The sequence below is a fragment of the Chlorocebus sabaeus genome, chromosome 11, assembly GCF_047675955.1.
Source record: "Chlorocebus sabaeus isolate Y175 chromosome 11, mChlSab1.0.hap1, whole genome shotgun sequence".
NCBI classification, from domain to species: Eukaryota; Metazoa; Chordata; class Mammalia; order Primates; family Cercopithecidae; genus Chlorocebus; species Chlorocebus sabaeus.
In genome coordinates, this window is record NC_132914.1 from 10,973,360 (window position 1) to 11,044,061 (window position 70,702).

The 70,702-nt window shown below is 37.7% G+C and overlaps 2 protein-coding genes and 2 pseudogenes across 2 annotated transcripts; 3 read left to right on the forward strand and 1 right to left on the reverse strand.

Annotated features, from left to right (window-relative positions):
* Window positions 1–1,860: 1,860 nt before the first annotated feature.
* CLEC4E (C-type lectin domain family 4 member E) lies at window positions 1,861–7,310 on the forward strand. Its single transcript, XM_007967502.3, has 6 exons — window positions 1,861–2,003; window positions 2,810–2,902; window positions 3,455–3,544; window positions 4,477–4,628; window positions 5,537–5,652; window positions 6,990–7,310. Exons 1-6 carry the CDS (start codon window positions 1,967–1,969, stop codon window positions 7,159–7,161), a joined length of 660 nt encoding a protein of 219 aa, XP_007965693.1. The 5' UTR covers window positions 1,861–1,966; the 3' UTR covers window positions 7,162–7,310.
* Window positions 7,311–13,338: 6,028 nt separating this feature from the next.
* Window positions 13,339–28,098, reverse strand: CLEC4D (C-type lectin domain family 4 member D). The gene is made up of 6 exons (XM_007967500.3): window positions 27,843–28,098; window positions 26,268–26,360; window positions 23,704–23,814; window positions 22,818–22,969; window positions 21,635–21,750; window positions 13,339–20,863 (listed from the first exon to the last, which is right to left on the reverse strand). The coding sequence occupies exons 1-6, from the start codon at window positions 27,868–27,870 to the stop codon at window positions 20,716–20,718; spliced, it is 648 nt and encodes a 215-aa protein (XP_007965691.1). The 5' UTR covers window positions 27,871–28,098; the 3' UTR covers window positions 13,339–20,715.
* A 1,094-nt stretch (window positions 28,099–29,192) lies between these two features.
* Window positions 29,193–29,548, forward strand: LOC119622688 (transcription elongation factor SPT4-A-like; annotated as a pseudogene).
* A 34,033-nt stretch (window positions 29,549–63,581) lies between these two features.
* LOC103218527 (double-strand-break repair protein rad21 homolog pseudogene) lies at window positions 63,582–65,549 on the forward strand (annotated as a pseudogene).
* Window positions 65,550–70,702: the final 5,153 nt, after the last annotated feature.

Here is a 70,702-nt window from a genome sequence, read left to right on the forward strand (position 1 = left end):
AGTAAGCCTAGCAAATATCTCAAAGTACATACAAGAAATCATTAAGCATGGTCAACTTTAGAAGAATGCACACTAAGGATAGTTACGAGGGCTTTTACTTGTCACATGCTTTTCATATTGTTAATAAAAAACATATTACTTCTATAATTTGGGGAAAATCAATGAAACAAAAGATATAAAAATACATATTTTGGCTGAAAAAATATTAATTTATTGATTTCTATTTAATTGTATATTGATAAAAATTAATTTTTTAATTTACAGTTGTCATTTACAGTTGTTTAGTAATATTGATGGTTGCCGGTTGATTGTAATTAATAAGAGATGAACTGTGGTAATTATGTTCATCATTTTATAATTCACATAGCTCATCCACTAGATAGCTTCTCTTTTTTTACTGATCAAAAGCCATTTGCTAAGAATACACATATTAAATATGGGTATATTGTTTAATATACACCTACATAATTTAAAGATACTTTAAAAATTGTATTACTATAAAACAGAGAATGCAGAGAAAATTGACCAGTACATTGAAATTTTAAAAAGTCCCTTTGAGAACAAGAATATTTTCTCACACATGGAAAATCCGTGAGTCACTGGATGTGGGGATTACCAAGTCATGTACATCATACTTATACCTCCTGATTTGTGAACTTAAATCAACTGAGACCAGTGTGATCTTATTCTCAAGTATCTTTAAGTAAGGGGAAGGCACATTTAACTATTCTTCCAGAGAAGCATTAAATTCTTTTTTTTTTTTTTTTTGATACAGGGTCTCGCTCTATCACCAGGCTGGAGTGCAGTGGTGCAATCTTGGCTCACTGCAACCTCTGCCTCCCAGGATCAAGCGATTCTCCTGCCTCAGCCTCCCAAGTATCTGGGATTACAGATGCATGCCACCATGCTTGGCTAATTTTTGTATTTTTAGTAGAGGTGGGATTTCACCATGTTGGCCAGGCTGGTCTCGAACTCCTGACCTCAAGTGATCCACCCACCTCGGCCTCCCAAAGTGTGGGAATTACAGGTGTGAGCCACTGCTCCCGGCCCAGAGAAGCATTGAATTCTAACGTCTAATTGAAACTGCTTTTTGTGACCTTCAAATACATTTCTCCCAGTGTAGGCTGCAACATAGAACTAAAATCCCCAAATAATTCAGAACAAGAGAATTAAACTACCTGCTGGGTCTCTGAGACTTCAGAAGCTGCATTATGTTGTGAAAAACTAAGCTGAGTTTCAAAGTGGTCTTATCACATGAGGCTGCCCTGCTGAGGTGGACCCTAGTAGTCAGCCTAGTAGTAGCAGCCTAGTAGTCAGCGCAAGGTAAGAGGGACATAAATCCACAACATTAGAATATTCAAGAGCTACAAATGAAGGAGAAAGAAAAACCACAAAAGATGAAAAAGAATTCAGGTTGCCATGTCCTAAATACACACACTATATGCTCAGCTTTGTGCTGTGCTGTCTAAGTCTTCTTTTCAGTTACCAAATGTGTGGATGGTACAGATCCAAAGTGAAATTGAGAGTGCAGAGGTGAGCTCCATATTGTCAAGGAAAAACTGGGGGATGAGTTATGCCTTGAAGAAACTGGAGACATTTGGTCCAACAAAACAAAACAAGATTTTTTAAAACTCTCCTATTTCCCCATGGGCAGTCTATTTGTGTTGATGCTTTATCATTTCATAATTTCCTCATTTCGTTGTTTCATGGAGTGAAGAGAACTGACATGCTGTCCAATAAACTTCCTTGTTCTCCTTATGCAAGAAAGGAAATCCTGACTTAATGTATAACCACAGAACAAGTAATATTCTACATCTATCGGAGTTGAACTTCCTAAAAGACAAAGTGTTCATCTTTCAAGATTCATTCTCCCTGAATCTTACCAACAAAACACCCCTGAGGAGAAAGAGAGGGAGGGAGAGAAAAAGAGAGAGAGAGAAACAAAAAGCCAAAGAGAGAGAAAAAAATGAATTCATCAACATCATCTGAATCACAATGCACAGGTAAAATTTGCAACTCTTCCTTTTCTTTCACAGATCTCTTTTTGGAACAAGTAATAAATATGGTGAAAGATAGGACAATAGAAAAGTATTCACTGAAGTTAAAAAAAAAAAAAAAAAGGAGACGGTGAAGAGAGAGAGATTGGAAGGCTATTTCTTATACCAGAAAGCCTGCTGGACTCTAGTTAAGGGAGAGCTATCACTGTTTCCACCCTTTCTGCAATGCACTGTGTCCCTTTTGGCAAATCACTTCACTTCTCTGGAACGCTCTTTGTCTGTAAAATGTGTAATGGGAGGAAGAGAGGAACTACTAGATAACTGTTAATATTTTACCTAATTTACAAAGAGCTTGAAAAATGAGACACAGAAAAAAAAAAGATCAGGAGAAAGACAAGAAAAGCAACGATGAGAAAAGGGAAAAGAAAGAAAAAGAAAGGTGGCCTTAGAAAATATTGAAAAAAATTTAACTGAGAGACTTAGAAAGGAAAAATTGTATATCTGAGTTCATGAGTCAGAGTCTTACTCCAGGGGTTCTAATCGTGTGGTCCTCAGTCCAGCAGCAGCAGTAGCCCCTGGGAACTTGTTGGTTCCATACAAGCTCTACTGATTGCTAACTCTGGGAGTAAGGGTCAGCAATCTGTGTTTCAATAAGCCCTCCAAGTGATTCTGACGCATGCCGAAATTTGGGAATTACTCAATACAGACAATGGAAGTAGAAGGAAATAAGTAAGGATGAATAAGTATCTCTTCTATCTCTTTTGTACCTTGCTTAGGGAAGATTGATCATGCTTGTGTCTTTCTTTCTACAGAGAGAGGATGCTTCTCTTCCCAAATGTTCTTATGGACTGTTTCTGGGATCCCCATCCTATTTCTCAGCGCCTGTTTCATCACCAGATGTGTTGGTGGGTTCTGAAGGTCAAATTCAATTTAATTCTTCCTGGTGCATATTAGGTGAAAACTCTTCCATGCTGCCTGTACATTCTATTTTCCCTCAAAAGGTCTTTCTATTTCACTTTTTTTTTTTTTTTTTTCCTATTAATCTCTAGGTTATTTCTCAAACCGGAAACCTCAACAAGCAGGGAACTGTTTCCGAATTTTAATCACCTGTGACTTACTTTTCATGATAGACATTTTTCACTTCCTTGGCAGTCCTGAGTCCTCCTCTTTCAGCGTCTATCGTTAGTGTAACCTTCTCTAGGAGATTCTGCCTTAGAGCTTGAACTACTGGTCGGGACCAGAGACATGACTAATTATTTTTGGAAGGAAGGGTAGAGAGAGTGGACTTGGCATAAGAGGGAGTGCAAACATATCTGTTTTCTCTGGGTCATAAGAAAAAGCAGATTGTAAGAAAAAACATAATAATTATTGTCACTTTTGTTATAAATAAAAAACTGAGGGAACTGATTTTTTTAACCAAAATAAGACTAACAAACATTATACCCTTTCCTTTACAGTGACGTATCACATCTTTCAAACCTGTGATGAGAAAAAGTTTCAGCTACATGAGAATTTCACAGAGCTGTCCTGCTACAATGATGGATCAGGTATAATAGTCCCAAAGATGAACATCAAAATTTACATAGCAACATTTTCTGGCTTCTAGATTGACTTTGGGACAGGTGAAATATAGTTGGATTAGGTCTTATTTTTCAAAAGCAAAATGTAAAATCCTAGAAATTTGGAGATGCAATTAGCATTGGAGCAGGAAGTCTTGGGGAAATTATAGTAAACTTTTATAATACATTTGAGGTATGTCTGAACAGTAAATCCAGAAGTCGAAGGTATTATTCCCAGGAGTGTACTTTTTCTTCATTCACCTACTTCCAAAATGAGATGAAGGAGAAAAACACGTATGGAGTAGAGAATTTATAAATATCTCACAAATATACTCTATGCTCTTGTATGTCATCCTGTTCCAAGTCTTAGCAAAATGCTACATGACACTAAAAAAGTGGCCTCCTTCTCTGAGCTATAACTTTCTCACCATTAAATTGAGAGAAGTTAGATGAATTATTTATAATAGACCTCAAAGGCAAAGGTTCTGTAATTCTAAGAAATCTAACACATCTATATACTACAGTATGGAGATTTGATTGAGGATACATTGTTCAGGAAACATAAGAGATGGCTCTTTGGGGGTCACCCAAATAAAATGCATAAATTTCTCTGACATTAGTAGTCTAAGAACAGATAATAAGGTTCTATATCAATAGCATAACTAAGATAGCTTGCACATATAGTTGCATTTCCTGGCATTGACATCCAGAGAACGAGAATTATATTCAAAAGACCAAAAAAATTCTGTTGATGTTTCTTGACATTGGAATTATCTAAAGTCTTAGATACTAAGATGTGGGGTATGAGCAAGTGATTCCAAGGCTTCTGACTTAAATGAGGACTCCATGGGGCCAGATGAAGCTTTGGATTTTCTTATTCGGTTCACCTGGGACACTCACTGAAACATCTCTCATCCTAGGTTCAGTCAAGAATTGTTGTCCATCGAACTGGGAGTATTTTCAATCTAGCTGCTACTTCTTTTCTACTGACACCATTCCCTGGACATCAAGTTTAAAGAACTGCTCAGCCATGGGCGCTCACCTGGTGATTATCAACTCACAGGAGGAGCAGGTAGCTGCAGTCCTCCAATGCCAGCGTAACATTCCCCACATGGTCTACCTCTCTTTTCATACATATGCTCAGTGCTTGATCCCCAGTGACTGTGGTTAATGAATGTACTAAAATGCATGCTGTTCTTACCATTCCGGTAAAGTCACTGCCTACCTTAATTTATTTTCCTTCCTAGAAGAACCTAAGAAAAAGGGAATTTCCATGTGGAGTTCCTTTAATTAGGCAAGGGGAAAAAAGAGGGTTGGAAGTTAATTTTAGACTAATCATTATGTTTATGAACATATTATATGCAAGAAGCGAAGCAAATATTGTCTGTTTTCTTTAAGCTGTGATTAATAATGTTTTGCACTAGATATATTCAATAAATTTGGCCACCAATAACAGTAGATAAACTTTGAAAGAATTGTTGAGGATCTCCTTTTCTGTTGAAGGTTATTTTTTGTCAGTTTAATTTCTTGTTATGTGCATTTCACCACCAAAAAAATCAGTAGATAATCCTCATGATCTTACAGTTTCATTTATCTGTCATTTCTCATCCAGATTCTTTTTTATTTTTTGAGATGGAGTCTCGCTGTGTTGCACAGGCTGGAGTACAGTGGCGCAATTTCGACTCACTGCAACCTCTGCCTCCCAGAGTCAAGCGATTCACCTGCCTCAGCCTCCCAAGTAGCTGGGACTACAGGCACCCGCCACCATGCCTAGCAAAATTTTTTGTAATTTTCATAGAGACAGGGTTTCGCCATGTTGGTCAAGCTGGTCTCGAACTCCTGACCTCAGGTGATCCACCACCTCGGCCTCCCAAAGTGCTAGGATCTCTTCCAGATTCTTACCTCTTTTAATAAGAATTACCAGCAACGTTTATTCAAAACTGAAATAACTGATCTCCTTTTATTTTGTATCTTCCATAGGAATTCCTTGCCTATAAGAAACCTAAAATGAAAGAGTTTTTTATTGGACTGTCAGACAAGGTGGTCGAGGGTCAGTGGCAATGGGTGGATGGCACACCTTTGACAAAGTCTCTGAGGTAATTACTCTCCTATTGAGAGGAGCTCTTGAAACCTCGTTCTGTTTCCTGCAACAGATCAGGTCCATTCTTGGTGGTATTAAATGCAGGAAAGAAAAGAGCTTAGGTAGAAAAGACGAAGGAGAAGTACAAGCACTCACTTCTCTCCTTTCCTGGGATTGTCTCAAGAATAAAGGGGAAATAATAAATGAAAATGAACTGAAGAATCATTCACTGAGAATGCAAAAGAGACAAGAGGTGGAATTAAGATTCTTATTCCCCAAAACTGAAGGAAATGAGGAAAAAAATAGTAAGTTGAGAAAGACAGCAGGTTCTTATGCAGTGAAAAATGAGAATCTCTTGACAATGTGTCTTTTCTCCTTAATAATATCCTCACATCATTAGAGCATGGCTTTTTTTTAAATTGTGGACATGCTTTTTTTGTTTGATTGATTGATTGATATATAAAATATTTTGCTATATATATTGTTTCTCACGATTTGTTAGTGAGTAAGGTTTTTTTTCTTTTTTCTTTTCTTCAACTTTTATTTTAAGTTCCAGGGCACATGTGCAGGATGTGCAGGTTACATGGGTAAACGTGTGCCGTGGTGGTTTACTGCACAGACCATCCCATGATCCCGGTATTAAGCCCAGCATCCATTAAGTATTCTTCTTAATAAAGCATCGCATTTTTAATTTTTCAAAGTTCTTTTCTCATTTATTATTTCAGTTTTATTATTTTATTATTATTTCATTTTACCTAAATTACACTTTCCTAGAATGTTAATTGTTCATCTGTATTTAGCATTTGAGGAAACTAAAACTCAGAAAAGTTAAGGGATTTAGCGAATGAGCAGTTCTAAGAATACAACACAGATACTCTGACACTTAGAAATGCTGCTTCACAACCACACTGGAACACCACTGCAGGATGCACCTAAGTTAATACACACTCTGTGCAGAATAAAGAGAGCCAAGCCAATATGAGATATGAGTGTGAAGAAAACAAATCTATCAGAATATCAATCTTCCCTATAACTTGTCATTCTATAGCTAAGGAACAGGACAGAATAGAAAAGGAACAAAGGAACAGGACAGAATAGAAAAGGAACAAAGGAACAGGACAGAATAGAAAGTCAGAAAGATCCAGTTCAGCTTCAGTACTCACAAACTGTGACTTAGACAAATGGTTTAGCTTTCCTGAGGTTCCTTTTCTTCTTCAATAAAATGGACATTATAATACCTGCCTCGCAATACTGTTGTGAGGTTAAACAACACAAACACAATTTGCCTGGTATATGAGGTTACTTTACCTCTTTTTGCTGGGATTCGAAGTCTCCTATGTCATTCTTTTTCAGCTTCTGGGATGTAGGGGAACCCAATAACATAGCTACCCTGGAGGACTGTGCCACCATGAGGGACTCTTCAAACCCAAGGCAAAATTGGAATGATGCTACCTGTTTCTTCAGTTATTTTCGGATTTGTGAAAGGCTAGGAATAAATATTTTGAACAAAGGAAAATCTATTTAAGAACAGAAGGCATAACTTCAATGGATAAAGACGGAAGGACAAGAACATGGCCACACCCACCGCCCCACACGAGAAACTTGTGCGCTGCACTTCAAAGGACTTCATAAGTATTTGTTACTCTGATATAAATAAAAATAAGTAGTTTTAAATGTTTTAACTCATGTTACTGGCTGAAGTGCCTTTTCTCTCTACATTAGTCTCAGGTCCTCTTCCCAGAATTTACAAAGCAATTCACTACCTTTTGCTACATTTGCCTCATTTTTGAGTATTTATATGAAAGTTCAGGGACACGGAGCCAAGACTGAGTCTAGCAAAGAAGAGGATTTTGGAAGGTGTCTTCCAACAATCGCCTGAATCTAGGCTCTGTAGCAGGTCCTCTTCTTTCTATCTTCTGACAAGTCTGTCTTCTCTTCTTGATTTCATACCGTTCTTATCTCCTGCCCAAGTGTATCGTCTCTGTGCTTCCCTATATAAGGAGTAAGAAACTTCTTCAAGTCATGGAACTTGTTCCTGCTCACAATACTGGTGTTGCCTTTCTGAGTACAGACCTCCACTGCACCTTCTTAGGGAAGGGCATGCTGGCCATCAGCTCCAAACAGGCTGTAACCAAGTCCACCCATCCCTGGGGCTTCCCTTGCTCTGCCTTATTTTCAGTTAACCAAATGGATCTCACCAGATTTTGTATCTATTGCTCAGCTAGGACCAGAGTCCAATAGTCAAATTATTATAAGAGAACATTCATCTCCACACTTTCCTGTCTCAAGCCCATCCATTTTTTTTTTTTAACTTTTATTTTAGGTTTCGGGGGTACATGTAAAGGTTTTCCATATAGGTAAACTCATTTCTTGGAGGTTTTTTTGTACAGATTATATTATCACCCAGATATTAAGCCCAGTGCCCAATATTTATTTTTTTTCTGCTCCTCTCCCTCCTCCTACCTTCCGCCCTCAAGTAGACCCCAGTGTCTGTTGTTGCCTTCTTTGTGCTTATGAGTTCTCATCATTTAGCTCCCACTTGTAAGTGAGGCCATGCAGCATTTGGTTTTCTGTTCCTGTGTTTGTTAAGGATGATGGTCTCCAGTTCCATCTATGTGCCCACAAAAGACATAATCTTCTTTTTTATGGCTGCATAGTATTCCATGGTATCTGTGTATCACGTTTTCTCTGTCCAATCTATTATTAACTCACATTTAGATTGATTCCATGTCTTTGATATTGTGAATAGTGCTGCAATGAACATTCATGTGCATGTGTCTTTATGGTAGAATGATTTATGTTTCTCTGAGTATATATCCAGTAATAGCCCATTCATTTATTGCATAAAATTCTACCAACACTGATGATGTTATTAAAGATTACATCAGTAACGTGGCAGCTTTCATAACCATGTTTCTTGCACAAAGTGCCATGAGGAGACCTTCAAAATTCAATCATTGGACGTCACGTGTAATCACTGAATGAGAAAATTCAACTGGACAAGTGAATATAACACATCAGCTTTCTTTACAAAAGTTTATTTCTCTTAGGCATTGTGACAATCTGGTTTTGAAATCAACACACCTTTAAGCCAAACATTATTTAACCTAAAAGTGATTTTAAACACACTTTCAACATTCTAATTCCCTTTTTAAAAATCACGAACATCAGTAAGGAGCTGTTGAAAGACATTTTTTTGTTGTTGTTCATTGGTGTTTTCCTGAAGGTGGCTATAATTTAAGTTTTATTTCTATATTGAAAGAAGACAAGTTTATAAAATTAAACTTGTCAAGTTTGCCAAGAAAGAACTGCTAAGGGTTTAGTGGTTAGAGGTTGTTGGAACATAAATTATCTATTAGAAAAATTATTTTTTGAGAAGTAGGTCATCCAATTGAAATTGTTTTAAAATGTAATATTTTATAAGTGGGGTTACACAAACACTTTACCGCCTGAGGCACCAGAAAACCCAGAAATTTTCAAGGGATAATAGATTCATTAATGATACATATTCTGAAGAGCAATTCCCCAAATAAACCGCTGTTAAGATTTACATACTAATATATGGGTCCCCAATTTTTTTAAGAAAAATTACTCTACTATTTTCTGTAAAATGATACATGCTCATTACCAAAAATTCCTACAGATCACAATTACAGAAAGACGAAAATTTTTAAAATTCCATTTCCAAGTTACAGTAATAATTATCATGAACGTCACTCCAGGAAACTTTCTGGTTATTTTATTTTATTTTATTTTATTTTTTTGAGACGGAGTCTCGCTCTGTCGCCCAGGCTGGAGTGCAGTGGTGCAATCTCGGCTCACTGCAAGCTCCGCCTCCCGGGTTCACGCCATTCTCCTGCCTCAGCCTCCCGAGTAGCTGGGACTACAGGCGCCCACCACCTCGCCCGGCTAGTTTTTTGTAGTTTTAGTAGAGACGGGGTTTCACCGTGTTAGCCAGGATGGTCTCCATCCCCTGACCTCGTGATCCGCCCGCCTCGGCCTCCCAAAGTGCTGGGATTACAAGCGTGAGCCACCGCGCCCGGCCTCTAGGAAACTTTTTATGCTTTTAATGGGGTGCAGGAAATGCTACCTCAAAATATGGCACCTTGGGAATTGAGAAAACAGCAAAAGCGGGAAGTCCACTCTCATTTTTCCCTTGCCCTTCTTACCGGAAGCAGGCAGTAAAAGATACTGCTTTAAAAGATACTACTTTTTCTCCCCTATGACTTTAAGAGTTAGATGAAAAGATGGAAAAACAAAGAGTAAAAAAAAAAACAAATATATATATATATATTTATATGCATACACACATACACACACGCACTGACACTTTTAGAAAGGAATTATACAACAGATAATACTTCCCTTTTTAAATTTGTTTTGGTTTTAATTGACACATAATAATTGTACACATTTGTGGGATACAATGTGATGTTTCAATACATGTGTATGTTCTATAATAATCAAATCAGGGTAATTAGCACATTCACTACCTCAAACGTGTAAAACATTGAAGTGAAATTGAAGAATTACTGAGTTCAAGAATGTTACAGCCTTTATAGATTATGAAGAAAAGTTATTTCCCAGAAGGTCCCTCTGAAGTAAAAAGCAAAACAAAACAAACAAAAAATTATAAACAATCAACAATTAAGTCAAATCTTTTTGCTCTTCTGTTTCCCAATCCTCTTTTCTGCCTTTCCGTTTCCTGATGATGACTCATAAAATCATGGCCAGGTGGGTGGAGCCGAGCAAGCTGGTCTTTGTACGTGTGCACATGTATATGTGGGAGGGGGAGAGGGACGCATGACTACCCCTCAGGGAGTTAGATCCCAGACAGTGTAAAGCGCAGATTGTGGGGGAAAGAGGAGAGAGTAAGGATGTCAGAACGCCAGTGGGTTGAGCAGGGCATCCTAGTGGGGGCTGGACTGGCCCAAAGTCTCAAAGCCTGAGCTAGAGTGAGGAAGACACCCCCACGTGGGGATAGTTGAGCAAAGGTGTCTGAGCTGAAGCGGGAGGACTACCTAGGAGGGCCACAGGGCACCTGGCGGGGTGAGGTGGATGTTCACACAGGTCATTCAGCAGAGGATGGAGAGAGAGAGCCTGAGTGGGTCAGCACATGTCTTGCAACATGTATTTAAAATTTCGCACAGTTTACTCTTGGGTATCTTAGCATTTTATTGCCATTGTAAGTGTAATATTTATTTTCTACATTTTGCAGAGTATTATATTGCTGATTTTTGTATAATAATAATTTATTCAGAAACACTGTTTAACTTCCCTAATTTTTAAAAACACTTTGTCCGTACATTCCCTTTTATTTTCTGTGTAGATAATTATACTGTCTAAAAACTGAGCTATCCAGTACAGTAGCCACCAGCCACAGTAGGCTATTAAGCACTATCCTATTTGAGATATTCTGGAAGTGTAAAATGCACACTAGTTTTTTGATAATTTGAAAAAAGAACATAAAATATGTCACTAAGAATTTTATATGGATTACATGTTAAAATGATAATATTCTAGATATGTTTACTTAAATAAAATAAGTTGTTAGAATTAATCTCACCGGTTTGGGCTTATTTATTTATTTATTTATTTTGCTTTCTTGATATAATTACTGGAAAATTCAGACATATGCAACTCACATTTTTGCCTTTTACTATATTTCCCTTGGACAGTTCTGGTCTAGACATAATGATAGTTGTAGGTTTTTAAAATTCCCTTCCAGTTTTTTTGGTCATATTGAGCTGGCTAGGAATGTCAATACATTGTTGCATAAAACTGCTATAGTTTTGTTCTTAAACTTAAAGAAAATGCTTCTAATGGCTTACTGTTAAATATAATAGTTGCTACAGGTTTGGGGTAGGCACCCTGCAGAAAATTCCTTTCATTTCTCATTTGTTAAATGTTTTAACACTAAGTGGTTTATTGATTTTACTAGATGATGCTTAAGCATCTCCTTTAAAATGTTGATAAGATTATTACATTAATAGATTTGCACACTATGTACATATATGCACACTGTTTAAAAAACCAATTCTTCTATAGGATTGTAATTAAAAATAGCTGTTTCCTGCCCACTTCTGATTCCCACACCTAGGCGGCAATTGTATTCAACTCTTTAGATGCTTCTTTTCTATTGAGTTCCATGTTTCTATTTCTATCAAATAGTTTATACTATAATTTCTTGAGCTTTTTCAGTTTCAGATAATTTCTATGAGTGCCACACTAATGAAAACAAGAATAGTCTTCTTTCTCTCTCTCTCTCTTTCCTATCCCCCTGCTAACACTATATAATTATTTATTTAAAAACCAATATTCAACATTTGCATTGATATGAATATGTAAATATTATTCATAGCTGAACTATTTATTGTATTATTACATATTTTTAATTACATTTTGCTTTTTATGGAGTTAATATTGACATCTTTTCTTTTTTTGGAGACAGGATCTCACTCTGTCACCAGGCCAGGGCACAGTGACACAATCATGGCTTCATTGGAGCCTCGATCTCCTGGGCTCAAGCAATCCTCCCATCTCCGCTTCCCAAGTAGTTGTAGTTAGGACTACAGGTGCATACCACCAAACACAGGTAATTTTTTTAAATTTTTGGTAGAGACAGAGTCTCACTATGTTGCCCAGGCTAGTCTCAAACTGCTGGCCTCAAGTAATCCTCCTACCTTGGCCTCCTGAAGTGCTGGGATTACAGGCTTGAGCCACCACATTGGACCCATTTTTCTTATATATTTATCTTGTTTTCTACATACTGACATAATTCATCTTTTAACTCCCCAGAAATGTATATCACCTCTCAATTCATTCAAATGCATTCCATCTATCCCATAATTTTGTAGGGAAAAAAAATCTTTCTTGGAAAATTTCCTTCCTTTCCCAGTCTGAACCGAGATTGCTCTGGTGGTTTGCTTCACAGTCATTATTTTGTTAAGTGTTATTTTTTTTTTTTTTTTTGAGACGGAGTCTCGCTCTGTCGCCCAGGCTGGAGTGCAGTGGCGCAATCTCGGCTCACTGCAAGCTCCGCCTCCCGGGTTTACGCCATTCTCCTGCCTCAGCCTCCCGAGTAGCTGGGACTACAGGCGCCCGCCACCTCGCTCGGCTATTTTTTGTATTTTTTTAGTAGAGACGGGGTTTCACCGGGTTAGCCAGGATGGTCTCGATCTCCTGACCTCGTGATCCACCCGTCTCGGCCTCCCAAAGTGCTGGGATTACAGGCTTGAGCCACCACGCCCGGCCAAGTGTTATTAAAAAAGAAAATATTTTGTAATTTTAAGGTTATTTCAAATTATGATGCAACAATACACTATAAATGCTATTCACTTATAAGAACAAGATATAAAACAATTTCCAAACTATATTGTTAAGTAAAAAATGCAAATGCTTAAGAATATGTCGATTATATTTCTATTCATATTTAAAATACGGATTATATATCTATATATGTTTAGTAAATAACATGTATGTAATTATGTATGTTTATTATGTATAGCACATAGTTTATATGTAGTATATATTCTTATATACTTTATATGTAGTACCTATAGAAATGTAAATAAGAAACTGATAATCATAGTTACTCTGAAGAGGCATTTCAGTAACTAGAGTTCAGGGTAGAAGATTTATTTATTTTATACTTTTACTAATGTTTTTACAGTTTGCCTTTTTAACATACATATATTACTGTTTCAAAAATGAGAACACTGTTTGAAATTTTTAAGAATTTTAAGCTTCTAGGTCTACCATAATGTACTAAAATAATTAGAACCTATTTTTATGAGATTGCTGTCGTTGTCTTGAAGAGATTGTGATGAGGCGCCATAAGAGTTCGGAATAGACTGAAAGAGACTATGGATGCGTATTAGTTCATTTTCTGCTGCTTTTAACAGGATATCTGAGACTGGAAATTTATAAAGAAAAGAAATTTATTTCGTACAGTGATGGAGACTGAGAAGTCCAAGGTCAAAAAGCTGTGTGTGGTGAGGGCCTTCTTGCCGGTAGGGACTCCCTAAAGAGTCTCAAGGTGGTACAGGGATCACACAGTGAGGGTGCTGCGTGTGCTAACATGCTAGCTCAGGTCCCTCTTCCTCTTTTTATAACGCCACCAGTTTTCTGCCTAGGATAACCCATTAATACATCAGCCCATTCATCCACTATTCTATAACTGGGAGTTCATTCATGAGGATAGAACCCTCATGATCCGATCGCCTCTTAAATGCCCCACCTCTCAGGCAGTGGCGTTCTGAGGCTCCCATGGAAAAAAACCGTAATAAGTGAGTGGATCCTTCACCGGCAGGCAACCAAGGTATCCAGGCTGTCTCATCATAATTGATTAGAAGGTTGGTGTGACCCACAGAGAGAAGAAAGAGCAGTGTAGTGCAGCGCCCACCGGAGAGCCACAGGGGAAAGGGGAACCCCTCCCACCCCTCAGCCAAGGGAGGCAGTCGGCGAGCACGCTACCCAGCCAGGGAAACTGTGCTTTTTCCACGGAACTGTGTAACTTACGAATTGGAAGCGCCCCCTCACAAACCCACGCCACCGGGGCCTAGCATCCCAACCCCGGAACACGCTACTCTGACGGGCTCTCAGCTGGAATGTGCAAGGCCTACTGAACTCCAGGGTGGGTGGGGAGGCGCGGGCAGAGGGCGACCAGCTCTGGCTGTGGCTGCCTGTTATCTAAGCCGTTTGAGCTCCTTAAGGGAGGGGCAGCAGCCAGCTCTGGGATTCATAGCTGCCTAACATGCAAAGCTCCCTGGGTGCGGGCAGGGAAGTACCCATTTCTGTAGCTTCAGGCTGTGCTTTTCCCCTGCGGAGCCAGGGAGGCTGGAGAGCTTGGTCCCAAGACTTGTCCGCACAGCCCAACACACTGGCTGTGGCAGTCTGCGCCAGAGTGCCTCTTCAGGCCTAACCTTGACCCATCCTTCCTCAGCGGGCAGGGCTTCCCTGCAGGATCTCCAAAAACTCCAGCCAGAGGCTCAGGGACAGAATTTGGTTCTCCCTGGCCTGGGCCCCTAGGGGCAGGGATGGCTACAGTCTCTGCAGACCAGCAGACTTAGCTGCTCCTCCTGGCAGTTCTGAGGAATCCGGGTAGCCCAGATAAGTGGGTTTCCCCTGAGCAAAACACACCCTCTCCACCAAGGGACAAAGTGCTTCATTAATCAGGTCCTATTCCCTGTGCCACCCAACTAGGTGAGACCCTCCAACAGGGGTTGTCAGATGCCCTACACAGGAGTGATACTACTAGCATCAGGTTGGTGCTCCTAAAGGTCAGAGGTCCCAGAAGAAGGGGCAGGCACCCATCTTTGCTGCTTTCCAGCCTCCTTGAGTGATATCTCCAGGCACTGGAGTGAATCAGATGAACAGGGCCTGAAGTGAACCCCCAGCAAACTGCAGCAGCCCTACAGAAGAGAGATCTGACCATTGAAAGAAAAACAAACAAACAGAAAGTGACAACAACAGCATCAACAACAACAACAAAAAGGCTCCCACAAAAACCCCATCTAAGGGTCAGCAGCCTCAAAGACTGAAACTAGACAAACTCACAAAGATGAAAAAGAATCAATGAAAAAATGATGAAAACCCAAAAGACCAGAGTGCCTCTTCTCCTCCAAATGATCGCAGCATCTCTCCATCAAGAGTGCAGAAGTGGACAGAGGATCAGATGGATGAATTGATAGAAGTAAGCTATAGAAGATGAGTGAAAAAAAACTATGATGAGATAAAGGAGCATGTTCTAACCCAATGCAAAGAAGCTAAGAACCTTGATAAAAGGTTAGATGAATTGCTAACTAGAATAACAAGTTTAGAGAGGAAGATAAACGACCTGATGGAGCTGAAAAACACAGCATGAAAACTTCGTGAAGCATAAAGTATCAACAGCCAAATTGACCAAGCAGAAGAAAGGATATCAGAGTTAGAAGACCACTTTACTGAAATAAGACATGCAGACAAGAATAGAGAAAAAAGAATGAAAAGGAATAAACAAATCCTCCAAGAAATATGGGACTTCATAAAAAGACCAAACCTATGATTGACTGGGGTACCAGAAATAGGTGGGAAGAATGGAAACAAGCTGGAAAACACACTTCAGGATATTATCCAGGAGAACTTCCCCAACCTAGCAACACAGGCCAACATGCAAATTCAGAAAATACAAAGAACACTACTAAGATACTCCACAAGAAGATCAACTCCAAGACACATAATCATTGGATTCCCCAAGGTCAAAATGAAGGAAAAACTGTTAAGGGCAGCCAGAGAGAAAGGCCAGGTACCTACAAAAAGAAGCCTATCAGATTAACAGCAGACCTCTCAGCAGAAAGTCAACCAGCCAGAAGAGATTGGGGACCAATATTCAACATTCTTAAATAAAAGAATTTTCAACCTGGAATTTCATATCCAGCCAAATTAAGCTTCATAAGTGAAGGAGAAGTAAAATCCTTTCCAGACAAGCAAATGCTGAGGGATTCTGTTACCATCAGGCCTGCGCTGCAAGAGCTTCTGAAAGAAGCACTAAATATGGAAAGTAAAAACTGGTACCAGCCACTGCAAAAACAGACCAAAATATAAAAACCAATGACACCATGAAGAAACTGCATCAACTAAAGTGCAAAATAACCAAATAGCATCATGATGATGGGATCAAATTCACACATAACAATACTAACCTTAAATGTAAATGGGCTAAATACCCCAATTAAAAGACACAGGCTGGCAAATTGGATAAGGAGTCAAGACCCATTGGTGTGCTGTATTCAGGAGACCCATCTTACATACAAAGACACACACAGTCTCAAAATAAAGGGATGGAGGAAAATTTACCAAGCAAATGGAAAGAAAAAAAAAAAAGCAGGAGTTGCAATCTTAGTCTCTGAAAAAACAGACTAAATGTTAAAAAAGACAAAGAATGGCATTACATAATGGTAAAGGAAACAATTCAACAAGAGGTAACTATTCTAAATGTATATGCACCCAATACAGGAGCACCCAGATTCATAAAGCACGTCCTTAGAGACCTACAAAGAGACTTAGACTCCCACACGATAACAGTGGGAGATTTTAACACCCCACTGTCAGTATTAAACAGATCAACGAGACAGAAAATTAAGAAGGATATTCAGGACTTGAACTCAGCTCTGGATCAAGTGGACCTAGTAGATGTCTACAGAACTCTCTATCCCAAATCAACAGAATATATGTTCTTCTCAGTGTCACATGGCACTTATTCTAAAATCAACCACATAATTGGAAGTAAAACACTTCTCAGCAAATGCGAAAGAACTGAAATCATAATAAACAGTCTCTCAGACCACACTGCAATCAAATTAGAACTCAAGATTAAGAAACTAACTCAAAAACACACACTTTCATGAAAATTGAACAACCTACTCCTGAACAGCACCTGAGTAAATAACGAAATTAAGGCAGAAATCAAGAAGTTATTTGAAACCAATGAGAACAAAGAGACAATGTACCAGAATCTCTGGGACACAGCTAAAGCAGTATTAAGAAGGAAACTTATATCACTAAATGCCCACATCAGAAAGTTGGAAAAAGCTCAAATTGACACTCTAACATAACGATTAAAAGAACTATAGAAGCAAGAGCAAAGTTATCCAAAAGCTAGCAGAAGACAAGAAATAACTAAGATCAGAGAAGAACTGGAGGAGATAGAGACATGAAAAACCCTTCAAAAAATCAATGAATCCTGGAGCTGGTTTTTTGAAAAAATTAACAAAGTAGATAGACAACTGGCTAGACTAATAAAGAAGAGAGAGAAGAATCAAATAGACACAGTAAAAAATGATAAAGATGATATCATCACTGACCCCACAGAAATACAAACCCCCATCAGAGAATACTATAAACACCTCTAAGCAAATAAACTAGAAAATCTACAAGAAATGGATAAATTCCCAGATGCATACACCCTACCAGGACTGAACCAGGAAGAAGTTGAATCCCTGAATAGACAATAACAAGCTCTGAAATAGAGGCAGCAATTAATAGACTACCACACGCTCAAAAAAAGCCAAGGACTAGACAGACTCGCAGCTGAATTCTACCAGAAATACAAAGAAGAGCTGGTACCATTCCTTCTGAAACTATTCCAAACAATTGAAAAGGAGAGACTCCTCCTTAACTCATTTTATGAAGCCAGCATCATCCTGATACTAAAACTGGGAAGAGACACAACCAAAAAAGAAAACTTTAGGCCAATATCCCTGATGAACATTGATGCGAAAATCCTCAATAAAATACTGGCAAACTGAATCCAGCAGCACATCAAAAACTTGTCCACCACAATCAAGTTGGCTTCATCCCTGGGATGCAAGGCTCATTCAACATATGCAAATCAATAAACATAATCCAATACATAAACAGAATCAAAGACAAAAACCACATGATTATCTCAATAGATGCAGAAAAGGTCTTTGATGAAATTCAACATCCTTCATGTTAAAAACTCTCAATAAACTAGGTATTGCTGTAACGTATCTCAAATAATAAGAGCTATTTATAATGAATGCACAGCCAATATCATATTGAATGGGCAAAAGCTGGAAGCATTTTCTTTGAAAATCGGTACAAGACAAGGATGCCCTCTCTCACCACTCCTATTCAACATAGTACTGAAAGTTCTGGCCAGGGCAGTCAGGCAAGAGAAAGAAATAAAAGGTATTCAAACAGGAAGAGAGGAGGTCAACGTTGCCTCTGTTTGCAGACAACATTATTTCATATTTAGAAAACCCCATCATCTCAGCCCAGAAACTTCTTGAACTGATAAGCAACTTCATCAAAGTCTCAGGATACAAAATCAATGTGCAAAAATCGCAAGCATTCCTTTACACCAACAATAGGCAAGCAGAGAGCCAAATTATAAATGAACTCCCGTTCACCATTGCTACAATGAGAATAGAATACCTAGGAATACAGCTAACAAGGGATGTGAAGGACTTCTTCAAGGAAAACTACAAGCCACTGCTCAAAGAAATAAGACAGGACACAAACAAATGGAAAAACATTCCATCTTCATGGATAGGAAGAATGAATATTGTGAAAATGGTCATATTGCCCAAAGTAATTTATAGATTCAATGCTATTCCCATCAAACTACTGTTGACGTTCTTCAGAGAATTAGAAAAAACTATTTTAAATTTCATCTGGAATCAAAGAAGACCCTGTATAGCCAAGACAATCCTAAGCAAAAAGAACAAACCTGGGGGCATCATGCTATCTGACTTCAAACTGTACTATAAGGCTACAGTAACCAAGACAGTATGGTACTTGTCCCAAAACAGACATATAGACCAATGGAGCAGAACAGAGACTTCAGCAATAACACCATACATCTACAACCATCTGATCTTCAATAAGTCTGGCGAAAATAAGCAATGGGGAAAGGATCTCCTATTCAGTAAATGGTTCTGGGAAAACTGGCTAGCCATATGCAGAAAACCGAAACTGGGCTCCTTCCTTACACCTTATACAAAAATTAACTCAAGATGAATTAAAGACTTAAATGTAAAACTCAAAACCGTCAAAACCCTAGAAGAAAACCTAGGTAATACCATTCAGGACATAGGCATGGGCAAAAACTTCATAACTTATTGACAACTGAATCTCGACCTATATATGGTTCTCTACAAATTAAAAATGGATAATATTGACTATACAAAGCCCACTAGCGTTTGCATAAATTTACTTCAACAAGTTTCATAGGTTTCATGCTACATAATTTAATGAATATGGCAAACACAATCAAATTTATTTAGCACCATTTCAGCTAAAAGTATCAGCTTTTAACACAGCTACACACACACATCACCACCACCACCACCACACATAATCAAACACCAGTATTTCAGACCCCAAAAATCAATAGCTAATTTACAAAATAAATACTGTTTTTGAAAGTAGTAGTAGGAGAGTTAGGTTAAAAAGCCATTGCTTGGAATTTTTCAGCTTAGATCCAAGAAAAATTAGCAAACTGAGAATTTTAAGAAAGACCACCATATTTTATTAAAGTTGGATGTGGTGCCCTTCCTATGCACCAGGAAAAGCATAATTTCTAGTTGTCAAAACAATGACTTCCTTGCTAGTTCAAGCTGTAGTTATACAGCTCTAAAGAAATATTAACAATTTATATAAATGGGTTGAAAAGGTGATTATTTTCTATTCAAATTAAAAATGCAAACATGAATACAATGTTACTTCAAATAATTAAGAAATTTTATCGTCATTAGCTAAGTAATGAGGCCAAGTCATCCCCAGTAACTTCCTGTGACACCAAAGGGAATGCATTTTATCTCTAAAGAAGCACAGCTGGGTCTGTCGTGAACTAGCAATGTGAAGGTGAACCCTTTGGCTTCTGGGGGATTTTATTTCCTCTGCTATAGAATTGAAGGACTTTGTTCAAGTGTCTTGCAAAGACTTCCTGCTTTGCAAAGACATGTTGGGTGGAGTAAGAAGTAAATTTTTTAAAGGCATTTGGACTTTTTTTCTATCTGTATGATAGCATAATTCAAAACTATTCCACACAGTTGTTCTGGAAAAATTTTCCTCCTGGGATGTAAATGTAATGACTGACATTAAAAAGTCTGAAAATGAAGCATCAAACAATAAAAATGTGGTTTAAAATCTTTAAAATGCTTGTAATATCTGGGTGAAAAATGATGCACCACTACCAGTTAGAATATCCCACCTTTGAATTTTAAGAGCTAAGAATCTGAGCAGGGGAAAAATGACAAAAGCGATGCACTATTCATGCCATTCTTCTAAACATGCATTCAGTGCGCACCAATTGAAAAGTAAACATCTTGAAATACTACGAAGAAAGATTATTCCTTCCCTCAAACACCATACAAAAACCACATTATCTGCACACACACACACACACACACACACGTCTCAAATGAATCAAACAAAATAAAAAAGACCATCATGAGTAAAAACGCTCTATGACCCAGCATGTTTTCTGTGTTCCAATGACGCATGTACCTTCTACCCTATTCTAATTGGTTCTTCTTTTCTCTCTCCATCACGAGAACCACTTTGTGGGTTTCTAGTTCAATGTTGTTCCAGGTATTTTACAAATCCTGCTCGCTTCAAAGTTACAGGGAACATCATTCCAGGCCCATTTATCTTGGTTATAAACAAGAACAACACAGTTTTCTCCCTGATAGTTGTTGGGTTCGTTGTCATGCCAGAATCTGAAAGAAAAACAACATAGATAGAGATTTATAGGTATATATAGATAATGTAGATTATAGGTGTAGATTAGATATAGATATATTAGGAGACAATTCAGAGAAATGTCCCTAGTGAACAGTTTAGAACTGCACTAATACTATACTCACTAGACACACGTAGCTGCTGAGCACTTGAAATGTGGCTTCTCTGAATTGAAATGTGCTTTAAGTCTTAAGTGCTGTATTTTTAAGACTTATTACCAATAAAGAATGTCAAAGATCTCAGTAATAATTTTATAATGATCACATGTTGAAATGATAAGATTTGGATATATTGGGTTAAACACATTATTAAAATACATTTCACTTGTTTCTTTTTACTTTCTTAATATAGCTAACAAAAAATTTTAAATTGCACATGTGGCTTTGCATTATATTTTTATTAAACGATATTGGCTTCAAGAAAGAAAATGACAAGATTTTAATTCTCTTTCAAAGACAATTTTTATCACTTATATTGTTTATCTAAATGTCAAACCTAAAACAATTTTTATATCATTTCCATGTTTTTCATTCTTTCATTATTGACACTGTACAGATAAGAATACTGAATATTTCATGGAAATTATAGGACCATTCTGGAACTGGGACATAGCATATAGAGATTACTCAATCTACTCTGGTCTCTCCTAACATTTTTATATCAATGTACTCCACTTCAAAATGAATGTTTCTTGCTACCATCTTCTAACCTTTGCTTATAAATCCCCTTAGCCCACTCAATATACTCACACTGTGCGTGGGTTAAATGGCGTCTGGTCCACCCAGCGCCACTGACCTTTGGCGTTCTCATCTCTCAGTCCAAGGAAATAGGAAAAGCGTCTATCCAGAAATTGAGTAACAAAGTTCTGCATAAAAATATGCATTTTAATATATTTGCATGAATCAGATGATGGCTATGACATTGGAAAAAGAGGAAAGATGTCAACTAGATTACTGGTTAAGCACAAAAGCTCTGGCATCAGAGAGATCTGTTTTCAAATCCTGCCTGTAATGTTGGTAAGTGCTTCAATCTTACCAAACCTCCAGTGCTCTTGTCTTCAGAACGGACAACTCCACTACTTTATAGAGTTACTGTGAAGATTAAGTGAGGTCAGACTTGCAACCCTTTCAGCACAATGCTTAATAGGATTAGATTTTTTAGGAGGTTTTGGTTTTAATATCACCTTCTTTAATTGTGTGCATATTTCATTAAATTCCATTTTATTCAGAATCACCAAACCTATAGATTGTAAAGCTATGGAGACAAAATCCTTGAGGAAACTATTAACCAAGAAAAAGTTAGAATCTGAGTCATGGTACATAAATGGAATCATATTACATGAGGAAATAAGTTTTAGCCTGTAAAGAGTTTACCCTAAGATTTCTTTACTTATCATTAGATCCATACATCTGAATTATTTTTCCTATACTTATCTTGAGAAGCTAGTTCAGTCCTGATTAATCAGTCATTTATTCATCTACTAACCAAACATTTATCAAGACCTATTCAGTGTGCCTCACACTGCACAGGACATTGGAAGCGCAAAAGTGAGTAGAGCATGGTTCCAGCCCTCCACGTAGTAAGAGTCACTGGAAGAGATGGAGCAGTGAACAGACAGTTATAGTGGAGCGGAGTAAATGCCATGATCTCATTGTGCACAGAGTCCCACAGAAGTACCGCCCACTTAGCATAGGGAGGGGTAGAATGAGGAAGGTAGTTAGGGTAGCTTTCTGGAGGAAATCACATATGAATCAAATATAGAAAGACCAAAAGAAGTTGGCCATATAACAAAAAGTTGAAGAGGAAGAAAGGGCTTTCCAGGCAGATGGAGCAGATGAAAACAGACAGAGGCATAACAGGACAGAGAAATTCCTCTTTTTCTGGAAAGAGATTCAAACGAGCAGAGAAACTGATGTGATCCTCCCAACACACCTGCTCAGCTTCCGTGCTGATGGTCATCAGATGGGCCCCCATCCCTGAACAATTCCTTTCACTCTCAGCCCATGTCTTGTTGTCAGTAAGAGGAAAATAGCAGTTGGACTGCAAGGTTCTCCAGCCAACAGGACAACAGTTCCAGGTGCTCCCTCAAGTGAAAATTAAAATGGAAATTGATAAGAAAAGAATATTTCATCTGTAACAGATTGCATGACTATTCTACTACCTATATCCAATTAATATTTGTGAGAATAATATCAAGATCACCAAAATTAAATCTGTTCTTCTGTCAAAAGATCGTGAAAATTACATTCCTAAATATCTTCTAAACATAAGTACTAGACACCACATAATGACTACAAGAAAATGACAAAATGTTATCTTAGAAGGCATGACTATTATTCAATGTTCCTACATCCCTTGACTTTCATATTTAAAGTGTTTCCATTATGAAGCTTTTGCAGAATATTTTACCTAAAGGGGGTAAAGAACCTACTAAAACTCAAGCACTCCCCCATTCTCCCAAATGAGATGACAAATTCCACAATAATAAAAGAAATAAAGACATATCAGCAAAGCTATATATTCTAGGAGGAAACTGTCTTTATGATATGTCTGAATCATGGGAAAATTGAATTTGATTAATACTACGTTTTGGATGTCAAAAATAACCCATCGATCTGTGAAGCCATATTCTCCAGTTATTAACTGATTACAGTAATGAGAAATAATTCTATCTTAAGGTATTGTTATTTACTCCGATGCCAGATTCTCATCTTATGCTATCTTAATCTTTCCTGGTTCACTACTGACATTCCTTAAGTCGAATTATGAATTTGAACCAAAATGGAAATTTAAAAAGAAATTATCTTATGCTCTATACCTTCAGCACTTTTCAGTTCTGATTTCTCTTTGATGCATTTGAGTTTTTCATGGTGCTCTAACTTGTGTACTCCTGTGCCTTTCTGACAGCGGGAAAAGTTGTGATGAGTCACTGTCAAGGACAAAAGCAAGTTAGGTTTCTTTTGCTATGTAACCACTAATTAGGGAAATAGGGGCTGACCTCCCTAACCTTTCTCTTATCCTGATAATTAAGGCCCTCATATTCTCTTTTCTTTCAATGCAGCTCGTTTGCTCCAGCTCCAGGTGAATTGGTTGAAAGCAACTGTCGAAAATTAATATTTTTATTATATTGTTCATTTTGTGCTTTATAGGAGAAGTTTTGCAAACTTTTATGTGCACATGCTTGCAAGCATGATATTCTGTCAAAATTTGTGTTAGAATAGGGGTTTTGGTGCACACTGGGTTGTATGAACCTTACACATTTCTAACATACTTTCACCTTGAAATATATAAACAAATGTAAAAAAGTGGAAAACCATTTAGCAAATTATTGTAAGGTGAACACTCCAGGTGACAACTACTTAGCTCAAGAAACAGAATATTGCCAAAACCCCAGATAGCCTTCACATCTCAAACGCAACTCACTCCCTCTCCTTTAAAGGTAACCACTCCTGGCTTTTAAAGTAACCACTGTGCTTTGCTTTACAATTTTATCACTTACTAACATGTCCCCTGTTTTGCCTGTTTTTGAATGGCAAAACAGGGGACATGTTAGTAAGTGGTAAATCAGATTTGCCTGTTTTTGAATGACAATCATACAGTATGAATTCTGATTCTGTCTTTTGTTGAGAATTGTTTGGAAATTTATCTATTTTGTTACGTGCCCTCTATAATTAATGCATTTTCATTGCTGTAAAGTGAACTATTGTCTTCATGAAATAAAATATACTTACCTATTCTACTTCTATTAGATGTGTGCATTGTTTCCAGTATTTGGCTACTGTGAACTCTGACCTTCTGAGCATTTTCAGCCACGCATTGTGGAGCACACAAGCATGTGTTTCTGTAGGGCACATACGTAGGAGTGGAACTGCAGGCAATAGGGTGTGAATATTGTAAACTATGATAGTGGTCAACTTTTCCAGAGTGATTGTAAAGTTTAAACTCCACCAGAAGCAATTCATTAGAGGTCCATTTGCTCCATGGCATCATCAATCTTTGGTAGTGCCAGACTTTTTAATTGTTGCCATCCTGTTATGTTGCCAAAAGCGACTTTGAGTTGCATTTGCATTTCCCTGATAATTAATGAGGCTGGCACTTTTGTGTGTTTAGATTTCATTTTTCTCTCTTTTTTTGTTAGTACCTATTTAAGACTTTGCCAACATTTTTATTGTAAGTATTTTTCCTACTGGTTTGAAAAAATTTTTATATAATCTACACGTGAATTATTTATTAATTATATGCATTACAAGTATCTTCTGTGGCTTTTTATTTTCACTGCTACAGGTATGTTTTGTTGTACCATAACTCATTTTAATGTAGTATAATTTGTCAATGCTTATTTTCTAGTGCATTTTGTGACTTGTTTAAGAATCGTTCTCTACCTCAAGGTCATGAGGATATTCTCCCCTGTATTCTCAGCTACTCGGGAGGCTGAGGCAGGAGAATGGCGTAAACCCAGGAGGCAGAGCTTGCAGTGAGCTGAGATCCGGCCACTGCACTCCAGCCCGGGTGACAGAGCAAGACTCCATCTCAAAAAAAAAAAAAACCTTTATTGATTTACTTTTCACATTTTGGACAATAATCCACTCTAGATTTGTTTTTGTATATAGTATGATGCAAGAGACCAATATCATCTTTTAAATAATCAATGGGCTCTGCAACATTAATTGAACAAAACTGTCCTTTTCTGATATCTCTGAGATATCTTCTTTTGCTTTATATAAAGAGTCTTATATACATGAGGGATCTGTAACTGAGCTCTCCTTCATTTTCCTCTAGTCTATTTGTCTTGCACCTATATCATATTACTTTAATTATAATTATTTTAGGTTTGATATCAGAAAGAATTTTTTTAATGGTGGTGATAGTTTCAAGGGTGTATCTTATCCCCCAAATTCAGATGTATACATTAAATATGTACAGGTTATTATATGTCAATTGTACATCAATAAAGAGGTTGAAAGAAAGGGGGGAAAAAAGAAAGAGAGGGAAAGAGAGAGAGAGAGAGAGAACAATTCTTCCAACCTTGTTCTTTTCAAAGCCCATCTATCTGAAAGTTATTTTTCTGCTGCTTACTCTTTACTCATAAAATGTATCCCTTTGTAATCCCAGTCCAAAATGGGGGGAAATTTACTATAGTAACCAACTTTTACATGTACAGAAAATGGTCTAAATTCCATCATTCAATTCCTATCACAAGGTAGCACCATCGAAAGACAGAAAGTCAAGAATGTAGCTCTGAATATTCAGCGCAAGACCCTGAAGATACCACCGATAAGTTATGCTAGGAAATATCAAGATACCAAAAGGCTTAGAGCAACCTCAGAAAAATTGTTTGGAAAAAATAATTCAAGAAGAGTCCTACTTTGGCTAAGAACTTACCCAAACAACTTGCAATAAAACAGACACCGAGAAGTGAGATGAAAACTGTAGCAATAACCCAAGGGATCCACTGGGAATGCACGCTTCCTTCCACTGGCACCAAAAGAAAAATAGAGATTAACCTCCTCTCAGCTACAAGCTAGGAAAGCTAATTCTACCAAGAAGCAATCTAAAAATGAGAGTAAACAAAATATTTTAGATCTAGAGAAAAGCATTTTTTCCAAATAAATCAATTTTAGAGCTTATTGATGAATAAATAAGAAAGAAAAATGTAAATTTTCTTGGTAATTTTGGAATAAAAAGAATTTTATAAGTAAGATACAAAACCCAAAAACCATTAGAATTGATAATTTTATTCCATAAAAATTAAAACTTCTATATAACACAAGCAATGTTAGAGTCAAAGAACATACACAAGGAAAGTCTTGTCATAATATTAATATGCAGACTGTATAAAGTATTTCAAAATCAACTAGAAAACTGAGCAAAACTCTGAGCAGGAAATTTGCTGAAATTTTAATTTGCTGAAGTTATAAATAGCCCCTAGTCAAACAAAACTATGCCCAATCAGGGAACTGTAAACTACAAGATTGTGGTATAACTTTTCACACATCAGATTTTTTAAGTAAATTAAATACATGCAGTGTTGGTAAGGCTGAGGGGAAATAAGCGCTCTTGGTAAGAAAATAAATCCTGCTGCCTCGACTATAAAATTAGGAATGCCTTTTAGAAGGATCAATTTAGGAACATTTATCCATTTTTAAATGCATTACATTTGCCACAATAATTTCAATTATAGGTATCTATTAAGTAGAAATAATTGAGCTTGTTTATGTTAAAAGATATTCATTGCGGTACTTTTCAAAATAGAAAAAACATACTGTAATCTAATATTCACATGTGTATTATCAATAGTGTAAATTCTAAATTATGGTCACTTCACACAATGATATTCTATATAGTAATTAAATAAGCATGTAATCAGTATATACTGTTGCAAAAAATCTCCAAGAAGTATTGTTGCCTAAAAAGGTAACAATATTTTTAGGTAATTCAATAGGATCACGCTGTGATTACAGTTTGCCATGGTAGGGTGATGAGATAAAATAAAACTTTAATTTTAATTTATACATTTCCACATTTGTTCTATATGTCTATCAAAAATATTATTTAATATTATCACAATACAAATCCACTGGTGTCACTGAAGTCAAACATAAAAATGGGACAATTAGAGCCTCTGATACAGCATAAGCCTAAGTACATTTTCTACATCTTCCTTTTCTCTTTTTTCTTTAAAAGAATCTTTTCATATTACTCTCTTTCTTTTCACCTTATTTCTCTTTCGTATATTTTATATTCCCTTTTGGTCCAATCGACATTTTATGAAGAAGTTTCTGTTATCCAACTTATTTGACTCTACGTCCTTTCTCTTCATCAATGTCATTTTTATTTCCTTCCACCTCCTCCTCCCCATCACCATCAACAATCTTTAAAACTACCGTCAATTCATATCTTTTAAATTAGTTATAAATCCTTCTGCTTCTTGAAATTGAAAGGAGAGAAAGTACTCACGTTTACTTTGAGGTTTTTCTAGACCCATTGTCTAATTAGTCTCTTGTTCAATAGTCAGGAGGGCAAGAACTTGTTCTATTTTTTCCCCCAGAGTATATTTCTGTGGATAGAGGAATATATTCAGAAATACTTGAGATCGAACACCAATGTTACATATTCTAGTGAGATTAGAAAGTTCCCAATATAAGAAAGTTAACTCAAAAGAAGTCTTTTTCAGAGACTGGGGTTTCCTTTGATTCATTCCGGGAGATGAGGCAAAAAAAAAAAAAAAAAAAAAAAAGGAAATTGAGAAAGCAATACCCAAAAACAGTACAACAGTTAGTAGAAACCCACAAGTATGTTGAGATCACTAGATCAGTGTGTAATGTGGAATTTCTCAATTTGTTTTTTTTTTATTAAGACAAAAAATTTAGTAACGCCCTAAAAAAAATAATTGTTATGCCCAATAAAAATTTAGTAAATATCCCCTCTTTTGTTATTCTTTTTGTGAATATTGTATTTTCAAAGGCAGTTATATTCTTGAGGTGAGCTCTATACTAAAAAGTTCTCTGGACTGAATAAAAAGTTGAGTCTGAGAGCAAAAGATAATGTGAACAATGAACAAAAGCTTTTTTTTTTTTTGAGACAGAATCTCACTCTGTCACCCAGGCTGGAGTGCAGTGGCCGGGTCTCAGCTCACTGCAAGCTCTGCCTCCCGGGTTCACGCTATTCTCCTGCCTCAGCCTCCGGAGTAGCTGGGACTACAGGCGCCCGTCACCTCGCCCGGCTAGTTTTTTTGTATTTTTTTAGTAGAGACGGGGTTTCACGATGTTAGCCAGGATTGTCTCGATCTCCTGACCTCATGATCCGCCGGTCTCGGCCTCCCAAAGTGCTAGGATTACAGGCTTCAGCCACTGCACCCGGCCCAAAAGCTTTTAAAGTACACATTGTGTGTCCATTTATGTGAAGACACAGCAACCTTTGTTTTAGACTTGAGGAAGAGATGATAGAGCTGTTAATTAAATCCCAAGAACTTTCTACCTGAGCAAAAAGAGTTGTGTTAAGGCAAAGACAAAGAAAATGTAAGATTCTGTGCTAAAGACACTATCAGAGTCCCTGACTTCATTTATAGCACTGTTAGGGAGTGAATGTTTGTATCTCCTCAAAATTCATTTGTGGAAGCCCTGCCCTCCAACGTAATGGCATTTAGAGGCCAAAAGTTTGGGAGGTAATTAGGTTTATTATGAGGTCATGAGAATGGGGTCCTCATGATGGAATTATAAGAAGAGACCAGGCTAACGAGTTGTTAACTTCCTGCGGGTGCGCAGGCTGTGGCCGTCTTCCTTGCTGTTGCTCTTCTCATCGAAGAAGATGGCCCTGGGGACGGTGCTGAGGGACCTGCGGCATCTATGGGCCTGCTTGCTGCGTTCACTGGTCAAGGTACTATAGACCAGTTTGAATATGATGGTTGTGACTATTGTGATGCATATCTGCAGATGAAGGGTAACTGAGAGATGGTATATGACTGCACCAGCTCCTCCTTTGACAGAATCATTGCGATGATGAGTCCAGAGGACAGCTGGGTCTCCAAGTGACAGCGAGTCAATAACTTTAAGCCAGGTGTATATGTGGTGTCAGTCACTGGTCGCTTGCCCCAAAGAACTGTGCAGGAGCTGAAACGTCGAGGAGTGGCCTACAAATCCAGAGACACAGCTATGAAGACCTAGCAAGACGCAGGGCTGCCAGCATCTTTGCTGTCCACCTCCTGCCTCTGCTTACTTTTTGTGTGCTTGGGCCTTGGCTGACTGCTGGGTCCTGGTCTGCCTTGTCTGTGCTCCTGTAGGAGGTAGGTCCTTTTCTCCTCCGGCCCAGTAGGGGACCTTGGGTAACATCCCATTTTTTGGCCAAGGTGAGTTATTTGTTTTGAGATAAAAAATTTACTACAAATTCTCATTTACTTAAATTTCCACAGAAATCCTGTTAGTGTCCCCATTTTGATTTCCCTAAGTTCCTTGTTCTCCCTCTGTAAAAAGAGAATGATTGCACCCTGCCTGTTGACCTCAGGCATGTTGTGATTGTAGAAACGAAGCTATGTGAAAATTATGTAAATATTAGAAAGAGAGAAACAGAAAAAAAAAAGAAGAGACCAAAGAGTTCTCCAGAAGGCGGCCATCTGCAAGGCTACAGGAAAGCCCTCACTGGTAAAGCGGTTAATTTGACAGGACTCCAAGAACAAATTTACATAATTTGAAGGACACTGGGATTCATCACGGAAGCAACATGACCCACAGAGAGCAAAGAAAGGTGAGAAAGGACAGCTGCCCACCCAGGATTGGCATGGAGCCAAAGGAGGCTCCCTACAACGGGAAAATGAGGAGTGAGTGACAGTCCCTGGGGACCCACACTTCTGCCATGCTGGCACTCTGATCTTAGACTTTCAGCTATTAGAACTACGAGAAATAAATGTCTGTCTTTCTTACCAACCAGTCTATGGTGTTCTGTGATAGTGGCCCAAGCTCACTCAGACAAGTACGTAACAGCTTAGAGATACTTTAAGAAAGATTTCTACGATCCAGAATATAGCCCTTTCCCTGAATTCTTCCCTAAACGACATATTACTTTAATTATATGTGTGTATATATATTCTGTGATCTTGAGTGAACTGCTACTTTACTATGTTAAATTGGGGATGGGAGGAGGTAAAATTAAAAATTTGGCAATCCATATATTTTCCGGCACTGTTCAGTCACTGCAAGAGGTATTCCAATAGCAACAATAGCACTAATGACAAACTCTGATATGCAACCCTGGAAACTAGATTTTTGGCTAAAGTAATATTGATTTCTATCAAAAGGACCTGGGACTCCTAGAGAATACATAAATCTTGCTTAGAACAGGAGAAAAATAGAATAGGTCTGGTACCTTCTGTTGTTCTCAGAAAGTGACTACAATTTCAAAAATATGAGGGAAACTCTACTCTAGAAAGTTCTCTGAGCTGAATGAAAAGCTGTGTCCAAGACAGTTAAGATTACAAAAAGACAATATGAACAATGAGGAAAACCTCCATTAACCTTTGTTTTTGAGTTGAAGAAGACGTGACAGAGTTGTTAATTAAAAACTAAGATCTTCCTAGATAACAGAAATCAGGCTTGTTAAGGAAAAAAAAGAAAAAAGAAAAAAAGAGAGAGAGCGATTCTGTAGTAGATACAATCTTTATCACAGGTAAAAGGTAAGGTGGTTAATTTGACAGGACTACAAGAACAAGTTTACAAAATTTGAAGGAGGACACTTTGGGATTCATCACGGAAGTAACATGAGCCACAGAGAGCAAAGAAGAGCAACACAGGACAGCTGGCCACCCGGGATTGGCATGGAGCCAAGGGAGGCTCCCCACAACTGGAAAATGATGAGTAAGTGACAGTCCCCAGGGACCCACACTTCTGTCATGAACCTGTACAATCCTGGGCACAGGAGATCCCCTTGACACTCCCCCAAGCCCTGCCCTCCACCAGGCCCGCACTTACATGGAGAGCTGCATGGAGTCGAATTCATGGTGCTGAGGAGCAGACAGACTGCAGGCCTCTGCTAAACCTTGCCAGGCAAAGCCCACTGGCCTGGGACCCCAGCACAGCCACTCCGTCCCCGCCTGAGGACTTGGGCTGGTGGCAGCTCTGCATTTCTATGGGATGGAGCTCCCAGAGGTAACACGGTGGGAGCACCATTTTTTTGCCACTTGCATAGCTCCTGCCCCTACTGCCTTCAGGCTGGGAAGAGGGTGGAGAGCCTGAGGATTATCACAGGCCTCCAGCACAGATCAGCTGCCTTACAGAAAAGCGGCCACACTGTTTTCCATGCAAGTTCATGTGCCTGCTACTCCTCACTAGGCAGCGCCTCCCCACCTGAGCTCCCAGCACAGCTGCCCCGCCCCCACCGAGGCACTTCAGCTGTCGGCAGCTCTGCATTTCTCTAGGGAGGAAATCCCAGAGACAAACCACAGGTTTTCTACATTGCCGTGGCAGCATACTAGCCTTGCTGCTCTAGGGCTGGGGAACGAATAAAAAGACTGATCGCTTTCCTGGCACCTCCAGCATGCTACGGCCGCTGGAGCTGAATCTTTCTTCCCTGTGAATCCCTTGCCCTCTACTTTTTACCAGGCAGGGCCCCCCTCTTGGGCCCGCAGAATGGCATCCCCACCCCAGCTGAGTATTCCCACTGGCAGTGGCTCTGTATCTCTCTGGGGTGGAGTTCCCAGAGGCCACTGACAGCCACTTTGCCACTGTCACTGCAGTGGTATCGCCCTTGCTGCCCTGGGGCTAGGGAATGAACAGACTCTGCTCTGCTGGCACCTCCAGCATACGCAGCCACCATACAGAGGCGAGCCAGTCTCTCCTCTCTGTGAGCCCCTGACCCCTGCTCTTCACTAGGCAGGGTCCCGGGCTTGGGCCCATAGCCTAGCCACACCATCTCCAGCTGAACATGCCCACTGGCAGCAGCCCTGTGTCTCTCTGGGGTGGAGTTCCCAAAAGCAACTGGCAGCCCCTCTGCCACTACCTGCAGTGGTATCTACCCATGCTGCCACTAGGCCGGGGAAGGAACAAAGAGCCTGAATGCTTATGCCTTCAGAATGCCATAGTCACACTACAGAGGAGAGACCAGACTGTCTTCCCCAGGAGCCTCATGCCCCTGCTGCTCTTCACCAGGCAGGGCCCCCTGGCTTGGATTCAAAATACAGCCACCTCATCCCATGCTGATCATTCTGATTGGCAGCAGCTATGCTTTTCTCTGAGTGGAGCCCATGGAGACAAGTGACAGGCCCTCTGCCATTGCCACTGCCAAGGAGGGGAGGGAACAAAATGCCTGAGTTCACCCCAGAGCTGTGGTGAGCAGCCTGGAAATGCCACGCCAAGATCTATGGCCACTAATCTCAAGTATTAGAGAAGCCCACAATATCAGAGCACTGAGAGAGAACATAGCTACAAATGTGAGGAAATACAGAGGAGCCACATGGATGATCAACAGCCTGCCTGCCAGTCATTATGCTTAGGCACCATCTATTACATCCCAGCCCAAACTTCAACAACAAAAATACTTTGCTAACATACCTCCCTGTGAAACCAAGAACAAGAATTCAGCCACAAATAAAGATCCCATGCAAAGCCTCAGTCCTCTGAAAACATCCAGAAATGAAGCCAACTGACTATACTCAAATTACACCACAGTTAAAGGAACATCGGCCCACACAGATGAGAAAAAAACTGGCGCAAGAAATCTGGCAACTCTAAAAGCCAGAGTGTCTCCTTACCTCCAAACAACCGCACTAGCTCTCCAGCAATGGTTCTTAACTGGAAGGAATGACAGGCATAAAAATCAGAATCTCGGTGACAATGAAGATCATTGAGACTCAGAAGAAAGTTGGAACCCATTCCAAGGAATCTAAGAAATCCAGTAAAACAATTCAAGAGATGAAAGACAAATTAGCTATTTTAAGAAGGAACCAAGTTGAGCTGATATGGATGAAAAAGTCAATTCAAGAATTTCACCCTGGCTAACCCGGTGAAACCCTGTCTCTACTAAAAAAATACAAAAAACTAGCCCGGCGAGGTGGCGGGTGCCTGTAGTCCCGGCCACTCGGGAGGCTGAGGCAGGAGAATGGCGTAAACCCGGGAGGCGGAGCTTGCAGTGAGCTGAGACCCGGCCACTGCACTCCAGCCTGGGCCAGGCCACAGAGCGAGACTCCGTCTCAAAAAAAAAAAAAAAAAAAAAAAAAAAAAAAAAAAAAAGAATTTCATAACACAATTAGAACTATTAACAGCAGACTAGATCAAGTTGAGGAAAGAATTTTGGAGCACGAAGACCAATTCTTTGAATTAATTCAGTCAGACAAAAATAAAGAAAAAAGAATTTACAAAATGAACAAAACCTCTGGGAAATATGGGATTATGTAAAGATACCAAATCTATAACTCATTGGTGTCTCGGAAAGAGAAGGAAAGAGAGCATGCAACTGGGAAAAAATATCTGAGAATATTGTCCTTGAAAATTCTAACTAGAGAGGTTGACATTCAAATCCAGGAAATTCAGAGAACCCCTGCAAGATACTATACAAGACAACTATCTCCAAGACACATGGTCATCAGATTCCCCCAGGTCGACATAAAAGAAAAAAATATTAAAGGCAGCTAGAGAGAAGGTGCAGGTAACATACAAAGGGAATTGCATCATGCTAAAAGTGAACCTTTCAGCAGAAACCCTATAAGCCAGAAGAGATTGGGGGCCTATATTCAACATTCTTAAAGTGCAGAATTTTTAACCAAGAATTTCATATTCAGCCAAACGAAACTTCAAAAGTGAAGGAAAAATAGAATCCTTTTCAGACATGCAAATGCTAAGGGAATCTGTTACCATCAGCCCTGTCCTACCAGAGATCCTTAAGGGAATGCTAAACATGGAAAGAAAAGACCATTACGGGTTACCACAAAAACACATTCAAGAACATAGACCACTGGCACTCTTAAGCAAATACACAGTGAAGTCTGCATAACAACCATCTAACAACATGATAACAGGATCAAATCTGCACATATCAACATTAACCTTGAATGTAAACAGGCTGAACACCCTATCAAAAGGCATAGAGTGGCAAGTTGGATAAAGAAGCAAGAACCAACTGGCTGCTGTCTTCTCACATGCCCAATGACACCAATAGGCTCAAAGTAAAGAAACAGAGAAAAACCTACTGAGCAAACAGAAAACAAAAAGAAGCAGGGGCTGTTATTCTTATTTCAGACAAAACAGACTTTAAACAAATAATGATCAAAAAGGACAAAGAAGGGCATTACATAAAGCCCTAAAGGATTCAACTCAATGAGAAAACTTAACTATCCTAAATATATATGTGGCCAACACTGGAACACCCAGATTCATAAAATAAATTGCTAGAGACTTAAGAAGAGACTTAGATAATGACACGATAGTATTGGGAGAAAACAATACCCCACCGACACTATTGGACAAATCATCGAGGCAGAAAACTAACAAAGATATTCAGGATGTGAACTCAACATTTGACCAAATGGACCTAACAGGCATCTACAGAGCTCTTCATCCAAAAACAATAGAATATACATTCTTCTCATCGCCACATGGCACATACTGTAAAATCAACCACACACTAAGCCATTCTCTACAAATTCAAAAATACTGAAATTATACCATCCACACTCTCAGTCCACAGTGCAATAAAAATAGAAATAAATACGAAGAAGATTGCTCAAAACTATACAATTACATGGAAATTAAACAATTGGCTCCTGAATAACTTTTGGGTAAACAATGAAATTAAGGCAGAAGTCAAGAAATATTTTGAAACTAATGAAAACAAAGATACAACATACCAGAATCACTGAGACAGCTAAAACAGTGTTAAGAGGAAAGCTTATGCCACTAAATGCTCGCATCAAAAAGTTAGAAAGAACTCAATTTAATAAATTAATATCATGACTAAAAGAACTAGAGAAACAAGAGCAAACCAACCCTAAAGCTAGCAAAAGAAATACAATAAGCAAAGTCAGAGCTGAATTGAATAAAATGGAGATAAGAAAAAACATACAAAAGGTTAATGAAAGCAAAGGTTGGTTTTTTTGAAAGAATGAGTAAGATTGGTATACCATCAGCTAGACTAACAAAGAAAAAAAAGAGAAGATCCAAATAAATGCAATCAGAAATGACAAAGGGGGTATTACCACTGATACCACAGAAATACAAAAAACTCTCAGAGGCTATTATGAATACCTCTATGCACGCACACTAAAAAAACCTAGAAAAAATGGATAAATTCCTGAACACATAAAACCTCCCAAGATTGAATCAGGAAGAGATTGAATCCCTAAACAGATCAATAACGAGTTCTGAAATTGAGTCAGTAAAAAAAGCCTACCAACAAGAAAAAATGCAGGACCAGAAGGATTTACAGCCAGATTCTACCAAATGTATAAGGAAGGGCTGATACCATTCCTACTGAAACTATTCCACAAAATTGAGCAGGACAAATTATTTCCTAACTCATTATATGAGGCCAGCATCATTCTGATACCAAAACCTGGCAGAGACACAACAAACAAAGAAAACATCAGGCCAATATTCTTGATCAACATTAATGCAAAAATTCTCAACAAAATACTAGCAAACTGAATCCAGCAGCACATCATAAAGCTAATCCACTACAATCAAGTAGGCTTTATCTTTGGGATGCAAGGTTGGTTCAACATATATTAAGTCAATAAATGTAATTCATCATATAAACAGAACCAAAACCAAAACCTACAGGATCACCACAATAAATAAACAAAAGGCTTCCAACAGAATTCAACATCCATTCATGTTAAAAACTCTCAACAAACTAGGCATTGAAGGAACATACCTCAAAAAATTAAGAGCCATCTATGACAAGTCCACAGCCAACATTATACTGAATGGACAAAAGCTGAAAGCATTGCCCTTGAAAAGTGGAATGCAGCAAGGATGCCAACTCTCACCTCTCCTATTCAACACAGTACTGGAAGGCCTAGCCAGAGCAGTCAGGCAACAGAAGAAATGAAAAGGCACTGAAGTAGGAAGAGAGGAACTCAAACTATCTCTCTTCACAGATTGTATCTCTGTTCTATACCTAGGAATCCTCATAGTTTCTACCCAAAGTGTCCTAGATCTGATAAACAATTTCAACAAAGTTTTAGAATACAAAATCAATGTACAAATATCAGTAGCATTTCTACACACCAGTAATACCCAAGCTGAGAGCCAGGTCATGAACACAATCCACTTCACAATAGCCAGAAAAAGAATAAAATACGTGAGAATACAGCTTCCCCACTGGGGAAGTGAAAGATCTCTACAAAAATCACAAACCACTGCTCAAAGGAAATCAGAGATGACACAAACAAATGGAAAAACTTTCCATGTTCATAAATAGAAAGAACCAATATTAAAGTGGCCATACTGCCCAAAGCAATTTACACATTAAATACTATTCCTATCAAGGTACCAATGATATTCTTCACAAAATTAGGAAAAAAAAAAAAAAACTATTTAAAAAGTCATATGGAACAAAAAATGAGCCTGAATAGCCAAAGCAACCCTAACAAAAAGAACAGTTCTGGAGACTGAAGACATTGTGCTACCTGACTTCAAGCTATATTACAAGGCTACAGTAACGAAAAAGAGTGTGGCACTTGTACAAAAACAGATAGCCCAATGGGACAAGTTAGAGGACCCAGAAATAAAGCTGTACAGCTACAACTATCTAATCTTCAACAAAGCTGACAGTAACAAGTAATAGGGAAAGGATTCCCTATTCAATAAATGGTGTTGGGATAACTGGCTAGCCATATGCAAAAGATTGAAGCTGGACCCTTACCTTTCACTATATACAAAAATCAACTCAAGATGAATTAAAGTCTTAAATGTAAACTCTAAAACTATAAAAACCCTAGAAGAAAACTTAGGAAATACCATTCTGGACATCAGCCCTAGCAAAAGTATCATGACAAAGTCTCCAGGAGCAATTGCAACAAAAACAAAAATTGAAAAATGGGAACTAATTAAAGAGTTTCTGAACAGCAAAGAAACCAACAGAGTAAACAGACAACCTACAGGATAGGAAAAAATGTTTGCAAACTATGCATCTGACAAAGGTCTAATATCCAGAATCTATAAGGAACTTAAATCAACTAGCAAAAAACAAACTATCCCATTAAAAAAAATGGGCAAAGGACATGAACAGATACTTCTCAAAAGAAGACATAAATGGCCAACAAGCATATGAAAAAATGCTCAATATTACTAATCATTAGGGAAATGCAAATCAAAACCATAATGAGATATCTTACAACAGTCAGAATGACTATTAAAAAGCCAAAAACAATAGATGGTGAGGTTGCTGAGAAAAGGGACTGCTGATACACTGTTGGTGCAAATATAAATTGGTTCAGGCACTGCAGAAAGAAGTCTGGCAATTTCTCAAAGAACTTAAAATAGAACTGCCATTTGATCTAGCAATCCCATTAGTGGGTATATACCCAAAAGAATATAAATTATTCCACCATAAAGACACATTCATATATATGTTAATCACAACACTTTTCATAATTGCAGGGACATGGAATAAGCCTAGATGCCCATCAATAGTGGACTGAATAAAGAAAATGTGGTACATGTACACCATGGAATACTATGCAGCCATAAAGAAGAATGAGATTATGTCCTTTGCTACAATATTGCTGGAGCTGAAGTTCATGACGCTAAGCGAATTAACACAGGAATGGAAAACCAAATATAAAATGTTCTCACTTATAAGTGGAAGCTAAACATTGAGTACACGTGTACACAAGAAAGGACACGATAGACACTAGATCCTACTTGAGGGTAGAAGATGGGAGGAGGGTGAGGATTAAAAAACCACCTGTCAAGTATTATGTTGCTTATCTGGGTGGCAAATTATCTGCACACCAAATCCCTGTGACATGCAATTTACCCATGTAACTAACCTGCACATGTACCCCTTGAACCTGAAATAAAAGTTGGAAGGAAAAAATTGTTTCATTAAAAATAAATAATTTAGGTAGAAAAACTGTTTATTTCATTATGATGATTACTTGGAACTGCTTCAATGTATAAAAATTCATGAATTTATAATGATCCAAAAAGGGAAATAATTTTTATAATATAAAATATCAATAAGTATTATGTTTTACTTTTAAGTGATTTTAGTAAAAAAAAGCATGTTGATATGTACATTACACTAATATATGTAAATGTTAGTTTCCTCTAGTAAGATTGTATACAATTCCAAGCATAAGTATTTATTTACTTTGTTTTGCTTTGTAAAATTATATAATAGGTACCAGAAATGATAATTAATCCTGGGGGAAAAGTCAATTCTGTACCAACAACAGGAAAGACCAATATACATCTGTTGTTACGCTCAATGACCAAGTGCAAAGGGGAGCCAAGAGTCCATACTCTGAGTAACTGAGTGGAAAGAGGGCTCACAATGTACTGCACAATGATGAACTGGTCAGAAAAACTAAGCAAAAGAGCTAACAACATAGATTTACTCATATCCTAGAAGACAAATCTGAACATGGCCTTACTGATTATGATAAAATAAGAAATACATCATTTTGGAATGGTGTTAACAGGTTAATCCAATGAGTTATATAACATTTACCAAGCAAGATATTAGAAGTACATTTCTCAGAGAGATATCTGGTTACAAAAAAAACCTAAATTATATAAAAAGTATGATTCAAATAGACTGTTTCATGCCACAAGTGAAGTTTAAGAATAGAAATAATTATGAGTCTTATTTCGTGCCCAAAAATCAATTGGTGGGCAAAGAGATCACTTAATCTCGCCTAGATGCAATGAATGGTTGCAACATTGGAAAGGAATCAAAATAATATGACTGAAACATAATAAGATACAAAAGTACGTATTGCAATACCCACCAAGAATGCTCTGAAAAATTATGCTTCAGTTTAGGTATGTTGCCAAAATTTACTGTTTGGTTTCAGCTTATGAAATGTCAAAGATCTGAATGTCAATTTGAACTTCTTTCTAGCACCCCTGAACTGGAATGATCACTGATCATAGGATCACAAAGGTATAACAATGTTAGTAATATAAAAACAACATATTTTTCAAATTCTTTATTAATATCTGAGTATTTGATTTTAAATATTCACAAATACTCTAAATACGACTTTTGGTGAAAATTCTGCTGTGTATATTTTGAATTCTATTAATTCTTATATATAATTAATTATATTTTTAATTCTATTAATTCTTATATATAATTAATTATATTTTGAATTATATTATTATATATAATTAATTATATTTTGAATTCTATTATTATATGTAATTAATTAATTATATTTTGAATTCTATCAATTCTTATATATAATTATGTTTTGAATTCTATTGATTCTTATATATAATTAATTAATTGTATTTTGAGTTCTATTGATTCTTATATATAATTAATTAATTATATTTTGAATTCTATTAAGCAGTTAAAGTTAAAATGCACATTAATTTTTGCCAGAATAAACTGCCACCATAACAGCTATAAGAATTGTTAATTTTATGTTAAAAACTATTGAGACTTCTGATATTTAAATAAGGAAATGAAACAACAGTGAGCTTAAAATATAATTTTAAAAAATTATACAGAACCATAGTGTAAATTAAAATATGTGCATATCTTCTTTGTTGTTTTAAAAATAAACAAAAACAGAAATCAAACACACAACAAAAAAAGAAACAGCAGTGAATATAAACACTAAAAGACAGTGTAGCATACTTTAGGAAGACAAAGACTTTTTGCAAATGGTTTTAAACTTCATATAATACAACAAAGCAGAAAAAGAGGAATTAGATTATTTCATAATTCTATTATTTGTAGAACTGTTTGGTAAACTAGAATTTCTAATAGTAGTCATAAATTTCATTTAAGATATGTTTCTCTCCCACTTTGTAGATTCTTCACATCTTTTAAGGATAAAGCACACCCCATAATTCATAAGGAAAAATCATGTACAAGAATTATGATAAATTGTACAATCTAGATATATTTAAGGCCAAGTAATATCAAGGAAAAAAGAAAGTGTTAGAGGAAAATTAAGTACCTGATAGATATTTTAGTCCTCCATAAATCTCTTGGAAAGTAAGTGTTTGTTGCAATCCAGAAGCTGAGAGTGTTATGTAATTATTGCTGCACTATATACTCAAGTTCTTGTGATTGAACTACTAAAAACTTAGCTGCAATGATTTTTGATAAGTTTATATTTATTCTTTTATGCCAAATAATTCATTCTATGATGTGAGATTTATTTTAGCTCAGCTTTCTCCAAATGTTTATTTTAACATTTAGCCATTCAGCACTCATTTCTTCAACAATTTACTGATCACTGCTGTGGTTTAAGTGTGTTCCCCAAAGTTCATGTATTGGGAACTTAATCCCCAACACAACACTATTGGGAGCTGAGACCTAATGGTAGATGATTAGGTCCTAAGGGCTCTGCCTTTATGAATGGATTAATGCTATCATACAGTCGGTTTGTTATCATCAGAGTGGGCTTCTTAGAAAAGTGAGTTTGGCCCCTCTTGCTCTCTCTCTCTTTCATGCATGTGCTCTCTTGCCCTCCCACCTTTTTCCATGGGATGTTGCAGCAAGAAGATCCTCAACAGATGTGGGCCCCTCAACTTTGGACTTCTCAGCTTCAAGACTTTAAGAAAGAAAAAAATCTCTGTTTTCTGGTATTCTGTTATAGCAGCATAAACAAACTAGGCCAGTTACCTGTTTTGTGACAGGCAGTGCTCTACCCCTTCACAGTCTGATAGAACTGGCCGTGATGATGGGCCGACATGGTAGCCAGTAACCTCAGGAGACCATTGAGAATTTGAAATGTGGCTAGTGAGACTGAGGAAATAATTTTTTATTGTATTTAAGTTTTTTTTAACTTAAATTGAAACAGCCACAAGTGAACAGAGGCTACACTATAAAACGGCACAGCTCTAGACTCTTATGAAACAGGGAACAAAAGAGGCAAACATCACTGCCCACATAAAACTTAAATTCTAGTAGGATGAGATAAAGTAATTAAAGATAATCATATATTAAGTAATAATAGATAAAATAGAACAGGGCAAATGGGATTGGAACTACTGAGAGTGGGACGGGTATAATTCGGATCTATTCATCTGGGAAAGTCTCACCGAGATCACATTCAAGTAAGCACTTAAAGATGATGAGAGTTAGTCATGTGGATTTCAGAGAGAAGAACCTTCCCAGGAGAGAGAGAGAGGAAACAGCTTGTGTAAAACGCTAAGGTGAAAGCTTATCTGACATTTTCAGGAAGAGGGAGTAGGCCAGTATGACCACCTAACTATATATTTGAGGCACGTTAGTTAGACAGTTCGAAAAATAAGTATGTGTGTTTTGGAAAAAATAATGAAGCATATGGCATGGATCCTTTACAATACCTTTAAATATAGCACCAATTTCTGGAATCATTGCATTTGTATCTGCTGGAAGTTTTTGAAGTGTTCAAAAACTCAACCATGTGAAATTGCTATTGTTGTTTAAATATTTTTAAAGAAATTAATTTTAAAATATGTAGCTCATGTATCTAAGCTCAAGAAACACCGTGTTTTAAATTTTTGTTTGTTAGCTATACACTGAGCACCAAATTGTGCCCAAGGCCCCACAGGTATTAGAGATGTTGTCAATAATATCTATGTTATAATATAATTTCATTATTGGATGCTGAAAGATATAACAATTTTTTCTTCTTACTCTCTTATTAACCAATGACTTCAATTTTTCTTTTTATACCTCTTCCTAGGTACTTGCTATTCCATTATTTTTGTTCATATCAGTATTTATATTTTCAACCCTAGATTCTAAATTCTTGACATCTTGCTATAGTGCTTTATTCCTAATAATTCATTCCTGTGTTGACTATGATAGTAGGAAAATAAATGAAAACCCTTGATATGCTTATTGGGTTCTGTTTTCTAGCTCTATATTAATACTCCAGCTTTCTATACTGTACCTAATACCTGTGTACTTGAGTTTTACTTAACACTATATAATTTTCTCTTTTTATCAGGTAGAAACAGCCCTAGCAATTAACTCCTAGTAGCTACCTATAAACTTGGCATACGTATACAATTGTTTAGTGGAGATACAAGTAGGAAAAGATTAAACTTTTGAACAAAGAAATATGTATACCCAAGCACTGCCACTCGTAACCAGTAACAGTCCATCTATTCAACTTTATCAGGAAATGCAATGTTAACTGCGTTTTTGTGGAAACTTAACAGTTGGTGAAAGTTCAACAGTTTGCAGGAACTGAAGTAGATACACTTCAATTTAATCCCTCTTTGATAAAAAGCTGTCTTAACGCACAAAACAGAGTCCACAAAATCATAAACAGAATTATCGATCTGGAGCATGTCACTTGGTTTCTCTGAAACAAAGTTGCCTCATCTGTAAAATGATGCTTGCCTCCTGATCTCACAAAGTTGCTGCGAAAAGGTAGGTCTGTGTGAAAACATGCATTTTCTTAAATATTTTAACTTTTATTTTAGGTTCCGGGGTACATGTGTAGGTTTGTCATATAGGTAAACTGGGTGTCACTGGGGTTTGGTGTACAGATTATTCCATCACTCAAGTAATAAGCGCACGGCCTGGTAAGTAGTATTTGATCCTCTCCATCCTCCCACTTTGCATCCTCAGGTAGGCTCTGGTGTCTGTCATTCCCTTCTTTGTGTCCATGTGTCCTCAATGGGAAACATGTTCTAAAACTGTAAAGAACTGCATAAATAAGACACCATCATCTTTGTTAATGAAGATCCTTTAAACTTTACTCTTCTACATCCTCAGTTTGAAGATCAGTGATTATACCGGATGCTCGTGCCCTTACAACCAACTTCTGCTACATTAAATAAGGCCCCCCAACTATACTTATAGCATTTTTTAGTTTCCTTTTCTTCTTCACTGTCAGGTCATTAGTGTTACTTTTTGTCATTCTCAAGAAGAATCCACATGTCTGCCTCTTACAGTCAGCAGTTGATACCTCCTAATGCAATGGTTGTTAACTATTTCAGTCAACACGCTGTTTGTGAGTATTGCTCCTTTAATCATTCCTCCTCCAAAAATATCAAACATACATTCATTTTGTGGGCATTTTATCAAATCTGGGAGAATTCCATAACAACTCTACATGGCCCTTGTCAGAATTTAACTAGAAGATGGCCCTCTTTTTCTTTATCTGTCTTTTCTTAGAACTCCAAAATAGGATGACAAATAAACAAAATGTTTTATTTTTTAAAGTTTATAATTTAGAGAAGACACAAGTTGAATTTAACTGCAGAGCAAGAAGTAAGAAGTCGCCTTCCTATGGCTGCTACATGTAAAACAACATTTAAGCTTCCCTCTGCACCACCTATTTTGCAGGTTAAGATAAAGGAATCTCTCTAAATAAATCAGAATTGAGACGCAAGACCCACAGAGAAGAAAATGTAACGTTGGGGTATAGAATACAAGTTCTAACAAGCTCCCAACAGTGGATAGATCTACCCAAAACCCACGTTGAACAATGGGACAATCAGTGGTGATCCTGGCACACCGCAGATTAAAAGCCCTTCTCCCTTTGTCCTGTCCTTCTGGACAACACATAACCTTCCTGGATTCTCATGCAATTGCAATGAGGAAAAAATAGTTCCAAAATAACTGGGATTGAACTTCCTATCAGGCTGACATAACAGGATCTTAGAACCAGATTTCCTTGCACACTCAAGTATGTTGACAGTCATACCCAGCACAAAAAAGAGAAAGGCATAGTGTACAAGAAACAGTAGATCTAAACCAAATGAGCCGGGAAGGGAAGTCCTTGGATAACAACCATGAACAGGACTAAAGGATAGTGAGTCTAGTGTGGAGTAGCAGAAGGAGGATGCTGAGAAGAACAGATCAAAGCACAGTGTTGTATAATAGAAAGATTGGGAGGATTGAAGATCAAGGGTATAACAGATAATTCAAGGAAAGGTAACTAGCAATATCAGAAAAAAAAATTAAAGTAGTACAAGAAAGGCAGGATTTAAATGGGAATCAAATTAAAGTGTGGCTTGAGTTGAAATAATAGATGGAGTCTAAGCAAATAGAGGCCATGTGATCTGAGTGATGGAAGCAATCTCCTCTGAATAAATTGGAATTGAAACACAGGACCCACAGAGAAGAAAACATAATGGTAACCCATATCTTGGCCCAAAAAAAGTGTGATTATGTAAAAATTTATTGATTAGAGTTAGCCTTCGGACAAAGCATGGACATTTGGCCATGGTGTAGTATAGAATCAAATGTCAACAACCTTGATATGGTACAATTTAAAATGTGGCTGAAGAAAGAAGGAAAGGGATGAAGGAACATGAGTGGAGTATGGGAACAACTGTTCTCATTTTAATGAGACGAAGCAAAATACAGATGGCCAAGAATGTATTTAGAATTATAAAGGTAACCAACAGATTAATGAAAAGTAATAATATCATTACATAATTATCAAAATTCAAAGTAGAAAATGCAAAAATAAAAAGGAAAGTGGAAAAGAATTAGAGGAGCAAGGAGTACTGGATTGCAATTTGCAGAAATAGAAATATGAGTTTTATTTGGAAGCATGGGAAAAATCACTGGAAGAACTTAAAAAAAAAAAAAAAAAAAGCTGACCAGGCATGGTGGCTCACACTTGTAATCCCAGCACTTTGGGAGGCCAAGGCGGGCAGATCATGAGGTCAAGAGATCGAGACCATCCTGACCAACATGGTGAAACCCCATCTGCTCTAAAAATACAAAAATTAGCTGGGCATGGTGGTGCGTGCCTGTAGTCCCAGCTACTCATGAGGCAGAGGCAGGAGAATCTCTTGAACCCAGGAGGCAGAGGTTGCAGTGAGCCAAGATTGAGCCACTGCACTCTCGCCTGGTGACAGAGCGAGACTGCGTCTCAAAATTAAAAAAAAAAAAAAAAGCTTAAAGAACTTGCATTGGCACAGTGGGGCTAGGAAAGATGGTTGCTTTTCATAATAAACTCTTTGGAACAATTTGAATTATCAGCGTGTGCATATTTTATTTTGGTGTTAATTTTTAAAATGTATTATTGACCTGTATGATGTCAGAGTTTGCATTCTTTTTATTATTTCATGCTGCTCAAAGTGGTGATATAGGAATATAAATTATTAGAAATGATTAAAGCATTGCAATGGCAACAACGAAGCCCCCCTGAGTGTATTAGAGCACAGGAACAAGAATGGGGGATCTATTATACAATGTCCGGAAAGCACGTCTAACTCAGTCATGGTTGAAGATATTGTCAGTCTTTGATGTAGTCTAACTCAGCTGCAGGAGAAAGTTCAAACCACTGCTCACACTTGAAATCAGACAAGTAACAGCACTCAAAGTTTTAATAGATGCTTATGGGTCCAGAGAATATGAAGGTGGGGTTAGAAAAGAGAATTGAGAGTTGATTGAGTAGTTTTCAGCACAGGTTCCAAAATTCATCAAGAAACAGGAGTCATGAACAAACTGAAGCAGACATCAAATCAATGGGTTAAAAATATTCAATGGGTTAAAAATGGTTGTATTTTGGGAATGGTGTGAGGATAAGGTAAAGAATGTTAAATTCATAGACAATGCTGGGTGGGGTGGCTCATACCTGTAATCCCAGCACTTTGGGAGGCCAAGGTGGGAAGGTTTCTTAAGCTCAGGAATCGAGTCTAGCCTGGGCAACATAGTAAAACCTTGTCTCAATAAATAAATAAATAAATAAATAAAAATTATAGACAATGTAAGTGTCTCACACTATAGATATCAGATCCTATCAGGTACAATATTAATATCAGTCCTACTACTTAGAGGAACTGATGTCCTTTTTGAGTTCTTAGGTTAACTCAGAAACAGCAAAGCTGAGTTTGGAAAAAGACCATATTGGTGAATACAGCCAGAAGAGGCTGGAGTAAAGGGAGTGACCGACACATATGGATGCTTTGGAAATTGATTCCTAATAAAGTGGTCTTACAGGTTGTGTCTCTGATTCATTATTTAGATATTTTGTTGGATCTTTAATGTGTTTGTCCACTGCCCTCCCACCACTGACATTATATGTCAAGAGTTTATAACCCCTAAGGACATAATTCTGGCTTTCTCTGCCCCATCTTCAATGAAAAGAGTTTTAAAAATAAACCTATGTAAATTATTTTAAGGAATTTGGGCCACGCCAGTGTAAGTTCGGTGCTGTATGAGTAGTCACATCATTGTTGTTATTGCAGTGCAGGAAAATAGTTTTCTAGCTCAAATGTTCTTAAACTGAAATCATGTAAATGAGACCAAAAAGCCCTTGATGGTAGTGGTGAAGGCAAATTCAGTCAAATTTTTTTGAAGCAAAAAGCCAACCAAGAGTAAAGTTTGAAAATCATGAATTGAGGCAATGCCACAATTGTCAAATTAGCATGTCAATAGTACACTCAAGTCTCTGGGTGGCTCAGTACATCTTCTAGAAAGAAGAAATAGACTCCCCAGGGTTTGCAAAAGAAGCAGAAATGTACCTCATGGGAAGGAGGACAACACTTATTCACTGCAGACTGATGAACATCATTTTAATAATTGCCAATAAAGCAAAACAAAGCGTAAGATATTTTGAAACCGGCTTTTAAGTAACATTCATCTTGGCTTAGAAAATGTAAATGAAAGCATCTTACTTGATCCTCTCTATTGATGAAAATAGCCATTATTAACAAGAGAGTGAGCTGCAACCACAGCCGCCCCTTCCCCCAGATGCTCTGTCCCAGGAAGATGGGAATTTTATCTATAAGCCCCTGACTGGGGCTGCTGCCTTTCTTTCAGAGATGCCCTGTCCAGAGAGGAGGAATCTAGAGAAGGGGTCTGGCTACAGTGGCTTTGCCATGCCAGTCCGAACTTCCCGGGAGTCTTTGTTTCCACGATGAGGGGAAAACCGCCTACTCAAGCCTCGGTAATGGAGGAAGTCCATCCCCCTACCAAGCTTGTCCCAGGTTGACTTCAGACTGCTGTGCTGGCAGCCAGAATTTCAAGTCAGTGGATCTTAGCTTGATGGGCTCTGTGGGGGTGGGATGCACTGAGCAAGACCACTTGGCTCCCTGGCTTCAGCCCCCTTTCCAGAGGAGTGAACAGCTCTTTCTCACTGGCATTCCAGGTGCCACTGTGGTAGGAAAAATAAAACTCCTGCAGCTAGCTCGGTGTCTACCGAAACAACCACACAGTTTTGTGCTTGAAACCCAGTGCCCTCATGGTGTAGGCATCCCAGGGAATCTCCTGGTCTGTGGGTTGCAAAGACCATGGGAGAAAAGCTTAGTATCTGGGCTGAATAGCACAATGCCTCACCGCAGGGTGCCTCATGGCTTCCCTTGGCTAGGGGAGGGAGTTCCCTGACCCCTTGCACTTCCCAGGTGAGGCAATGCCCCACCCTGCTTCTGCTCGCCCTCCGTGGGCTGCACCCACTGTCTAACCAGTTCCAATGAGATGAACCAGGTACCTCAGTTGGAAATGCAGAAATCACACACCTTCTGCGTTGGTCTTGCTGGGAGCTGCAGACCAGAGCTGTTCCTATTCAGTCATCCTGCTTATATAAAAATTGACTCAAGATGGATTAAAGACTTAAATGTAAGACTTAAAACCATCAAAACTCTAGAAAAAAACCTAGGCAATACCATTCAGGACATAGGCAGGGGCAAAGACTGCATGACTAAAACACCAAAGGCAATGCCAACAAAAGACAAAATTGACAAATGGGAACTAATTAAACTAAAGAGCTTCTGCACGGCAAAATAAAACTATCATCAGAGTGAACAGTCTCTCTACAGAACAGTATAAAATTTTTGCAATCTATCCATCTGACAAAGGGTTAATATCCAGAATCTACAAGGAACTTAAACAAATTTACAAGAAAAGAAAAAAACAACCCCATCAAAAAGTGGGCAAAGGATGTTAACAGACACTTTTCAAAAGAAGACATTTACGTGGCCAACAAACATACGAAAAAAAGCTCATCATCACTGGTCATTACAGAAATGCAAATAAAAACCATGATGATATACCATCTCACGCCAGTTAGAATGGTGATTGTTAAAAAGTCAGGAAACAACAGATGCTGGAGAGGATGTGGAGAAATAGAAATGCTTTTATATTGCTAGTGGGAGTGTAAATTAGTTCAACCATTGTGAAAGATAGTGTGGCAATTCCTAAAGGATCTAGAACCAGAAATACCATTTGACCCAACAATCCCATTACTGGATGTATACTCAAAGGATTATAAATCATTCTGCTGTAAAGACACATGCACACATATGTTTACTGTGGCACTATTTACAATAGAAAAGACTTGGAACCAACCCAAATGTCCATCAATGTTAGACTGGATAAAGAAAATGTGGCACATACACCATGGAATACTATGCAGCCATAAAAAAGAATGGGTTCATATCCTTCATAGGGACATGGATGAAGCTGGAAACCGTCATTCTCAGCAAACTAACATGGTAACAGAAAACCAAACACCGCATGTTCTCACTCGTAAGTGGGAGTTGAACAATGAGAATACATGGACATACAGAGGGGAAAAACACTTACTGGGGCCTGTGGGGAGAGGATAGGAAGGGGTAGACCATTGGGGAAAAGAACTAATGCATGCTAGGCTTAATACCTAGGTGATGGGTTGATAGGTGCAGCAAACTACCATGGTACACATTTACCTATGTAACAAACCTGCACATCCTGCACATGTACCCCAGAACTTAAAAAATAAAGCATTAAAAAAACCAAGGATTTAGTCTGCTTGAGAAAATCTCTGAGTACTTTTTAATTTAAATATTGGTGTTTTCACAGAGAATTCATGGAGAAGGACAAAAAAATAATTTCCTTGGTCAAAAAAAAAACAAACTTAGTACAAGTATCCGAAGCAATACACCAATAAGAAGATGCATTCCAGCTGATGCGAGTTCTAATCTCGGCACATTATGAAAGATGTACCTCTAAAACAATGATAGGTAACATATGTTGATATGTCAGGCACTGCTCTAAGCACTGAACAGTAATTAACTTGTTTACTTTTCACAAAATGAGGTAAATGCTATTACTGCCATTTTACAAATAACATACCCAACACTTTGAAAAGTTAAAAACTTGCCTGAGCTCCTGAAGAGTGCTGGAATATGCTAGAACTGGAATTCAGATTTAGGCTACATAACACTCAAGCTCATATTGGTAACCTCTAGGTTATAATCCTCTGAGAAAAAAAAAGGACAACTTACCAGTAAAAAGCCACCAATAAACACTAACAAATAAATGTAAAACATCAGAAAATATCCAGCAATCAAATGTTGGAATTCATGACTAGACTAGAAAAGGAGACTGCGTAAGAAGCAGAGGAAGGAACAGATGTACACCAACAATCATGGTAATGAAACTGGTATCAGCAAGCCAGATGGAAACCACAGCAGCAGTTCAGTGACTCAAAGGGGACCCACAGCTTCCTCTTTGGGTGGAAAAGGTAAAGAATAGTGATCTGGGGTAATACGTTTCTTGGCCGGGGTAACTCAGAAATGTTTACAAATGAGTATGTCTAGACTTACAGTAAAAATCACTTTTTCTTTCCGAAAGTACTTCTGACACATTCTAGAGGGCAGACTGCAGTCAGAGACATTTTAAATAGAAGAACTGTCTTCAAGTAGTGAGACAGCATCCATACTTCCAGGCTACTGCTGGGGTATATGTGTAGGAGATGAACTCCTTAGGAAACACAGATTATACATTTACATCTCTAGTTCTTTTATAGACATGGGCATACTTAACTTTCCTTTCAAGGTCATAGTCATTTCCCCAAAGCACTACAATTTTATATTTCATTCTAATCCATCTCAGGTTATCATTTCCCTACTTCTTGTTATCTAGATAATTTGTGTATTGTGTTATATTTTCATTTGTAAGTGACAGAAATAAGTTTGTGGGCCAGGCATGGTAGCTCACTCCTGTAATCTCAGCACTTTGGGAGGCCCAGGTAAGCAAATTGTTTGAGCCCAGAAGTTCCAGAGCAGCCTGGAAAACATGGTGAAATCTCATCTCTACTAAAGATACAAAAAATTAGCTGGGCGTAGTGGTGCTTGCCTGTAATTCCAACTACTCGGGAGGCTGAGATGGGAAGATCATCTGAACCCAGGAGGTTGTGCTGTGAGCTGCGGTCATGCCACTTCACTTCAGCCTGGGCGACAATGAGATCCTGTCTCAAAAAAAATTAAAATAAAAATAAAGAAAGAAAAGAAAGAAGCTTGCTAAAAATTGCTAATGAAAAATGAATGTATAGGAAGGCTACTTGTGAATTTCCCAGAATCCATAGAGCAGAACAACCAGGCCCCACAAGGATGGGGTTAATGTAGCTTGGGGAATCTCAGACACAAAAGCATTCATGGATCCTAAACCTAGAGCTCCGTTGTCAGCAAAATTAATTATTTTTCCAAATTTGTGCTTTTGAAACTTCTAAACACTTAATGTTCTCTGAAATCAACCCCTTTTATTAGATTTCCATTTATGAGGCAAAATTCTGATTTCCCTTTGAAATTGAAACATATCTATAATTTAGAGCAGTTCATCATCACTGGCCATCAGAGAAATGCAAACCAAAACCACAATGAGATACCATCTCACACCAGTTAGAATGGCAATCATTAAAAAGTCAGGAAACAATAGATGCTGGGAAGGATGTGGAGAAATAGGAACGCTTTTACACTGTTTTGGGACTGTAAACTAGTTCAACCATTGTGGAAGACAGTGTGGCAATTCCTCAAGGATCTAGAACTAGAAATATCATTTGACCCAGCCATCCCATTACTGGGTATATACCCAAAGGATTATAAATCATGCTACTATAAAGACACATGCACATGTATGTTTATTGTGGCACTATTCACAATAGCAAAAACTGGGAACCAACCCAAATGTCCATCAATGATAGACTGGGTAAAGAAAATGTGGCACATATACACCATGTAATACCATGCAGCCACAAAAAAGGATGAGTTCATGTCCTTTGTAGGGACATGGATGAAGCTGGAAACCATCATTCTCAGCAAACTATCACAAGGACAGAAAACCAAACACTGCATGCTCACAGTCATAGGTGGGAATTGAACAATAGGAACACATGGACATAGGGCGGAGAACATCACACACTGGGGCCCGTCAGGTGTTCGGAGGCTAGGGGAGGGTTAGCATTAGGAGAAATATCTGATGTAAATGACGAGTTGATAGGTGCAGCAAAGTAACATGGCACATGTATACGTACGTAAAAAACCTGCACATTGTGTACATGTACCCTAGAACTTAAAGTATAATTTTTAAAAAAGATGTAAGTTGTAGCATTAAAATATAAAATGTTGGGGGGGCAATAAAAAGATATGGTTTTAATGTACTATCAAAGTGAAGCAGTTATCAGCTAAAAATAGACTATTCTAACTAAAAAATATTATATGTAAACCTCATAGTAACCACAAAATAAAATCCATAGTAGATACAGAAATAATAAAGGAATCAAAACATACCAATACAGAAAATCATTGAATCACAAAGGAAGGCAAGACAGGAAGAAAAAAACAAAGAATCTACAAACAGCCAGAAAACAATTAAAATGGCAACCATAAGTTCTTGTCTATTAATTATTCTCTTGAATGAAAACAAATTATCCAACCAAAAGATATACAGTGGCTGAATAGATAAAAACAAGACCCCACTATATACAGCCTATAAGGGACTCACTTCAGCTTTAAGGACACACATAGATTGAAAGTGAAGGGATGGAAAAAGATATTCTATGCATCTGAAAACCAAAAGAGAACAGGGGAGAATTATGCTACATAAGGTAAAATAGACTTTAATATGAGTTTTTAGCCTGACGGGGTGTTGGGTTTTATCAAAGGCCTTTTCTGCATCTATTGAGATAATCATGTGGTTTTTGTCATTGATTCTCTTTATATGATGGATTACATTTATTGGTTTGCATATGTTGAACCAGTCTTGCATTCCAGGAATGAAACTAGGTATTGATTAAATATATCTTAAAATAGTAAGAGCTATTTATGACAAACCCTTAGCCAATATCATACTGAATGGGCAATGCAAGGAAATTCAAAAAACCATACAAGAAGTCAAAGGACTAATATTCAAGGAAATAGATAGCATAAAGGAAAAACAATCACAACTTCAGGAAATATTGAACACACTTATAGAAATGCAAAATGCTCTGGAAAGTCTCAGAAATAGAATTGAACAAGTAGATGAAAGAAATTCAGAGCTCAAATACAAGGTCTTTGAACTAATCCAGTCTTACAAAGACAAACAAAAAAGAATAAGATGAACAAAGCCTCCAAGTAGTCTGAAATTATGTTGAATGACCAAACATTGAAATAATCGGTGTTCCTGAGGAATAAGAGAAATCTAAAGGTTTGGAAAACATATTTGGGGGAATAATCCAGGATAATTTCCCTGACCTTGCTAAAGACCTAGACATCCAAATACAAGAAGCACAAAGAACACCCGGGAAATTTATCGCAAGAAGATCGTCACCGAGGCACATTGTCGTCAGGTTATCTAAAGTTAAGACAAAGGAAAGAATCTTAAGAACTGTGAGACAAAAGTGTCAGGTAACCTATAAAGGTAAACCTACCAGATTAACAGCAGATTTCTCAGCAGTGTTAGACATAAGTGCTTGGTACTGCAAAGAAAACCAGCATGTAGGCAAAAAATTCCTCAGCAAGGCAAATTTACTTCTGCAGAAGGGTGCAGTTTGTGCCAGTCACGATCGCAAGAGCACACTGAGCAGGGTAGGGCAGGGGTTTTTATCCCTAACACAGTTCCTAGTACTTCTGTGTCCTTTCCCCATTGGCTGGGGTTGGACCTCACAATCTAAAGCTAACTTGATTGACTAAGGTTTAAAATTGAATAGGGTTTATTAGGTGGGAAGGAAGAGGGACTGTCCGTTACAAGGCAGGAAGCGATATCTGGGCTTGTCTGAACACAGCAAAGGCAGGAAGGTTGTTTACAGAACAGGTAGCTAGGAGACAAGGAAGTACAAAGAAGTTGGTCTTAAGAAACAAAGAACAGGGAACTAAAGCTTTTTGAAGAAGAATTTATCATCTCTAACAATTTCCCCCGCTTGATTTTATAGTTTTTCTGCTTCAAAATGCCTTAGCGTATCTAGGCTCTGTTGTTCTTGGGCATCAAGAAAGAAGAGTTTATCTGAATAAGGTGGAGGTGAACTAAGGGAGGTTTTGGTGAGAGCTGTTTTTATAAGTCTTTGCACTAAACCACGAATACAGGGTATGATACAACATCCTACAAGAATGATTTATTTAGAATTCAGACGACAGTGTCATTTCAGCCTATTAAGTTTGAAATGCTTATTTAGGGTCTCCAGTTGAAGTAGCAGGACTTACATGGAATTCATAACAGAGAACAAGCTGAATAGAAATGTGGCCATTAGAACAGGAAGTCTGATTATTCACAGCAAAGTGATACCTTTAAGCGGAACTGCATTTCAAATCTGATCAGGAAAAATCCCTTTTCTATTTCCCATTATGCAGATTTTTGACAAGTCACTGGAAGAGAGGAAGGTGGATTAGTTCCCTTAGACTTCATTATGTCTGTCAAGCTAAAGAGCTTCACGTTCTTAAAATCCTTCAGAACACAACCCTCTTACAGAGCAGCTTACCCCTGTTATCTCACCCTTACTCTCTCTCATGTGTTAAAGATTAAAATTGGCATCATGATTCTTACTCACTAAATGTCAATTCTCTCCAATCCTCCTGAATATACTAGCTCTTCTACATATCCGATCCAAGAAAGAAAACTTTGCTATCTCAGAGCTTGCTTATGTTTGTTTATTTTATCTGTTTATAGGTTTGCATATCTTTTCAATGTCCATTGTATTAAAATGTAAGAGCAGGAACTCTGTTACATGCCTCATAATTACCCAATAAAAATCTGTTGACTCACTGGCTGCCTGTGTCTCTGTATTTTATTATTTCTGAAGAAAACTCATGGGCCTTTTTAGAGTTTTTGAAATTTTCTGACTGCTATTATCTATTTTTTAATAAGGAGTAATTTTTAACAAAACAAGGGAAAGTTTTAATGTTTTGATATATCTTAAACATCTCACAATAAAAGCTATCTTTATGTTTTTGGTGAGAACATGCAGTGATATCTTTGTTTTCCACTTCATCTCCTTACTCCTTTAATTCATTTTTTTGTGATTTGTGAAGACTCAACCCAATTTAATTACTATTCATTTTCTTAGTTTAAAAATGAGTTTCCTAATCTACTTCCCCTTGATTAATGATTTATTCTTAAACTCAATTCTCTCTAGCACTTGATCTTAAAAAATGAAATTGGAGCTAACTTGGGTGATGATGCTCTTTCTTTCTAATATACTGAAGTCTGAGATATTCTTTTTTTAAACACCCCAAAAAATTTTCATTTATCTAAATCAACATGCTTCCAATTCACATAAGATGGCACTTTAGGTTCGTCTCCCACAGACTCTTATTATATGTTTTTTATCACCATATCAGAAAGTAGATCTATTTTTTAAATCAGAAAAATAATAAAGCAGAGAAATGGGAGATCTTTAAAGCCTGTCACAATAGCAAACCCTGGATATTAATTTGGTGGTGCAGGAAACAAAAGATATATTTCACTGCCATATTCCTTGATGAAATTATTCTTTGAACACATTTTTCTCTAATGGTATAAAAAACTCTCACACTAAGATGAAAGACACTAGCCTAGATATTATAATTATGGAAGATGCTAATTACTTTGAATATGACTTTTTGATCCATCTAAGCACTGGCAACCCTAGAATTGGTAGCAGCAATTAATTTGGTGAGTACCATTGCTACACATGCATGGATGAGTTCAGAACCAAATTTGGGAAAATACAGCTAGATTCAGGCAAATAAACTAAAAATGAGAGCCAATTATCAAAAAGCATATTTTAGTACTTTTAAGGTCAAAGAAGAAAAATATCAAGTCTATAATACATATTTGAATTCTGTGTTTTTTTAAAAGGCAGAAAAATTAGAGATTGGCGTAATAACAGAAAGAGAAAGATATTTTAAGGGACATTTGTTTAAAAAGCTATATCATAAGTGATGAAAAGATAGTTCCATTTCTAGTGAGAATTTACAAAATCAGCTACAATGAAACAGCCACTGAGAAGTTGGGTGGAAACCATAGAGATATTCTCTGAGGCTTCTCCTGGGTCTACAAGCTCCTTCCATCAAATATGCAAGACAAAAAGCAGAGGTTTATACTTTTCTCAGTCAAAAGGCTTGGGATACCAGTTACTTAGGAGTCTGGAGTATAGAAAGTGATCACTAGTAACTTAAGATTAATAATATTGGGGAAAATTTAAGTTAGAAGAATCCTAGAAACATCCTGTGATCAAATGGCCAAATACAAACTTAGGCAATACGAAGCAGTCCAAGCTTACTCTTATCTTTTTTCTTCAAGAGCATCCTCCCTTTGATACCCTAACTTTCCCCAATTTTTACTATTTTCTCCAATTTTTCCACTCCCAAATTTGTAAGTTTTTCTTCTCCTCTCAGTTGCCCTTAAGTGTGACTGACTTTCCTAATTTCATCATTTTCTAACCTATTATCAGGTTTCAATCTCTGTTTCAGTCCTAAGATTATCTAACTTTACAATTCTTCCACTTTGTTCATTTGCTTACTTTAAAAAAAAAAAAATCAATCTTAGAATTAACATCAATTCCTAATCTTCCATTCTTGGTTTTACTTTTAATCTCCTCCCTGTAACTAAAAAGAAAAACAGTTCTCACTTCTACTTTAAGGTTAGTCTTCTAGAATCACTGCATGTACAACTCCAAAGTGAGGCAGACAGGAACCACTTGTGCAGGTTTCTTTGAAGCTCAAATCTTATTCTTTATCTTGACAAAAACACAAGCAAAAGAATGTTCAAAAATTTAAAGAATGTTGATTCTCCAAATATGTTCAAATAATTCTCATGATGTTTTATGTGAAGTTTCTCTTTTTCATTACCATGTTAAATCATGCAAAAAACAAGCATTTAAATGGCATAATTTGTTTATAAGCCCTCAAAATATGAACAAGTATTCAACATCACAAATATCTATATTGCTATGTCTATATGCTTTTCTTAATGATAAGTAGTCACTGGAAGTTGTGTTAATAAGTTAATATCTTAAGAAGAAACAAGAGAGGGCCGGCAAGATGGTTGAATAGTAACAGCTCCAGTCTGCAGCTCCCAGTGAGACCAACAGAGAAGGTGAGTGATTTCTGCATTTCCAGCTGAGGCACCCGGCTCATCTCATTGGGACTGGTTAGACAGTGGATGCAGCCTATGGAAGGTGAGCAGAAGCAGAGTGGGGTGTTGCCTCACACAGGAAGCACAGGGATCAGGGAAGTCCCTCCCCTAGCCAAGGGAAGCCATGAGGGGCTGTGCCATGAAGAATGGTGCTATCAGGCCCAGATACTATGCTTTTCCCATGGTATTCACAACTCATAGACCAGGAGATTCCCTTAGGTGCATACACCACCAGGACCCTGGCTTTCGAGCACAAAACTGGGCGGCCATTTGGGCAGACACCAAGCTAGCTGCAGAAATTGTTTTGGTTTTTGTTTTGTTTTGTTTTGGTACCCCAGTGGCACCTGGAATGCCAGCAAGACAGAACCACTCACTCCCCTGGAAACGGGTCTGAAGCCAGAGAGCCAAGTGGTCTCATCAATGGGTCCCATCCCGATGGAGCCCAGCAAGCTAAGATCCTCTGGCTTGAAATTCAACCTGCCAGCACAGCAGTCTGAAGTTGACCTGGGAGGCTTGAGCTTCATGCAGGCGGGGGAAAGGGTGTCCGCCATTACTGAGGCTTGAGTAGGCAGTTTTCCCCTCACAGTGTAAACAAAGCAGCCAGGAATTTGGAACTGAGCAAAGCCCATTGCAGTTCAGCAAAGTCAGAACATAAATGGAGCTGAAAAACACAGCATGAGAACTTTGTGAAGCATACACAAATATCAATAGCCAAATTGATCAAGTGGAAAAAAAGGATATCAGAGATTGAAGATCAACTTAATAAAATAAAGTGTGAACACAAGACTAGAGAAAAAAGAATGCAAAGGAATGAAAAAAGTCTCCAAGAAATACGGGACTATGTGAAAAGACCAAACCTATGCTTGATTGGTGTACCTGAAAGTGACAGGAAGAATGGAATTAAGTTGGAAAACTACTTCAGGATATTATCCAGGAGAACTTCCCCAACCTAACAAGGCAGGCCAACATTCAAATTCAGGAAATACAGAGAACACCACAAAGATACTCCTCAAGAAGAGCAACCCCAAGAGAGATATTGATCAGATTCACAAAAGTTGAAATGAAAGAAAAAATGTTAAGGGCAGTCACAGAGAAAGGTCAGGTTACTCACAAAGGGAAGACCATCAGAATAACAGCAGATTTTTCTGCAGAAACCTACAAACCAGAAGACAGTGGGGGCCAATATTCAACATTTAAAAAAAAGAATTTTCAACCCAGAATATCATATCCAGCCAAACTAAGTTTCAGAAACAAAGGAGAAACAAAATTCTTTCCACACTTGCAAATGATAAGGGATTTTGTCACTACCAGTCCAGCCTTATGAGAGCTACTAAGGGAAGCACTGAATATGGAAAGGAAAAACTGGTGCCAGCCACTGCAAAAACATACTGAAATGTAAAGACCATCAACACTATGAAGAAACTGCATCAACTAATGTACAAAATAATCAACTAGCATCATAACAACAGGATCAAATTTACATATGACAATGTTAATTTTAAACTTAAATGGGCTGAACGCCCCAATTAAAAGACACAGACTGGCAAATCGGATGAAAAGTCAAGACCTATTGGTGTGCTGTATTGAGGAGACCCATCTCATGTGCAAAGACACACATAGATTCAAAATAAAGGGATAGAAGAATATTTACCAATCAAATAGAAAGCAAAAAAAAAAAGCAGGGGTTGCAATCCTAGTCACTTGTAAAACTGACTTTAAACCAACAAAGACTTATAGGACGAAGAAAGGCATTACATAATGGTAAAGGGATTAATGCAACAAGAAGAGTTAACTATCCTAAATATATGTGCACCCAATACAGGAGCACCCAGGTTCATAAAGCAAGTTCTTAGAGACCTACAGAGAGATTTAGACTCCCACACAATAATACTGAGAGACTTTAACACCCCACTGTCAATGTTAGACAGATCAACGAGACAGAAAATTAACAAGGATATTCAGGACTTGAACTTAGCTCTGGACCAAGCAATCCTAATAGACATCTACAGAACTCTCCACCTCAAATCAACAGAATAAACATTCTTCTCAGTACCACATCGCACTTATTCTAAAATTGACCACTTAATTGGAAGTAAAACACTCCTCAGCAAATGCAAAAGGATGGAAATCATAACAGTCTCTCAGATCACGGTGCAATCAAATTAGAACTCAGGATTAAGAAACTCACTAAAAACCACAAAATTACATGGAAACTGAACAACCTGCTCCTGAATGAATACTGGGTAAATAACAAAAATCAAGGCAGAAATAAAGATGTTCTTTGAAACCAATGAGAACAAAAACACAATGTACCACAATCTCTGGGACACACTTAAAGCAATGTATAGAGGGAAATTTATAGCCCTAAATGCCCACAAGAGAAAGCAGGATAGATCTAAAATCGATACCCTAACATCACAATTGAAAGAATTAGAAAAGCAAGAGCAAACAAATTCAAAAGGTAGCAGAAGACAAAAAGTAACTAAGATCAGAGCAGAACTGAAGGATACAGGGACACGAAAAACTCTTCAAAAAAATAATTGAATCCAGGAGCTGGCTTTTTGAAAAAATCAACAAAATAGACTGCTATCCAGACTAATAAAGAAGAAAAGAGAGAAGAATCAAATAGACACAATAAAAAACAATAAAGGGGATATCACCACTGATCCCACAGAAACACAAACTACCATTAGAAAATACTATAAACACTTCTACACAAATAAACTAGAAAATCTATAAGAAATGGATAAACTCTTGGACACATACACATTCCTAAGTCTAAATCAGGAAGAAGTCAAATCCTTGAATAGACCAATAACAAATTCGGAAAGTGAGACAGTAATTAATAGTCTACCAACCAAAAAAAGTCCAGGACCAGACAGATTCACAGCCGAATTCTACCAGGGGTACAAAGAGGAGCTGCTATCATTCCTTCTGAAACTATTCCAAACAACAGAAAAAGAAGGAATCCTCCCTAACTCATTTTATGACGCTAGCATCATCCTGATACCAAAATCTGGCAGAAACACAAGAAAAGAAAATTTCAGGCCAATATCCCTGATGAACATTGATACGAAAATCCTCAATAAAATGCTGGCAAACGGAATCCAGCAGCACATCAAAAAGCTTATCCACACAATCAAGTTGGCTTCATCCCTAGGATGCAAGGCTGGTTCAACATATGCAAATCAATAAACGTATCCATCACATAAACAGAACCAAAGACAAAAACCAGATGATTATCTCAATATATGCAGAAAAGACCTTCAACAAAATTCAACACAACTTCATGCTAAAAACTCTCAATAAACTAGGCATTGATAGAATGTATCTCAAAATAATAAGAGCTATTTATGACAAACCCACAGCCAATATCATACTGAATGGGCAAAAGCTAGAAGCATTCCCTATGAAAACCAGCACAACACAAGGATACCCTCTCTCACTACTCCTATTTAACACAGTATTAGAAGTTCTGGCCAGGGTAATCAGGCAAGAGAAAGAAATAAAGGGTATTCAAATAGGAAAAGAGGAAGTCAAATTGTCTCTGTTTGCAGATGATATGACCATACATTTAGAAAACCCCACCGTTACAGCCCAAAATCTCCTTAAGCTGATGAGCAACTTCAACAAAGTGTCAGGATACAAAATCAATGTGCAAAAATCACAAGCATTCCTATACACCAATAATACAAACAGCCAAATCATGAAGGAACTCTCATTCACAATTGCTACAAAGAGAATAAAATACCTAGGAATACAACTTACAAGGGATGTGACTCTTCAAGGACCTCTTCAAGGAGAACTACAAACCACTTCTCAAGAAAATAAGAGAGGACACAAACAAATGTAAAAACATTGCATGCTCATGGATAGGAAGAATCAATATTGTGAAAATGGCCATATTACCCAAAGTAATTTATAGATTCCATGCTATCCCCATTAAGCTATCATTGACTTTCTTCACAGAATTGGAAAAAACTACTTTAAATTTCATATGGAACCAAAAAAGAGCCTGCATTGCCAAGACAATCCTAAGCCAAAAGAACAAAGCTGGAGGCATCACACTACCTGAATTCAAACTATACTACAAGGCTACAGTAACCAGATCAGCATGGTACTAGTACCAAAACAGAGATATAGACCAAAGGAACAGAACGGAGGCCTCAAGAATAACACCACACATCTAAAACCATCTGATCTTTCACAAACCTGACAAAAACAAGCAATGGGGAAAGGATTCCTTATTTAATAAATGGTGTTGGGAAACTGGCTAGCCATATGTAGAAAACTGAAACTGGAACCCTTCCTTACATCTTAAACAAAAATTAACTCAAGATGGATTAAAGACTTAAATGTAAGACTTAAAACCATAAAAACCCTGAGAAAAACCTAGGCAATACCATTCACGACTTTGGCATGGGCAAAGACTTCATGACTAAAACACCTAAAGCAATGGCAACAAAAGCCAAAATTGGTGAGTGGGATCTAATTAAACTAAAGAGCTTCTGCACAGCAAAATAAACTATCATCAGAGTGAACAGGCAACCTACAGAATGGGAGAAAATTTTTGCAATCTTTACATCTGACAAAGGGCTAATATCCAGAATCTACAAAGAACTTAAGCAAATTTACAAGAAAAAAAGAAACAACCCCATCAAAAAGTGGGCAAATGATATGAAGAGACACTTCTCAAAAAAAAAAAAAAATTTGTGCAGCCAACAAACATATGACAAAAAGCTCATAATCACTGGTCTTTAGAGAAACACAAATCAAAACCACAATGAGATACCATCTCACGCCGGTTAGAATGGCAATCATTAACAGTCAGGAAACAACAGATGCTGGAGAGCATGTGGAGAAATAGGAACACTTTTACACTTTTGGTGGGAGTGTTAATTAGTTCAACCATTGTGGAAGACAGTGTGACAATTCCTCAAGGATCTAGAACCAGAAATATCATTTGACCCAGCAATCCCATTACTGGGTATGTACCCAAAGGATTATAAATTATTCTACTATAAAGACACATACACACATATGTTTGTTGTGGCACTGTTCACAATAGCAAAGACTTGGAACCAACCAAAATGCTCATCAATGATAGACTGGGTAAAGAAAATGTAATACATATATACCATGGAATACTATGTAGCCATAAAGAAGGATGTGTTCATGTCCTTTGCAGGGACATGGATGAAGCTGAAAACCATCATTCTCAGCAAACTAATACAAGAACAGAAAACCAAACACCACATGTTCTCATTCATAAGTGGGAGTTGAACAATGAGAACACATGGACACAGGGAGGGGAACATCACACACTGGGGCCTGATGGGGGTTGGGGGGCTAGGGGGAGGGATAGCATTAGGAGAAATACCTAATGTAGATTATGGGTTGATGGGTGCAGCAAACCACAATGGCTTGTGTATACCTATGTAACAAACCTACACATTCTGCACATGTACCCCAGGACTTAAAGTATAATAAAAATAAATAAATAAATTAAATAAATAAATAAATAATAAAAATTGATAAAATTCAAAAAAAGGGGACAAAGAAAACATTTTTAATTTTTCTATTTTTATTTTTTATTATTATACTTTAAGTTCTAGGGTACATGTGCACAACGTGCAGGTTTGTTACATAGGTATACATGTGCCATGTTGGTGTGCTGCACCCATTAACTCATCATTTACATTAGGTATATCTCCTAATGCTATCCCTCCCTCCTCCCCCCTCACCCCACTCACAACAGGCCCCGGTGTGTGACATTCTCCACCCTGTGTCCAGGTGTTCTCATTGTTCAATTCTGACCTATGAGTGAGAACATGCAGTGTTTGGTTTTCTGTCCTTGCGATAGTTTGCTCAGAATGATGGTTTCCAGTTTCATCCATGTCCTTACAAAGGACATGAACTCATCCTTTTTTATGGTTACATAGTATTCCATGGTGTATATGTGCCACATTTTAGGACAAAGAAAGTCTTTAAAATAGCCAGAGAAAAAGGGAAATTACCTTCAGAGAAGCAAAATTTAGTTGAATTGCTAGCTTTTTTAGCACAAGTACAGAGGCCAGAAGATGTGGAATGATAATTTCCTTGAGCTGAAAATCACCATCAACAGAGAATTCTATACTCAGCAAACACTATCTTCAAGAATAAATGTAAAATCATAACGTTTTCAAGCAAGCAAACTTTGAGAAAATTTGTCATGAGAAGATTGTCCCTAAATAAAAATATAAAGACTATTATTCAGACAAAAGGAAAATGACTATAAGACCTGAGATTCTGAAATCAATAAAGAGAAATAAACATTATAAATATGTAGATAAATCTGTATGGACATTGACTGTATAAAACTTGTAAAGTGTAAAGAAAACATAGTGTTAAAATACATAGTAACCTTAGCTTATAAAAGAGAGAAGTGGCAAATGGAGTAGCACTCAAAGATTCCCATATTGTTCAGGAGAACAGCCAAAGCACCAGTTACCGTTAGATTCGATAGGTCATTGTTGCACGTTGTAATTTCTAGAGTAACCACTATGAGTAGTCAATAAGCATGTGACTCCCAAAATGACAAAGGAGGAAAATAATAATTTTTAAAATAATCAATCTAAAGGAAACCAAGGCAGCAGGAAGAAAAAAAGGAAACATAAAATACGTTGTAGCAAGCCATCTTGTTTGTTTGAGTGAATCAGAAAGGAGGCGGCAGCTGTGTCGGCGGCGGGAGCTGCTTCGAAGCTACACCTCACAAGGGTAACCCCCTTTCCCTGTCCCCTCCCCCGACCCTTTTCCCCTCCCCGGGCCACCCAGCCCGCCCAACTCCCAGCGGAGAGCAAGGTTTCCTTCTATTTTCATAGCCAACCAGAACAATGTTCTACGCACATTTTGTCTTCAGTAAAAGAGGGTCTCTGGCTAGCGGCCCATTGGGATAAGAAGCTAACCAAAGCCCATGTGTTTGAGTGTAGTTTAGAGAGCAGCATGGAAAGTATCACCTCACCAAAGGTGAAAACGGCATTACGGATATCAGGACATCTCTTACTGGGAGGAGTTCGAATCTATCACAGGAAAGCTAAATACCTTCTTGCAGACTGTAATGAAGCATTCATTAAGATAAAGATGGCTTTTCTGTCAGGCATTGTTAACCTGCCTGAGGAAAATCGGGAAGCAGCTCATAATGCTATTACTTCACCTGAAGAATTTCATGACTTTAACCAGCCACTGCCTGACTTAGCTGACATTGATGCGGCCCAGCAGTTCAGCTTGAATCAGGGTAGAGTGGTAGAGAGAACCATGAGAGAAGAAATTGAGAGCATCAGTATTTTACAAGAAAATGAATCTGGCGATTTTGGAAAGGATGATTGTTAGATAATGAGCGAAGGCAGTGCTTTTGACGATGAGGACGTGTTAATAAGCACTACTGCATCTAACCTCCTATTAGAGTCTGAACAGAGCACCAGCAATCTGAATGAGAAAATTAACCATTTAGAATATGAAGACCAATATAAGGATGATAATTTTGGAGAAGGAAATGATGGTGGAATATTAGATAACAAACTTACTAGTAATAATGATAGCAGTATCTTTGATGATCCCCCTGCCCTCTCTGAGACATGGGTGATGTTGCTGGAGCAGCCTACAATGATGACATGAGTAAGGATAATGTATCAATGGGTGGGCCAGATAGCCCTAATTTAGTGGATCCACTGAGCCAATGCCAACTATGACTGATCAAACAACACCGGTTCCAAATGAGGAAGAAACATTTGCATTGGAACCTATTGATATAACTGTTAAAGAAACAAAAGCCGAGAGGAAGAGGAAGCTAATTGTTGACAGTGTCAAAGACTTGGATAGCAATACATTCAGAGCCCAACTTAGTGATTATTCTGATACTGTTACTCTTTGGATGTGGCACCACCCACCAAGAAACTGATGATATGGAAAGAGACAGGAGGAGTAGAAAAACTGTTTTATTTGCCTGCTCAGCCTTTGTGGAATAATACACTACTGAAGCTTTTTACACGCTGTTTACACTGCTTCTACCAGAAGACCTTAGAAAAAGGAGGAAAGGAGGAGAGGCAGATAATTTGGATGAGTTCCTCAAAGAATTTGAAAATCCAGAGGTTCCTGGAGAGGACCAGCAACAGCAGCATCAGCAGTGTGATGTTTTCAATGAGCCCATTTTGGAAGAGCCAAGCCACCTCCAGGAGTCAGTGATGGAGGCCAGCAGAACAAACCGGATGAGTCAACTATGGCTCCACCACCACCTCAGGGAGTTAAGCGAAAAGCTGGACAAAGTGACCCAGAGCCTGTGATGCTTCCTCAGCAGGTGGAGCAGATGGAAATACCGCCTGTAGAACTTCACCCAGAAAAACCTACAAAATATGTCAGCTACTACCAGAGTTAGAACTTCTGCCAGAAAAAGAGATGGAGAAAGAGAAAGAAAAAGAAAATGATGGAGAGGAAGAGGATGAAGATGTTTCAGGTGATGATCAAGATCAGGAAGAAAGAAGATGGAACAAAAGGACTCAGCAGGTGCTTCATGGTCTTCAGCAAGCTTTTGCCAAAACTGGAACTGAATCTTTCAGTTTGCTTGAGTTATGTTGAAACACGAACAGAAAACAAGCTGTCACAAAGTTCTACAGCTTCTTGGTTCTTAAAAAGCAGCAAGCTATTGAGCTGACACAGGAAGAACCATACAGTGGCATCAACGCAACACCCGGACCAAGGTTCCATATTATATGAGGAGTTAGAAGCATTATAGCTAGAGTTCATTTCACTAGTGCTGCAAATTGCCCCCATGTGTAGGCGACACAGAACCCTTTGAGAAAACTTAGATTTTTGTCTGTACAAAGTCGTCGCCTTTTTCTTTCTTCATTTTTTTTTCCAGTATATTAAATTTGTCAATTTCATCTTTGAGGGAAACTGATTAGATGAGTTGTGTTTGTGTTCTAATGGAGAAAACAGCACCCCAGGGACTCAGAAGATTATTTAACAGTTCAGAACAGATGTGTGTAATATTGGTGCATGTAATAATGTTGAGTAGCAGTCAAAAGTCAGGATTTTATCTTAGTTGTTCATTACTGCATTAAGAAGGAAAACCTGTTTAGGAAAATGCCTGACAGTTTAATTTATAACTATGGTATAAGTCTTTGACAAGAAAAAAAAAAGGCCTTTCCATCAGTAACACTGGCAATCTTCTTGTTTACCATTCTCCTTAGGGATGGCATCTGAAACAACAAAGGTCACCCTCTTGAGATTCGTTTTAAGTGTAATTATGGAATTACACTTAGGTGTACATGAAACTGTGTTGTGACTGATGTGCTTCAGCTACAAAAAGATAGGACTGACTTGGTTTAAAGTGTTCTATTTTGTGAATCATTCCATTTGAGTCTTTCTGATGAACTTGGCTATCCTGAAATCTGTGATTTTAGTGAGGCTCCAAAATGAGCAGAAATAGGCTTCATTACAGTAGAGTGACTATTAAAAAATATAACTTTCTAGGAGCTCTAAATCAAAGCTTTAAAAAGATGTTTGGATATATTTGAGTATTCACATCATGAAAATAGAAATTGCCCCACCTACTGTAAGAACAGACTGATGGAAAATTATACTTAACCTTTAAACAGACAATGCTGTAAAAGCTAATGGTTTCTCTGATATTTATTATAAGTTTTAGTACTGATCTCCTTTTCCAGTGCTGCACACTCCTGTGTTTGGAACTTTAATAGCTTTGCAACAAAATCCTATATCCAGTTTCCTATAATTTAATTAAAGAAAAACACATCCAAATAAAGGCTTTATTATGTTTTATTATTATTATACTTCAAGTTCTGGGGTACATGTGCAGAACGTGGAGATTTGTTACATAGGTATTCATGTGTAAAGGCTTTATTATTAACAGAGCAGATAGCATCAGAAATCATGTGACTATTATGATTATCAGAATATGTCTTAACTTTTAGGGCAAAATTAACACTGAAAGTTCTAGCTTAAGTGTTGACACCTTTGTGGGAAAAAAGAAACCACTTTTGAAACTCAAATTTAAAACTGAAATGTTTTAAATTTGTGAACTCCTAATTACTGTCTTAATGATTCATTTTCTTGAGAGTGATAATTGCATAAAATGCTATTGCAGCTTTATTTTCAATATGACACACCTGTAAACCATGGCGTTTTCCCTGTTTGTAAATAGACATTGCAGATAATTAAATGTTTGATTTTAGAAAAGTCATTGGTTTCTTGTTACACATTTTGTTAGTATGGTTTTCGTTGCTTATTGGGTTTCATTCTGTTCTTGAAAATAGTTGATGCTATGTCACGTATAACTTTTCTAATAAAAGTTGTGTTATAAGCTGTAAAAACAATAAGTTGGAGCAGAGGAAATGGAAACCACCTAGTAAGATGATAGATTTAGAACCATATATATGTTGAATTGTCACAAATGTAAAGGGATTAAATTTTTGACCTAAAAGGTGATTGTCATATTGGATTTTTAAAAATTTAACTATATGCTACTTACAAGAAGCACATGTGAAATATAAAGATAAAAATGGTCAAAAATAAAAGATGGAAAAAAGAAGTGTTTTATAGCACTAACATAATGAAAGTTACTATATCTATTTTAATATCAAGAGAAAAATTAAAGCCAAAGGTATTACTAAACTTAAAGAAAGTGACTCCACAATGACAAAAAAATTAATTTGCCACATACAAGTTATAATTATAACATTGTATATACCTCATCATGGCTTCAGTGTACAGGTATCTCTTTTTATAGGAAGCTTTAATATCCAAATATTTGCTACATTAACTTTAAAAAATTGTTATGCCATATTTCTATTCAAGGGGGAAAAATATGTTAGAATCTACCTATGCATCACAGTAGCAACTATTCAAGTTGCCCATGAGTCCAGGTGAGATGTTGTTCAGTACTACCAGCTTCCCAATCCTTTCCCCAATTGCTTATCCCTTTATAGGCTCCTACTGCCAGATACTTCTGAGTATCAATCAATATAGGCTCAATTTGGATGATGGGTTTCTTCTTTATATTATGATATTTTCAGTGCAATGAAAAAGAATAACATAATTTGTATCATATATCACACAACTTTTGCATATAGTCACACCCACTAATAAGTTTAATATGTACTAAATAATTAGGTAATTTGTTTTAAAGTATGTTATATTATGCAGAAATCCTTTGTGGATATATATTAATGACCATTTGAGTAGTTGTTTAGAAAATTTGATGAGGCTTTTATATGAAATAAAAATAAACTATCATTATTATTGCCATTTAAAATGATGAATTACAGGCTCTAGTTATCTCAAACTTTGCTAACCATCACATTTTCAGGAATAGATTAGATTTGGGTAACAAGAGATGCTTGCAAGCAAAGAAAGATTTGACAAAACTTAAATGAGAAATAGACAAATTCCCAATCAGTGAGAGATCTTAACACCTATTTCTCAGAAATAAAACAGGTAAGCCAATAATATAGGATATAGCAGTATCAAACACCATGCTTGCCAAACTTCATCGAATCAACATATATAAAATGCCAACCCCCTAACTGCAGAATAAAATTTATTTCCAGGACGCATTAAACGTTTACAAAAGTTAATTTTTTCCTGAGTCATAAAATGGTTTTAATATGTTTCAAAGACATGAAATCATTTTGAAAACTAGGAAAATATAAGCTGTACTGTACAGAAATGCAAACTTAGGAGATAAAAAATATAATGAGTATAAGGAATGGATTACAATAGAAGTCAGGAAAGTGGCTACCTTTAAAAAAGAGAAAGGATGGCTGGGCGCGGTGGCTTATGCCTGTAATCCCAGCACTTTAGGAGGCCGAGGCGGGAAGATCACGAGGTCAGGGGATCAAGACCAACCTGGCTAACATGGTGAAACCCCGTCTCTACTAAATATACAAAAAATTAGCCAGACGTGGTGGCGGGTGCCTGTAGTCACAGCTACTCGGGAGGCTGAGGCAGGAGAATGGCTTGAAGCCGGGGGGCAGAGCTTGCAGTGAGCTGAGATGGCGCCACTGCACTCCAGCCTGGGCGACAGAGCGAGACTCTGGCTAAAAAAAAAAAAAAAAAAAAAATTGAGAGAGAGAGAAAGGATTTGAATTAGGAAAAGCTTCTAGGCAACAGGCTTCTAGGATTCTGACAATATTTTGTATTTGACATGAGTGGTGATATTTGCTTGAAATAATGCTTCATAAATGTTATTAAAAATATACTAGCATGGACCATAAAATACCATAGATGGCTTGGTATGACGTTTATAGTACAGACCCTCAGTGAAGTTTCTGGCATCTAATTAAGGTAAGTTGCTAAACATCCAATTAAGGTATCTAATTAAGGTAAGTTACTAAACCTGTACCAACTACTGAGAAAATTTCTGAAATGACCTGAAGACATTTGCCTCATTAGCATTTGGCTCCAGTTCCTCTTTACTTATGCAAATTTCTGCAGCAGGCTTGACTTTCTCTCCAGAAAATGGGTCTTTCTTTTCTACTACATGGCTGGGCTACAGAGTTTCCAAGCTTTTGTGCTCTGCTTTCCTCTTAAAGATAAGTTGCAGTTTCAGATCATCTCTGTTCACACATATGAGCCTACAGTTTTAGAAACAGCCAGGTCTCATCTCAAATGCTTTGCTGTTTAGAAATTTCTTCTGCCAGATACCTTAAATCATCTCTCTCAAGTTCAGAGTTCCATATATCTCTAGGGCAGAGAGAAAATGCCACCAGTCTCTTCACTAAAGCATAGCAAGAGTGACCTTTACTCCTATACCCAACAAGTTCCTCATCTCCATCTGAGAGCACCTCAGCCTGGACTTTATTGTCCATATCACTATCAGCACTTTGGTCAAAACCATTTGACAAGTCTCTTAGAAGTTCCGAGCTTTCCCACATCTTCCTGTCTTCTTCTGAGCCCTCCAAACTGTTCCAACCTCTGTCCGTTACCCGGTTCCAAAGTCACTTCCACATTTTCATGTGGAATTTCATGTGGGGTATCTTTATAGCAGTGCTCCACTCTCCTGGTACCAATTTTCTGTATTAGTCCATTTTTACACTGCTATAAAGAACTACCTGAGAATGGGTAATTTATGAAGAAAGGTGGTTCAACTCACAGTTCTGCAGACTGAAGGAAGCATGACTGGGAGGCCTTGAGAAGTTTACAATCATGGTGGAAGGCAAAGGGAGAGCAAATACATCTTACCATGATGGCAGGAGACAGCAAGAGAAGGAAGAAGAGCTACACACTTATCAAACAACCAGATCTTGTGAGAACTTTATCATAAGAACAGAAAGGGGGAGGTCTCCCCCCATGAATCAATCACTTCCCTTGAGGCCCCTCCTCTGCCACATGGGGATTACAGTTCAAGATAAGATTTGGGTGGGGACACAGAGCCAAACCATATCACCACTTATAAAGACCTTCATCAACTGTGTTAGCTGATATATCATGGGAAATATTGGAGCATTTTAAATAGGATTAGACCTAAATTGGTTTCAAAACACAGTGATTCACAATCTCTATATGCTTAACCTGCCATAATGTTATTTCTCCCTAAATCCTCCCCTGTGACCTCCTAGGGAGTTCTCTATGACTAGTTATCTCAGAAAGAAAGAAAGTTTTGTTTTCAGATGGTTATGCTCATTATTTGGCACTTACTAGAGGTAGACTGCTGGAAGTTATAGCTCTACTCAGAACTAGCTCAGAAAGTCTGTGAAAAATAGAAACCTTCTCACTGGGAGTAACTTCAAACTGTACATCTGATGGCTCACTTTGCCTAGAAGGAAAGATGGCCTGAGATAAGGTTCTGTATCAATTCACAGTTAGTGCCTGATGGTTTAGCTGGGTGCTCAGGGGCTTTGAAAGAA

Coding starts and splice junctions, on each gene's coding strand:
- CLEC4E (XM_007967502.3), top strand. CDS start 1,967: ATGAATTCATCAACATCATCTGAATCACAATGCACAG. Junction 2,004..2,809: donor ATCTGAATCACAATGCACAG/GTAAAATTTGCA, acceptor TTCTTTCTACAG/AGAGAGGATGCTTCTCTTCC. Junction 3,545..4,476: donor CTGCTACAATGATGGATCAG/GTATAATAGTCC, acceptor CTCTCATCCTAG/GTTCAGTCAAGAATTGTTGT.
- CLEC4D (XM_007967500.3), bottom strand. CDS start 27,870: ATGGGTCTAGAAAAACCTCAAAGTAAAC. Junction 26,361..27,842: donor AGAAAAACCTCAAAGTAAAC/GTGAGTACTTTC, acceptor TTTTGGTGCCAG/TGGAAGGAAGCGTGCATTCC. Junction 22,970..23,703: donor AGAACTGAAAAGTGCTGAAG/GTATAGAGCATA, acceptor TTTTCACTTGAG/GGAGCACCTGGAACTGTTGT.